We start from the raw sequence: 72,089 nt of genomic DNA, 5'->3' as shown, positions 1-72,089 counted from the left end.
GAATCTATATGGAAGTGAGTTTATAACTAAGAACAGGCACTTTTTACACAAAGGCAAGTAGGTTTTGTGAACAAGTAACCCAATCTCTTTCTGAAGCTGAAACACATGCTATGTAGGCCAAATATACTGATCTTATTTGAAACCTTTATTATGTTTTTATGTTCAAGAAACTTAAAGTGCCATACATACATAATACACATAACAAAAGTAAAAGGAGAAAGAAGAAAAGTACAGTAGTCAAACTAGTAATTCATATTTATATATAAATTATACTGTATTAGCTTTAGGGATTTTTAAGATTTTTGATAGTTTCAGAATTTGGGCAGTGAGGTCCACAAACAGCTCTATTGCTCCTGTTGTATGGAGCCTGGTCTTTGGCAGAGTAAGAAATTCTGAATCAGCAGATCTCAGATTAAAGGCTGAATTAAACTCATGAAATATTTGTGGAAATCCTTAAAATAACTTGGATCTAGACCATTAAGTGCTTTATACCTGAAAAGGAAAACCTTAGATTTCACTCTAATTTTCACAGGAAGCCAGTGCAGGTTAAGGGGAACAGGAGTACTTTGTATACATTGATTTTCATTGTCACACAAGTTGTGGGTGCTAAGTATTGGACATAGTGAACCTTATTTAGTACTGTTACAAATAGTGGGTTACAAAAATAGCAGATACCACAAAAAGACTGAGCAGATCAATCAATAATTAGAATAAATAACCATAATATGTGTATTATGGCTGAGCTTTGGTGAAAAGAAAAATAATTCAAGCACACTAGGATAATCAAATATTTATTAACATTGAAAATGACACTAGACAACATACACATGCAACACACAATTTGCACTCTTTACAAATTTACAAACAAGGCATCCCAGAAGCACACTGTATGTCCTGATTACCCAGAAAAACTCCTGATTATTACCAAGTATTAAATTCTTATATAACACCTACAAAGGCTAAAATATGATAGAATTGCTTTCGAAAACTAAACAGAATACAACCAACATTTAAAAGGCTACAAAATGAATGGAAACATATCTCACTATTGTAAAAATGCACCCACTCACCAGCAGAGGACATTTTTAATTGGGGGATCCTTTACAGAGGAAATCAGAGTTTCTTAAAACATGCTCTCTTAACAAGGTTTATATACTGTACTTAACTAGAATCTGGTCTTTTTGGATGATCTGGACAAGGAGCTCTGACCTTCTCTCCTCCACTCCTCTCTGTCCTATTGTCTTCCTATCCCTTCACTTTTTTTTCTCCCTCTGTGTTCCCTTGCCTGATTTATGCTGTGTTCCTAGTCCGTTGATGACACCCTTGATACCCTTGTATCAAGAACTTAACTAAGTAAATTAACTAAGTAACTAATTAAAGTAAACCAAGATAAACTTTATGATCACTTTGATCACTGAATCTAGGACCCAAACATCTCAGAAGGCATTACCTTGCTGTGAAGCTCCCGAGAAATGGAAATGTTGTTACTAGCCAAGTGCTGACCATTGCCCCTTAGATCATGACATCTCAATAGCCACTTCCCAATCAGTAACTGTAACAGTATCTCAGAAGCACTTAGATGTACTTGACTAATCTTGATGAAATAAAGATGTATTATGTATGAACAGTACAGAAACAGGTAGAGATATCAAGGTTCTTAATCAATCAAAGTTGAAAGAGGAAAAAAGGTACTCTTGTGACAACCCTGACATTTGCTTCTAATTACAAAACTGGGCCAAAATGAAAACCAAAGCCTGTGACTTCCATCAGGCATTTAATTTCATCATTGTTAACATCAACACAGAAGACAGCAACTGATGCAATTCTGGCATACTAAACTGGTAGTATGATGTGGAGAACCTGTACACATAGAACCTCCTTAAAGCAGGGTCTCATCATCCTACTTGATGATAAATTTTATAACATTTCTGGCAATTTTGTTAACCAAATGTGGACCAACCCTGGTGTAAAAAATGTCCCTTGCTGTTATCTCACCAGATACCCCTGTTAACCTAAAGTATAAATGTTGGGCAAACAGCACTGTGCTTCACTATTTTAACCTGAACCTTACAGAAAAACATACCTGTTTTTTTCCCTTTTAACTATTAACCATAGGGAATGCTAACCTGCTTTTCCACTTTTAAGCTACAAAGCCAACTCTCTTCATCCTTCAACCCTGTGGAAAATTCTAACCTTCTTCTGCTAGTGTAACTGTAACCCTGAACTAGCCTGACACCATGATGAGCCGATTAGACATTAAAATCGCTGCGCTGAACCGTTTTTATAGAGAGAGCAATCATTGAACACAGCTGCAGCAGAATGGACTATCACTGTTTTGTGAAAATTCTTGCAGCTTTTCTTTATCTGACTTGTTTCTAAGTCGCACACCAACAGCACAATGTCACAGTCAGCTGAGAGACACAGTGGCTCTGTTACAAGAGAGCATGACCATTATAACACCAGTGCAAGCACAGTTTGTCTTAGAAAAGTTTTTTACAATCATATATTAATATCAGATAGACACCTTTAACTGCATAATGGAAGTAATGGTACTGTATCAGATTAGATCTGCAATTAAATCAGAGTGTAATCAGCATAACACTGAAATCAAAATAATCTGACATGTAAATACGTTAAGGCCCCACTGCAGAACACAGTGGAACACCTTGAATAAATTGGACAAAATTAGATTAGAATAAAGCCAGAATTTACAAATTGGTCCCTGATAACAAAAGCAAAGTCAAACTCAAAACAGTAAGCACCAGTATACAGTACCTTAGATGATATCTCATGCAATCCAGTAGGATGCTAAAATTGACAGCATCAAAAGTTGCACTTAAATGCAGAATGAGAAGAACATTAAATGGCTCAGAGTCAGAAGGAATTTAGAAATCTTTAATTACCTATCAAGTGCAATTTCAGTACTTAATCTCTGTCTAAACTCTTGCAGAAAATGTTCAAAGAACTCATTATATTGGAAATGAGATTTTAACTAAGCTGTCACTTCCCATTCCAGAACTGCTGCTCCAAAGGCAATTTGATAATAGGATTGGAGTTATTAAGTACTTGAAGGTCTTGGCCAGGTTTCTTTTTATCACAGGTGTGATAGCAACAGATTTAACTTATTGGGACAAGATCAGTCATTGAGGTATGAATTGTAAAAACTAATACACAGTATACTTTATTACTGATGGTTGTTTAAAAAAACTGGAAATTTACAAAAGGCTATTTTAATAAACACTTTATTAGGATAAGCTATTCCTTTGAAGATAAATTGGAAAGCTTTAAAAGATCACTTAACCTGCTGTAAATCGACTTATAAATTCTGATTGTTTTTTATTAAATAAAGAGCTCTTTATTTCAAATAACCCCTTAAGATATTATGCACACCCATTATAGTTTGCAGGGGCACCACAAATTATCCACTTGCTTTCTCTTTTTAACTGTACTTTCAAAATAATGAGGATATAAGAACTTCCTTATAATGCAATTCATTCTTAAATTCTTATCAGAAGATCTTCTCCAAGAGCACAAATCTTTAATTATCAAAAAGGTTCTCATTCAGAAGTGTTACATTTAGTATTTTGGTATCTCAGTTCAGTGGATTGGCTAGATTTTTTTTCATATGGAGATATCACCAAATGTATATTTTAAACAACTTAAAGGAAAGCTTTTAGTACTTACAGTATACTGAAAAATACTACATTTGCTCATTAATTGAACAAATACATGTCAGAATTCCTTAAATCCCCAGCAGGCATGTTGAAACCTTTTTAAGATGGAGCTCCTATCTACAGAAATATATGTCATAATGCAAAATCTCTGTCTTAAAAATTCACATAAAAGGAAATATGACTGTCTAACATTCTTTGTTATACATATTTATATATAGCTTACAGCATTTGAAAGATTGTCTTCACAGAGGCATGGATTTACTGTAAGGGTTGGAATTATTTGCATTTGTAATAGTGCAGTCATTAGCTTTTAATAGAGGCAGAGTCACTTATAAAGTGAAGCCCTTAGTATTTAGTTTACGAGCATTTACTAGCAGTTATTATAAAAAACACTTTAATTCTGTTATTGTGATTACAAGGAAACTCCTCAGGGGAATTTTCTAAAGGAATAAAAGTATTATTAGTTTGCTTTAATGTTGTGGTGACCAGGACTTTGTTGACATATTATTTATTAGTATAACTTATACAGTAGAATGCAGATTGATATACAGTAGTTATCAATGGCATCTCAAGAATTTTGTAGCTTAAATAATTTAATTTAAATAATTTTAATAAATAAAAAAAAATTGTTTTTTTCTTTAATATGCAAGAGTACAAAATGAAGGTTGCTTTCTTCATTAAAGCATTAAAGCTGGCAGAATTTAATAAAGATGAAAGCATATGACTTAAAAGGGTTTGGTCAAGCAAAAAAATCAAGATGCATTCCCATTAGCTTTGTTCTTCTAAGTGACTCCTTGACAGTCTAATGCTATATGTGGTACTGATAGCATGAAAAATGTATTTGTCTTCTGCCTCTCTCAATGTTTAAAAGGACATCACGTAAGGACGTAGAACCATCTTGAAATACACAGCTGAACATTAATGTCTTACCCCCATAAATTTCACCTGCAACTGTACATATGCAGTTCAAATTTCAGTTTTTACTCTCCCATCTTATATTTTGTAATTTCTATGCACATAACCATAATTAAAGCATAATTGTAAAAAAGCATGGCAGTGCATTATTAATTTATTTGTCTGATATTTATATAACTGAGATTTTTACTGCAGCCATCTGAGTGAAGTATTTTGCTCAAGCATTTAAGGCCATTCCTCCAGTTCAGATGGATCACTTTTAAATTTAGCTTCATTTAATCAAAATATTATTTAACATGCAAAAATACTAATTTAACGGTCTTCTAATAATTTGAAATAGAATGATCCATGAACACACATGAAAAAAAACTTTAACCTAACCTTAAAATATTACTTCACATATTTTTAGACTGTTACCTTTTGAAAATGATACTACTTATTTGTTTATTTTACCACATGTATTATATTGCATAAGAATATTCACAATATTCTTTTACATCTAAATTAGTATTAAAATAGATTTTATTTCAAACACTTCATAAATATTCATTTGCAACAGATATATTGAAATGGAATCAGTCAGCTTACATCAGTCAGCTTAACTGCATGTTTTGTAAAGTACAAAGTTCAAACATTATTAGGATTCAGTTTAAGGTCCTCTGTACACAGTAGGTAAGGAGAATGATACTGTATCTACAGAGGTTCTGACATACTTGTGAGATGTATAGTTTAGGTTTTCTTCTAAGGTAAAACCTAGCTGTACCTCTGTTTATTCCCAGCAGGGATCTTTCTGACCATGCATTTTACATGGCATACTTACCACACTGACAACTCTTATTTGAACACTAAAATATTTTTACTTTGAAAATTTAAATCTACTTATTGTAACATGATCTAATTAAAAGCATAACCAATTAAGGCATCTAACAGTAAATGCACAAAGTTTCATCAGGCCAGATAAAATTATTTCTACATTTGGGCCTGAAACTAAATTTAATAAGATGTTTCTACAGTTTTATACACTGAAATCTCCAAGGATTAATATTGCATCTGTCCTGCACCTATAGGTTATACTGCATTTCCCAATGATGTTGTAGTATCATGTTACTACAATTTTTATTTACATTTTATTTTGTCAAAAGAACTTACTAACAAAGCCTGTGAGTCAATTTAAAGCAGCGAAACTGGACCCAGTGGGCTGGGGTATCAGAGTTTTGTGTTGAAATAATTACCCTACTAAAGAGACCATATGGGCTGTCGTAGTTGGCACATAGCCTGCACCAGCTGCTACCTGGATACTTTAGTAAACCAGGCTAACAGCAGCTCCATGGCTGACAGCTTCCTGACTGTACATGGTGTCTAGATGCCTGCCCCAAGGGCTGTTAGATATTTTTTTCTGAGGGAAATGCAATCATCAATTTATTATAACTAAATGTGGACATAATTAGCAAATAGAAATGCCTCTGACAGTTGCAGGACTTCTCAAAAAAGGAAATAAACATCTCATTAAATAGCACATATCATGATTTAGGTGTCTGTTGTTCAATAACAACAGCTACATTTGAATCTACCCTTTCCAGAGATGAGTGAGCTGAAGATAACCTTTGAGTCAGCACTTACCATTTCTACAGGCAGCAGTTTTATTACACAGTATACAAGTCATGTATATATGGCAGTGCAATAGTCTTTTTATCCTCCTGTAAGTGTAGATTTTTGCTAGTTACATCTGTAGTGTTATATCTATATCTATATTTATAAAGTATCTATATCATGCCATATCCATCATTTTCTCTATTTGTTCTCAAGGAGTACCTGATCATTTTTTTAAAATAAAATAACGATGTTTAACAACTAACACAAAACTAATGCTTTATTCATTCATTTGTTTTGCTTTAAAGATCACTTCAAATTAAACATTTACAGTTTAATTAAAAGTAATAATTTCCTCAGCTATGCAAATAATGAAAAAATAGAAAATATCAGTAATACATGGAAAAATGATATTATTTTCCTACACACAATTTTGCAACACCATAAGAGCACTTTTTTCAATACATTTAGGGTTATAAAAACTATTGTCTAAATTAATTAAATGTCTCAAAACCTATCAACTAATTTGTGGTTTTTTAAAACACCAAACACAAAAAAACGTATCATTGAACATTCTGAAAACATACGATGTGTTAAGATTTTTAACTCATTTTCAAAATAAAACAGTTTAACTTACAGACTTACTAAAACACTTTGACTGTTGTTTATAAAATTTACAGCGAAATAATAACAATGCTGATTACATAAGTCATTTGGAACATGAGTACTACATTTTAATGCACCAAATGAGTAATATAACTGAAATCCAGGTAAGGACCAAGCCATTACTATATTTTAACTGAAATATGCTTAGAGACAGAGAAGGAAAGGTTATAACCTGTAGCTTCTGTATGAATTAAACACATTCCCACTAAGTGGTTTGCTATCTTCTCTGCAGTCATTCTACCAGAGTTTCAAGCCCACTTCCAGTCTGTGCTACTTTGCAATATAACTTGAGGCCCCAGTCTGGTACTCAGTGCTCTGATTTATTATACAAGTTAACACTAATATTAATATATGAGACTTAATAAATTAGTTTATCACCAGGTAATATATGTGAGCGAATGTCAAAATTACAGAACAACACATAAAAAGATAAAACCTTCTTGTGACCTATGTTTGCAGATTATTATGTAATAAAAACTGCAAGCAATGTGTTTCATTATAAATTTGGTGGGCATAATATAAATACCTTCTGCAAAATATCTACTGTATATGTAAATAACCAAAATGATCTTTTTTATAAGGTCTCAGTCATATATTTAAATCAAATTACTTCCTAATTCATATACTTATGTATAATTGTGTTCTATTTAATCACATAATGTACAAAGATGAATGTTTATTTATGGTAAAACAAACAAGGTTTTATTAGTCATCGCCTGGATTATTCTTACAGCAGATTCTAATAAGAACATTAAAATATGCATGCAGTTTGGACTTGTAACTTGATAAGACCAAAAATTTACTGGCTAAACTAAAAGTTCCTGAGCCAGCAGCATGTTTTTCTTTCTCCCCCTAAGGAATTAGAAACCATATCTTTCCTTTAGGAGCATCCTCTTTGGTAAGCAGTTCTTATCTCTGCTATCATAGCAGTGTGATAGCAGAGGTAATATCCAGTAACAGCAGCTTTATGTGTGATCCAATACTTGGATCAATCTGAAGCACAAAAATGTTTCTTAACCCTTCAATGAAACACTTGTTTGATTTCTCCTACAGTATATCTGCCTATGGAAAGACTTAGAAATTGTTAAGCAGCATGTACAATTAACATGCCAGTTGTTTTTTTATGCAATTACAATTTTTTTTTAGTTATTGTGTTCTTGCCAAAAAATGTTTAAATAATGTTATTTCTTATTTTTTAGATGTTATTGGGGTAAAAAAAAACACAAGGCAAAATTAATCAAAGCATTAATAAGAACAATAGGTTTTTATAAATATGTTAGGTACAACACTTACTATATTAAAGTAGATATTTTCTGTGATTATGTCTACTCATTACAGTAGAATTTTCTGCTGTCTGGGTCCAGAAAATGATAACCTTTTGTTGAATAGAAACACAATGCTCCTGCTAATTATATTTTTCACATAGTACAGTACACTTCTTAATAGCTTTAGATTTTATTTGTGTACAGTACTTCTGAGCTCATTCTTGTTTCAGGTGTGTTTTTTTTAAAGCACTATTTTAACAAATACATTTAAAGGTGATGTAAAATAGTAATAGGAAGTAAAAACTTTTTTTAGTACAAAAGTAAAAGTAACGAAGTAAAAACCTTCTGTACAGATTCATTATAGCATAATAGTGGTGTTTTGTGCGGAATGCCCAAAGGGTTTTAAGCTTCCCAGTTGTAAACTTTCCAGCTGTAACCTTTCAGCAAGGGAAACATATTAATGAGCTTTTCCCATGTGACTAAATATGAAGCATTACTAAAAACTAATTTTAATCATCCATATTAAACCATTTGCAAACCTAATAATGCTAAAGTAGATGTTTTCCCCCCACACCTAAACAGGAGAATATGAGATTCGATTTCCCACATATTTGAAAGTTAGGTTTAAAGAATTATGCTTAACCAATGTTGCAAAATAAAATATACTTGATTATGAACTGTAAAAAAAGTAAAGTTATGGTTTTAAATTCATAGACACCTATTGCAAAATAGAATATATTTACAAGCAATATACATTACAGGGCCTTATCTGGATTTTTCCATGGTAATTTCCCAATAAATCTTAATTCATAAGAGTTTTTGTCCTAATTTATTCGATATAACAATAACCTGTTAGTTGTTCATATATAAACTAGCATTAAAAATGCAACAAATTTGTGTTTGAACCAATAGCATTTGTTACATTATATAATACACAGTATATGTAGTTATGCAACCTATGAACAGTTAAATGTTACTAAATATTATGTATTTTCTGGAGAATTTGTTATGTGTAAATTATCTATATTTTTGTATATATTTTCTTCTTATTATTTTTTCTTTTTTAATTTCCTATGCTATTTCTTGAAATGAATTACTATTATGCTATCACATGTCTAAGCTAAATCAATTGTAAAGTGTCTTAGATTACTATATCTTGTTTGCCATAATCCATTATCATGGATTACTAACTACTGCTTCCTAGGTAGGATCTATTACCGTGATTCACATAAAATATCTAATGCAGATCAAATGATAAAACTGAACATACCATGCACATTCTTATCCTGACTTTCATAAATCATTATGAATCATCACATATTGACACATAAGATGTACTATAACTGTTTGAAACACAGAAAAGTGGATAAAGAGCTTATGAACAGAACTTTTGGCAATAGAAAAAACAAAACTCAGCTTTATTCTGATTATATTTTCACAGAGTAAAAACGATTGTTAAAGCAATTTTTGAAAAGGAAGCTTGGTATATCTACATATTTTGGTTGATAATGACTGTGTAATGATTTTAATGATTTGTCATTAAGGTGAATCCAATAACTTAATAGTTCTGGCACAGAAGGTAGTAGTTTTTATTAATGTCTTATTTTAAATTTTGATTGATTTTTGCTCATTTTTAGTCATTTAAATGCTGTGATGTAGTTTACTTAAGTAAATAATATATTTACTGACAATCCTTGTATAATGTGTATCAATGGTAATCAAGAAATTCAAATGCAAGCAGTTTTTAAATTAAGCTGTTTTAATATCTGTCATCAAGAAACCATTGCATGAAGTTAAATTATCCCTCGATTATACAAGGCAATAATGATGTCATTATCTTTGTGAGACAACAGGTACTATGCCACATCAAACCTGCACACATACATCAGCAAGTGGAGTTTTTGGCTTGAGTCTTTTACTTACCTTGTAAGATATTTTGAGAAAACTGACCAAACATTGCTTGGAGAGATATAAAAGCCTGAGGTTCTCTTCACTTCCACAGACACCAAAAACCATTGCAGGCCATTCATTGCAAGATGTCTTCATAGGAAAAATAAAAGTGAAGAAAACATTCTTAGGAGGGCACAATTGAAGAAGGCAGTTGAAAAACCAAAAGGGGTGAAAAGCATTAGGACAACTGCACATTGAACAAGACAATATAATAATGAAAGGGAAATGCAAAGTGGTCTGCTCAAAGCCTTTTTCCCTCACTGAATGAAAGCAATCCCTAAGACTGAATGGGTAATGAGATCCTGGCTCCTGAGATTTTAGCTTTCTTAATCATGTTCATAATTAATTCAAGAACATTGATAATTTCATTACATTCTTTTTGTCTTATCAATAAATGATGTGCCTGCACTTTTGGTTCTGTGTACAGGGAGAGAGGAGATGCTGTGGGTAATATGGCACTAAGAAGAGGGGAGATAAATACGATGCAAATAGAGAAGTGGTAATTATAATCCTTGACCAGGCCACCAGCATCCAAATATGAAGTCAAGCTGCCACAAATAATTAATAACCTTTTATGGGGAAATACAAACCTTCTAAGTATATCAGTTTTGTAAGCACAAAAATATTTCACAACCATATCACATTATTTTAAAATATTTTGTTCTAACCATGAGTTATCAGTTGTAATTTAGTGTTTATGTGGAACTGACTTCACAGCTATCTGTGCTTTGTTCTTTTTTTAAATAAAAACACACCATAATTTGGATTGTCCTTCACTCCAGAACTTTGAGGACTCAGGTTACAGTTTCCACACTAAGGCGCTTTCATATCATTTCCCAATATCCTACAAAAAGAAAGACACAACCTGCCTTTCATTTCTGCTTGTATACAGATCAAATAATCAAAAGTTTTAGAATCTATTTTAGTAAATAATCGGCCATTTTTTTACTTGTTCGTCAGTTCATTAGCCCATACAGTAAATATGTTCTGATAAGATATGCTCATCCTATCTTAAATATGTCCTAAATATACAAAAAACAGACCTCAAGAATGGAAATGATTTAGATATATTAATTAATATGTAATATTCTTCCTGAGTTGAATTAGAAAGTGACATTACATCTTGTTTGGTGTGATGGGTTTTATTTTGGAAATACAGTAAAATGTAAAATTTTGAAACAGAAATGTGTATCGTTTATTTAACAGTGAATGATTTCCCTTTTTGACAGTTTAATCTGATAAGGTGGATGGAGCAGTCTTTGAGAGGACACTGCAGAATCACTTAGCAGTGCAAGCTGTTGCCTGTGACACTGACAAATGGAAGAAGGATGATGTATATACTTGAACCTTCTATCAGTATATCATCAACTCCATTTACTTCCCTGAGGAATGTGACCTGCCCCTGGATTAGCAGTGTATCCAGGATCCACCAGCGGATAGACTCCAATTGAATAATCAGTCTCCTTGCGGTTGATGGTAATTCTGTACGTCTATAAGTCCAGCATTGCATTGCACACCTATACCTTAGTAGTCAAACAACAATAAGACAAATACAGAAAAGGTTCAGACTTTAAGTACACTAATTACATTCCCTTCAAAGTCTCATTTCTTACTATAATTTAAATTCTTGGCTTGGCATGTTTAACTTAATTCAGAAATGCATTTTCTCCCCTACAGGTAAATATAAAGTGTAAGCAAATGACCTAAAAACAAGGGCTTGCTGTTGATATGAGGATCTTAAGTAACAAATCTCGATGGAGATTAGATAGTGATTTATTTATATGTAAATTGTATCAATCATAATTACAATTAAAACTTACATTCAATCATGATTATTAAATAAAAAGTTAAGAACACACTTTGGCCAATGTGGTAAATATCTGGTAAAAGACAAATTTATAATCTTCAATTGAAAAGAATGGCAGAGCAAATGTGGATTCAGAATAACATCAAATTACTACCCAATTTTAACTTAAAATAAAGAAAAGATGATTTGAAAGATCTGCTGTCTTGTATATTTCCAGCAAGGTTTATTATGTAATCAAATACTCATTGCAAAAAAAATAGTTAGCTTATGCAGACTTGTGTAAAATTGACTATTTAAAGCCCTGAGGGAAAGTAATGATGAAGATGTGATCAGCAAAATCTTTTACAACTATGCTCTGCTTTGACTTATGCATCCTTAATTGTCAATCACATCATCTCCATTATTAAAGTATGTACTAGACATTATTATCATTATACTGTGAGTATATCATAGGCAAAAGTAAAGCCTATATAAAAATAATTTATTCTAACCATCTGTAGTTAAATGAAATTGACGATTTTGGTAAAAATCATGCAAATTCCAATTTTGTCAGAAATGTTGTCAGAAACCCATTAATCCCTAACAAAGCTAGTAGTTAGTTTAAAGTTATTGTATTAACAATTTGTACTGTACAATATAAAAAAACTCTATTTTGTTGCTTTACACTAGAGTTGCATTGAATTACTAAGTCTCCCAAATTCCTACTTTTGTGCAATTTTTATGGAAAAACTGTGCAATCTTGCGCTGCAGATTTCACCAAGATGTAATTTTCAACAAATACCCAGAATGTGTCATCAAATGTTGAACAGAAACAAAGTACAATCGTAACCACTGGTTTCTCAGGAAATTAACTGCTCATTCATTTAGGTGGTCAAGCATTTTGTTATGGGGGGACATTTCACTTCACCCCACATGATCAATAGATTCAGACTGCTGTTGTTATTCACTTTCTGCTACTGAGATAAGAAGTGTGATTGCAAAATGAAGCCTTTAATGAGCTAGCCTTACATCAATAAATGACTACATTTAACTGTAGAGTCTAGAGGTAGCTAGGAACAAAGAGTGGGAGACTTCTTTGAAGACATCAACTATTCAAAATGCTAATGTACTCATTATTAAGGTCATGCAAAGTTAAGCTATCACTTTCACTTTCAAAAATTATATTGTCTTCTCTTATGCAATAAAGTTTATAGGAATTCTGCATATACAGATACAGTAGAGGTACATTATGTATCTCCACACCTAAAGCACAAAAGTACTATAAGCAAGTATTTTATCATGATGCTTGTCTTGCATATAAAGCTTATTAATTCAAACAAGTCTTTAAGAAAGGTCTTGCTGAATGCATGGATTAAAGACTGTGTTCTAAACAAATTACTGTACATGGCACTTGTTTTCCTTAAGTTAAATGAACACTGATATAATCAATCACATCTCCATTTGTTGACATCTGTTACAAGTATAACTGTATTTTTAAAAGAGAGAAAACTATTTTGGCATATATAATTGTTTATATCAATGCTGTGTTTTGCATAAAGCGTAGCTTCTTGGACTGTAAAAAAAAATATAAGTCATGAACTAAATAAAAGTAGGCCATCTCCACAGAACTGCTTTTGCTGAAAGTGGCTATTAGATGAAGTTTGACATAGAAAAACAGCGCATATGTACCTGGTTTCTGCCTCCTCTGAAATTCTGTAGAACTCTCCAAATTCATGCTGGTACAGAAATGTGTATTATTTTCGGTGACAGGAACGTAAGAATTAAAGACTTATTCTTCTGCTTCTCCCAGTTTCATCTATACACCACATTTTACTTGATTTCAGGAACAAAAACATCACTACTTCAACATTAATCTACTGTATCAAGCATCTGTCTCAATTAATGTCATAAACCTAAGAAGCAATTAGCACATAAAGATGACATGAAGCATAGGAATCTATATATAAAAATATGTTGTTTCTGCTTGCAGTTATATATATGCTGCAGATATACTATGTTCCCAAGTTTTGAGCAGCAATAAAATTGCATTGTCAACTTCTCAGTATATTTCTATTAAGAGATGAATTTATCCTGTGGAAAATTTACTGAAATTTCATTTTGAGCAAAAAATTATCTTTGTCCTACAGTATATTGGCTCTTGAAATACTTGACAAAACCCAAATAACTGTTTAATAACATAATTCTAACAGTTATATTCATAATAAAATGCATATGTGGGTTGTAGACCATGGTGTACAAGATCACATTTTACAAGATAAATAATTTACTTTTTAGTTATTACTATTTATTATTTATTTATTATTATTTTACTGCAATGTGGAATGAAAAAAACAACTATCATCTATCATTCTAGGTAAGAATGATGTTTTTTATGAACATGTGCTATTATCACCAGCAGTTGCGTATGTGGTATTTACCATCACTGAATCATGTTTAATCACTTACAGTGTAACAGTGTATGCAGACAGTGAAAAACTAATTATTTTAAGTAGTGTATTACCTCCTATCAAGGTAATGTAGCAACTCTGCTTAGCCTCTTTTTGAATCAGAAAAATGACTGAGTGTGTAAGCGGTACATGAAAAAAACATGCTCGCCTATCAGGAAGGGTAAAAAAATCAGATGATTTTGTCAGCATGTTAACCTCAGAAATACAAGCAAACCTCAGTTTTTGTATTCAGTCAAATGCAACAGAAAAAAAAACCTTGAAATGTTTTTATCCTTATTTACTGTATGTATTTTTTGTCATTGCACATTTTCAACTGATACCTGAAGTTCTAGCTCACCAATAAAGCCCAGTGTATTGGAATCAGTAATATGAAGAGATTTTTTTCAGTATAAGAACTCTAAGAGGTTTATAAAAATGTCTTTTTACAAAAAAAGAATTAGCATATCCAGACCTACTTTACATTTGATCTTCAGATGTCATACTGTCAGGTGGCTAGCAAATTATGATGTCAGAAAATAACACAGGATAGTTTTTTTTCATCCAAAATCAATTTAAACAGTGATGAAATTTTAAATAATTAGAGTTTCACAAGCTAGTGACCTAAAAGAAATATTTGCAAATGTATTCTGGATAGAAAATAAATGTGGTATTGATTTCGTCGTCTTTTTGCAAATCAATGATGTTCAATTGTACAAAATGTTAACAACCTTTGTCTTCGAATAAAGTGTAAATTGTGGAAATTGTCTCTCACATAGTCTTTATCATACTTCAAAAATCATCCTATCACTTAACCTACATACTGCAAACAGAAAATAACAAAATATAATATAAAGCCTAAGACTCAGTCTCTTAGGATCAGTTTTCATAAACACAATTCAGTAATTCAGTGTACATGCTGTAATATATACAATTCAGTTAATAACTGAATTAACATTTTAATCAAAAAAACAAAGCTCACATGTATCTTGAAATTTCAAAAAATGCTACATGTTTTGTTGTAACAGAGTCATTAATAATACAGAATGGTATATAAAAGATAATCAGGCTAGTACAAATGGCTTACAACGAAAGATTGATTCTAACCATTTCACTGTGATTTGATATAAGGTGTTCATAACAGGTTTTGCATTTTATTTCAGGCTCACATTTTTAATCATGTTTTATGTGTTCTATATATGCTGTACTCATCCTGCAATTTCCAAAACAGATTGCTACAATACTTGTAATGAAAGGTGCAGCCCAGCTGTGCTAAAGGAGAGGGCAGCAGGCTATAGTATTACCATAATAATCCGCCTCAGGTCCCATGAGCCTTCTGGTGAGAACAAGTCACTCTATTGCTGGGCCTCATCTGGAGGACTGCTCACTGACACGTGTGCCAACACCAGCCTGTAGGCAAAGTAATAAAAATGGCTTAATGGTACAAAGGAGAATAAATAAAACTCCCATCTTCTGCACTGGGAGTGTGGTGCAGAGTTAACTAGTGCTGTCAAATTAGATCTTGAACATTTCTTATTTTTTGTTTAAAGGTATGTTTTATATACATACTGTATAATCAATGACAAAGTATTCATTTTTCATAAAAAATGAAACGTAAAGTGCAGTAAAACAAAGGAATAAATTCTTATGTGGAATTTAAATTATTTAAAAATAATTCAATGAAGCAAATTATTAATATATATATAATATAGAATCATTATAAATGAGTTAATAAATATTCACACTCTCATAATTCATAGTGGCTATTTTCTCTGAACCATAGTCTTGAAATATATTCTTTGTAGGACACATTTAAACTCATGTTTATCAGATTAAAATTAATCATGCCTAGCTGAATAGCCCAAATAAGGGAAAACAGCTTTCCATGGCTGCTAATTATGACTCTATACAGTATATACAAAAAAATACAGTTATGAAGAATTCCACGTAAGGAACTGTATACAAGCTGTTTTCAACTGAACTTTTGTTTTCAAAATTGTATTGAGCAAATTGAACACGATTATATGTAAAGGAGCTTGAATGTCAGCTAAACCCACAAAGTAGATATGAATAGTGAAATTGAATTATTAAATAATTATTCAGCCCTCTAAGTCAACACTTGATCGAACGAATTTGGCACTACTTACTGCTCTAAGTCTTTTGAATAGGCGTCAGATTTACAGTACATTGTACAGTAGCATTTTATATTTCTCTCTATTCTTTCTGTCAAAAATCTATCTTCTTTCTATTAATTTTGTTGGACATACTGAATCTGATCGACAACAATCTTTAAGTTTCTGAGTTTTCCACTGGATTCAAATCCAGATTTTCACTGGACCACTCAAGGACATTTACTTTTCTTGTTAAACCATTTGAGCATGTCTTTGCCTTTGTGTTTGATATCATTGCCATACAAAAACTTTCAGTATTTGATACATTTAGATTATTTAGGGACTAAAGCAACTTTTTACCTGTAATTTTCTCAGTTATCTCTGAGTTCCAGATACTTCTACTATCACCATAATATGATATTGCCACCGCTGTGCTTGACAGTAGGAATGATACTGACTAGGTGATGTGTTATGTTGGGCTTGTACAAGATGTTACATTTTGCATTTATTCAAAATATTACATTTTAGTATAGCCTAGCCATAAAAGTTTTGGCCACATGTCTGTGGTATAACTTATATAAGAGATTTAAATTGAAACATTTGAGTTATTACTTGAGTTATTACTTTCTTGCCACTTACCCATACAGGCCAGGTTCATTGGTTTATTGTCAATGTATGAATAGTGACTCCTACAGTATATCAGACATAAAACTTCAGAACTTCAGAACAGAAGTCACTGTTAGTTTCACAATGACATTTTTAACCCATTTCCTGCTTGCCTTGTTGCTCAGTTTTAGGTGCCCTGAAGAGAATAGTGTTTGGGTGGTATGACTAGGGTGGAGGCTGACTTCAGAAGGTGGTAGAAGTGGGTCTCCACTTATATGTAAAGCATGATGTGATCCTTTGGAATTAAAAAAATGTTATATACTGTACATTCAGAGAATGTATTACTAAAGGAGGTTGAACTGAGGAGCTGCATCAGCATGCGTTGCCTGAAAGGGATAAGTAAAGGTTAATTTAACACTGAAAAGAAGAAAGAGAGTCCACGGCCAAAACATTTTCTTCTTTCCAGTGTCTAATTAACTGTCACGCCCTCTGTAGCCAGAGGGCGCTCCTTCTCTGTCCTGTCCCTAGTTTCTGGTCTGCTGTCCTTCCGGTCTCTCTCTTTCCCTTGGGCTATATATTTCCGGGTCTTGCACTCTGCCAGGGCTCAGCATTGACGTTCGGATGTCCTGAGACCCGCCTAGCACCAGGTCGCCCCACGTCCGCTACCTGAGGGCATAGGTTTCTATGCGGCACTCCTGAACTCTTTGCACTACGAGCCCGGGCCTTTTTCCCGTCTCGCCGCTACACATGTGGGTCTTTTTCCGCTCTCCTGCTGCCCTCGGGTAGTCCCTTTGGACGTCCCTGACATTAACTTTTACTTGTTCTATTTTTGTTATAAGATCTCTCAATGAAACAATATTTGAACTTTGGTTTTACTGGAGACATCTGAACATGACATTCAAGGTGGATTCCTGAATAAAGCAATATTCAGTAAAGTAATAAAGTAATTTTCAAATTTGTCACTTTAAGACTTATTTATAGAAATGACATATAGGATATATGGAAACAGTTATTCTGGAAGTCACAACAAGCCCTATGTTTATTTTTAAGTTTACCCTGTAAACAGATAGACAGCTCTCTTTGAAGGAAGGTAGACAGTACAGAAGATCACTTATGTGCTAAAAGGAAGATCTGTTCTGCACTTCTACCTAGATTCCAGTCCAGCAACATCCCAGCAGAAATGTGCCTTTACAGGAATGAGGATATCAACGAGGGGAGTGAGTGTCCTGTGCTGTCTTTTCAAACCCACAAGCTTAAGATTCTCTAGGAAGGAAGATAATGTCTGTTATTGTCAGCACTGGAGCTAGAGGTGTTTTCAGAGACTGCTGGCCTGCCTGACGTAAGAAGAACTTTTTTTCTCCGCCCTTTACTCTTTATTTTTAAAAGAATTTTCAGTCTTCCAGTCTTTCAAAGTTTCAAAACATCTTCAAACTGAATTGCTTTTTTTAAACCCATGAATTGTAACATGAAGTAAACTGTGTATAACTAGCAGCCACAAAAGTGGAAGTTAAATTTAGAACCATTTAAAATAATGGACCATTTTAAAAAAAAAAGAGGATTCACTTTCCAGAACAAAAAGTCATAGCTGACTCCTTGGGATGCTTTAAGAAAGGGTTAGATTGAATTATTATAATATTAAACTACTAAAAACCAAATTATCTCTTGTATGAAGACTTCCTTATGTCCTTATTAATGAAGTAATTAATTCATTCATTAATCACTCAGTTAATTGCTTTCTATATAGTATGGTTCATTTTAAAGGTACTAAGGAGCTTCACATACAGTACTAGAGGGGACAGAATTTATGATCCAACGACCTGGATGACACTTGGCAGCCATCATGTGCCAGCAGCCTCACTATATAGCAGATCGTGTGGAGAAATAAGAAATTGTATTACCAATTGGATTAAAGTATAAATTGTGGTGGGTCTGGGCTTCACAAGTTCCAAGAGGAATTTACATGACAAATTTACAAGAATTAGGGTTAATATCATTGTAATCTTTAATGGTCAAATAGTAATGATTTTGGCATAATGTCTCATCCAAAGGACTTTAAGTTCCACAGTACAGTGTATGTGGTCCCCATAGTAGCACACTGATGTAGTCAACTGCACTTACATCAACAAACTTGTTTTCCTTAGAGGTATCCCATTCCAGCATCCTTGGGTCTGGAACAGCACTTAATAAATAAAAGATTATTATTATTATTATTATTATTATTATTATTAGTGTTTTAGCCCTTTCATGGGAAATGTTGCATTCTGTGTTGCATTTAAACAGAAAAATAACACCCTTATTTAACCATTAAGAAAGCAGCTAGTGTGAAAGTGTAATTGGGAGAACAGAAGACAAATTTATTAAAGCAATACTAAAAGTGAGCCAGCTGTCACTCAGGAGAATTTGAGGTCTATAGAGAACAGTTAAACATACCAAGCACTGCCACCATGCTGAGTCTTTCACAGTTGCTAGCAGTTAACGCTGTTAATAATTAGTAAATAAGATCTGCAGGTGGGAAAAGCAGTATCTGTGGGCCAAGGGGCTATGGCTTCTGTCAGCAAGAGTGGTGGCAAGACTCATTTGCACATTGCTACTTAGGTTTCCACGCACACGCTCATCAGAGCACGGTCGTCTTGTTTAGCATTGCTTTAAGGCATGGAAACTATGAGGCATGAGATGAGAGTAGCTAATTAATGCAAGCGTTTGTCAGTGATTAAGCTTCAAACATAAAAGGTCGAGTTAGCAGCAAAAGAGCTGTCTTTAGAGGCCATGCTCTTAGGGCAATCTAAACCTTTTCAGGCTAAATGGTAAGGTGAAATTTCATGGATAAAAACTTAGGATAACATGACATGTTGGTCATTGGTTTCATCTGACCATTATATGTACAAGTTGAATTTGGTGATTTGTGTCATTTAAGGATGAAAAATAAGGCCTCGTACAAGATCAATAGCTGTTTCAGTTGGTACTAGTAGTGAGTAATTGACTGTCAGGAATTAATGACGGAATGATTACAAACCTTTGTCTAAAACATATACTGAAGAAATATTAGCTTTAGAGGGAATATGCTTAAGCATTCTGAATGCCTTTTCTGTATCATTAAAACATTCTTTGTGTGAGTACAGGACATGCCATATACTGCTAGTCACATTAAACATGCAGGGATCTTACTCTAAATTTTATCTTACATACAAATTGATACACAGTATAGTTCGTAAATTTAAGCAATGACATTAAGTTTGACATATTAGTCTTTTTATTTTGTTATTTTGTAGTTTTCTTCTGATGATAAAACAAATTATAGTGATCATCTTTACTTTTTATTTAAGAAAAGATCATGATAATATGAATTGCAACACCAGTGCTTTTCAAAAACTCAAAGCATTGTACGTTAGCACACATATAATACGCATAACAACACTAAACAAAAGCTAGAAAAGGAAAAGCACAGCAAACCGACTTGTTAGACCCAAACTAATATATACAGCATGTTAAAAACTAATTTGAAAAGACAGTCCTTTTAAAAATTAGCTGTAGAATCTCTAATGGACTCTAATGGAGCATGGTTTTTTGAGAGTAGGCAGACCTGAAACAACAGATCTCAGATTAAGAGTTTTATGATAATAATGCATAAATTCCTCAAAATAATCTGGAGCTAGACCAATCAGTGACTTATACATGAGCAGGAGAACCTTAATGTCCACTCTAAATTTACCAAGAACTTAGGACAGTTTAAAGAATTATATGAGTTATGTGTTGATGTAAAACACATTTAGGTAACACACAAACACACCTAAAAATCTTAAAACTATTGTATGTAGAAACTTTTACCCAGTAAGTAAGGTGACAAGTAAGATGACAAACACAGATATTTCAACACTTGCTTTTGGTTAAGTAGAATTGAAGGTCTATTTTATAATTGTAAGTCCATTTATAATTTCAGTGTTGGTTTCACTGTCTCATTTTGTTGTGCTTTTCTTTTTTTCTTTTTTACTTGTTCATATTTTATGTTTGCCTTAGTACAGCACTATGATACAATCATATCATTATTATACAAAAATGTTAAAATAGTTTTATTATAACAAGCATAATTTTTATAAGAGAAATAAGAGTATTTCTTACAGATTATTTTTTTCTTCTTTATTCACTACACAATGTGAATACTTTGAAAATGTGTTACGGACAAATATTTCTAATTTAACAATCATATTCCAGCAGATGTTTTTTCAGAAAACAGCCTAAAATGCTACAGTGATTTCTATACTTCTAAGTTTTATGCTGAATTTTATTCAGTGTGAACACATGCACTTTGAATTTCCGTTCTTGTATTAATAGTGGGATATTTTAAGATGGTATGTAAAATATGCCACAGAATATATTTTAAGGCATGGCTAGCAACTGTCACTCATTCAAATATTGATGTAAACACAAGATTATAAACCATAAGGAAATGAAAATATTGACACCATCTCACTTTCATGTTTATAATCAATCTATAAGCCTTGTCAAATATAAACAAGCAATCACATATAGCTCAACTGTAATGAAATTTAGACTTTGGACGAGTATGTGCTACTGTATAGTAGCTCAGATTAAGTGGGTGGCGGGAGGAACAAAGTTAAGAAAACTTGAGTGGTTGCCAAGTAATACAAGGGTACTGAGAGTGAATGCATAAGCAATATTGTGTATTATCCACCAAATATGTTTCAAAAGTGAAGAACACTTGTACTTTTCAACACTAGTGAGATTTTAAAGGGAGCACATGCTGTACAGTTTTTGTAACAAGCTCATAGATACATTGGAAATAAAATTATATTGGTTGTTATATCATTATTGCACTGCCAGTTAGACCTCATTGTCATTACTGAAGTTCTTATCTTAGCATCCTTCATCAGTTCAAATAGATGAAAATCCAACACCGTGGAGATCCAGACTGTTAGGGGGGCTTCATGTCAATTATGTACAGTATTTGACCATGCACAGCAAGTGCAGCAGTGCAGTGCATTGCCAAGCTTGATTTTGAGGTGTTACTCCACTCATCTTACAAGGGCATTTAAAATCTTGTGAAATGGTGGTAGAAACACATCGATTAACAAGTGAGCTGAAAAATAAAATAATCTGTTCTGTTTCTGGAACATATTTGGTGGATATTTCACAAATATGTTTTAGTAGGGAGATACACCAGTGTGCATTGGCTGCAAATGAATAAGTACTGAATAAATAGTACATAATAGTAAGTACATACACTTTTAAGATATATTTCACTGATACAATAATAATTGCCATACCTGATCAATCAAATTCTGAAAGAATAGAAGAGAAGCATGATACTACAGCACACAAAGGCTAATGAAGGCTATGAGTGTTATGAAGTAAAACACTCTTTCAAAATGTAATGTTATGATACAACATATTATCCTTAAAATTAGTGAAAATTAAGTACTGGGACACTTTGAACCTCCTACTAAATCCAATTGACTTGCTTTGTGAATCAATTAAAGGTCAATTCTATTTTATAAAGTCAAAATAATTAATGCAAATCTTTTTCTGTTAATCCTTTTTTAGGTGTGAAGACATAAATGGAGGATATGAACTCAGTCCCACCACTCTACAGCAGTGTTTGTCAATAGGGAAAACAACTGCATAATTATCCAACTTAGATACACAGAATCTCACACCTAAGTGAGATTTTACAGTGAAGCAGTAGATCTGTACTATATATTTACATCCATCTATTTTCTAAGAACTTCTTCCAATTCAGGGTCACGGGGTAGCAGAAGCCTAACCCAGCAGACAATGGCCACACAGGACACAAATCCATCACAGGGAAGACACAAAGACACAGACACGCATACACTCATACAAGGGCCAATTTTCCCAGAAGTCAATTAATCTACCAGTATGTTTTTGGACTGTAAGAGGAGACCGACATGAACACAGGAAGAACATACAAACTCTACACATATACTGTAGCACTCCCAGTCAGAGATTGAACTCAGGGCCTCTGTCATTGTGCCAATTTACTTTAAAACATTAAACTATGAATAGGAACACAATCAAATGAGCAGTTAAATAGTAAAAAAACTGAGGAAGGGAGAAAATATCTGCATTGAAGTTGTAATGTAGTGGATACTTTTATGCTTCTGTCATGATTTGATGACTGCATGTCTGCTTCTAGGAAAAAAAGCACTACCATTTTAAACTGTTATCTCCCAGGTCTTAAGTGTCTTGGGTATAAAATATTTTGGTGAGTGCCTAACGTAAGAAAAAGTGCACAGCTGGGATTTGTTTAGATCAAAGTTACAGTGGGGGTTAGGGGTTAGAGTGGGGACTCTGATGAGACAGATGCAGAAATCATTTTACTTCTTCAATGCATGTGCAAACACAAAGATAGATTGTGCAATCAAGCTTCAATAGAAAATATTTTAAATATTTTTATCTTTCATGTTTTGATGTAGTATACTGTACTCTACTCTTTTAATTTGAGCATTTAGTTGTGGCAGGTATCTGCAAGGGCTATATTCAGTGTCTTGCCTGCATATTTAAAGCAAATTTACCCAATTAGTTTCTGCCACCGGAATTTTTTTTAAATCCCTCCAGCATGAAAAAAGATATGCAGCATCCTTCCAGAGCACATATTTCTTATTAATCAGCCTGCAGCACTACCCAGTCTACCAAGAACCCCCACAATTATTTTTCATGTTGAAAAAAAATAATTCTGAATAAGGTGAAAATTCATTATTACAATTTCAATTACAGCATATGTAAGTTTGATTTAAATGGAATTCTGTAACAGGAAACCTTCGGCACATAAAAAAATATTTAAAATATTCGAATCCTTAGTTATTACAGGTCCATATGTACTAAAGTTGTTTTTATCTGAATATTTAAACTGAAAAATAGTTGGAAAAAGAACAAACTTAGCAATAAATAACAAAATAAAAGTAAATTACCAGAATTTGTAAATAAACGGTACCCAGGTAATAAGGTAATTGACACTGAGTAAATTAATGTAACTAGTTTAATGGCAATACAAAAGCAAAAGAACTTTATGTCAGTTAAACCTAAGAAATGTGATTTATAAATAAACATCAGAAAATATAAAAAATCACACAATATTAAGACAAATGTTTATTTCGTAAAATAAAAATAGATTTACCTTAAATGTATGTATCTCAGCTAGATTTCAAAACAGACAAAAATAGTTTTCAAAGTGCTTATGAAGTAGTTGAGACGTCTGAAGTGAATAGTAATAGGTCTGCTGGTACTACAATTTTATGAAAAAAATCTAAAAACTAGTTACGAAAACTAGTTACGAAAAGCACAGTCAACAGGATTAAAAGAAAAAAAACTCCACAATGGAAATAAAAACAGACAAAAATCAACCAAAACGTACCGAATTAAGATAAAGCTGTAAATCACTTAGCAGGTTCACTTATAATAAACCAGTAATTTCAAATGTTATTCGAACTGACTTTTGCCATTTCGGTTATCTTCGACAAAGCTCGCGATTACATGGTTTGTCCGTCTTGGCATTCCGTAGAATCGTGATGCTTTAAGGCTATACTTGTGAGTTACCCTGGGTTGCGTTCATAGAAGGATTTCCGTGGCGAAAGCTTTAGTATCCGTTTTTGAAGGAGATAATGGCTCAATGTGTTCAAAGTGTGACTCTTTCTTTAACGTTACCGATGTCATGCCAGATTTGTCTTGGAAAGGTACATAGCTTTTTAGATTGAGCTCATGTATGTTTAATTAAGCTTATTCGGCCGGAAATGTCATAGTATGAGCTGCGTTGTGTGGTTATGCACCGAATAAAAAGAGCTAAAAAATGCTGAAGTACTGTTCTGCACCTCTTATTTTGTTTATTTTCTAAAATTGTTGACATGATTGCATGAAGGTAGACAAGCAGCCGTTTGTTTCTTGTTATTATATTTGTTTGCTTTTAATCCAAGTTGAATGTATTACGTACGAAACTTCATACGCACGCTGTGTGCATTGCCGCACTAAGAACAAGAAGGAGTTTTTTAAACCCAAACCCATTTATATTAACGCTTTTATTTGACAATTTAAAACCTTTAACCATGCGTTGTGTGTTAAACATTGTCAATTTTAAGATGGTAAATTCTTTCGCACTCTGTCCTAGGTACGGCATCCTGTGATTTGTGCTAACAACCATGTTTTTTGTTCAATGTGCATTGAAGTATGGTTGAAGAAAAATAGTCAGTGCCCAACTTGCAGGATTCCTATTACTCCGGAAAACCCTTGTAAAGAAATTATAGGTAAGACACTTAAGGTATTTTTCAGTCTTTATTTTTCTCATTAGCAAATGAAATATCTATTAAAACAAAGGAACAGGTTAAAGGTTTATTCCATGCTGAAAAGAGAAGAAAGGAAACAACATTTCGGGTGTTGACACCCTAAGAAGGCTCCACAGCCGAAACGTTCTTTTCTCTCCTTTCAGCATGGAATAAACCTTTAACTTGTTCATTTGCAGCATATGCATGCTGACGCAGCTACCTACTTGATCTGTTGAGACATTTAACTTCCTATTTTCAGTCACATGGCTTCATACTTTTCTTGTATTAACCAAGATGGCAGACTGGTCTGTTTTATTGACAGCCAAACACTACACTAAATCTATTCTAAATGTTATCAAAATTGGGGAAAAATACAGCCCAAGTTACAACATTCTTTTAAAAACTACTGTATGTAGTGAGTGAACTCACATTATTTTGATATCAGGAAGTTTCATGCATTATTTATCTATTTGGCTGTAAATATACTGTATGTAATGTTTCTGTATTAAATATATGAAAGACTAGATGATTTGTATACCAGGATCGCTGCTTGATCTGTTTTGCCTTTGAAAACAAAACTGTTGAAAACATTTTAGGGTATCAACTGTAAACATTGCCGGCTTATCCTCAAAACAATAAATTTCAGATTTTGAAAAAAACATTCGTTCAGGCAGAATGGCTGCCTGACCTATTTTCTGTTCTCATATGAGTTTGAAAGTAAATAATTTTCTTTCCTCCTAACATCCATAGGAAGTTGTCAGAATAATTGCTTTTTTATGTTTCATGGCTATTGTGTTAGCTTCACATTGCCTGACTTACTGCAAGTATTATTAATGCCTTACTAAAAGCAATAAGTTTGTCATAATATTTAATGTGTTTTATCTGTAAATACAACCTGATATTATAATTTGGCAAGATTTATTTTTGAATGTGTAACTTAAGTGCCAAACATATGCCCACCGTGCCTGAATTTCCACAACATGCATGTACTGCAGTTCTGAAATAGCTGAATGGTCAAAAGACTGCATTTTGTGCATTTTAACTGGGCAGCTTACATCACAAAATAGATTAAATTTCCAGGTATGCGCAGTGCCATATTGCCATCATTGTCTGCAGTTCAGAACGAGGCAACAACACATCTGGTGAGGTGCAGTGGCCCTATTATATTGTAAACAAGCAGGCTTGCGAACAAATCTCTTTTAGTGTAGTAGAAATATTGCTCTCGGCTTTGAGACAGTTTTGCAGACAAATACTACTTGTTAACTCTGCATGCAGATCACATTGGAAAATTTCTGTGGTGAAATGTCTGCTGTGCAACCTGTACTTACTCGCTCGTATCTTGCTTTACATTAGTCATTACAGTGAGTAGTGAGCAGGAAGGGCTGGTTTAATTCACAATTCTCAGAAACTCTCTTGCCCATGGTGAGACCAGCAGTTTGTGACAACATGGTGACAATATAGTACTTTCAAAAAGTTCACAATTCTGTGCTTAATTTGAATTTGAAAAATTTTGCAAAACTGTCAATTTATTTTGTTACTGAGGTTTAATAACAAACATGAGAAATTGGGACTGCAGTTCCTCTTTAAGTGTCTACACTGGTAATGATCGAAAAATATATAGTAAAAGGCATTAAAAACAATTTTGGATTAAATAGTTCTGTTGTCTTTTAATGCGTCTTATTGTATCTGTCTATGTATGGATTAGTGGCTACATGTTCTTAAATGATCTGTTTTCAGGCACATTAGAACTTTATTGCAGCTAGCTGAGTCTGGGGACATTGAACTTCAGTGATGTTCTTACATATCTAATAGGAAGCCGTAATAGAAAAGTGCTTTAAGATTTTCTAGATTTTTTTCAGACTGAATGAAGTTTTACGCTAACCTTACTGTTATAAACACATCTTGCAGTTCTATTTGCTATGAAGCATTTAGAGATTAAAATGTTGTGAAATACTTACATTTTTAATCTTCCTACATGCAGAGGTACATGCACTTCAGCATAAAAAGCTTGTTATAAACAGTTTAATGTTGTATTTAGGCGTTCGTTATGTGTGATTTACAGTACACTTGTGTGGTTACACCAAAGACATTTTAAAAATCACTTGTTCTTAGCTGTATAGATTGAGCCAAACAGTTCTCTGCAACAGTTCTGAAACAAAACATACATCTTATTTGGCAGGGGAAAGTTTATTACATGTACATAAATGACAAGTTAACACAAAGAAAATCATAAAATGTAAATCAGATAATGTAAATTCTTGTTATCTCAATATAGTTTCCCAATAGTGACATATGTACACTCCTTTTTGCATGGAGTATCTTAAGTATGGTATGTAACTCAACATTTGGATGTTGAGTAAAGCATTTACTCTTTATATTTAAATTACAACTTTATTACAATTTAAACTTCCTTCAAGCTTAAAAGGAGAATACTCAAATCACTATTGAGAAATTATTATTGTAGCTGTGATACCCTGCATTACGTTTGGTGCTAAAATATCGGTTACTGTTAATTTACTGTTTCAGGAGCTACCAATGAAAGTGAATGTAATGACAGTCAATCTGTTAGAAAGCATCTTCGGAAAACCAGATTTGAGCTGCTTCTGAAGGAATGTGAGGTAACTTTCAAATAGAAGAAAATTATTTTTGTTCAAAACATGATCTTAAAACTTAAACTAATGTGATAATGTTGCTTTATTAGCCCTATACAATTTCGTGCATTAGGAATTCGTCTTTTCGCATACCCCAACTTGCTCTCCATAAGACACAGACACACAGACAGGGAGAGAAGCTTGGGGTCAGAGCGCAGGGTCAGCCATTGTACAGCGCCCCTGGAGCAGTTGGGGTTAAGGGCCTTGCTCAGGGGCCCAAACGGAGTAGGATTCCTCTCCCACCTGTGGGATTTGAACCGGCAACCTTCCAGTCACAGGCACAGATCCTTAGCCACAGAGCCACCTCCCCTCAAAGTGCTTTTATTCAAAAACCTCAACTGAAATGTTGTACAAATTCTGTTACAATGTTACATGAAAGAAGTATGCACTTTTACATTTCACTCAAGAATTCAAAGATAACATTTTGATGGTTTCTATTTCCTGTGATTTAGGATGAAATAGAGGCTCTCCAAAAAGAAAATGAGGATCTAAGAAACAAAAACATACACTTTGAGTCACAGTTGAAAACTGTACTAGATCCTTCAACCTTATCTTTACCTCATAAAAATGGAGACTGCAAGCAGAAAGGTGAGGACAAGAGAGATGACCCCAATAGGCTGAAGGAATGGGAAAATAAACTCAAAGCAGCAGCTGACATTTATGAGAAAGTGAAATCAGATATGGAGAAACTGAAAGAGGTAATGTTTAGCAGTTGCATATCTGTTGTAGTTCAATATTTTGCATAATTATATGGCATTAAATGTTAAAATTAATATTCTAAATGTCAGTTATTGTTAAGTTTGAGTAATATTGCAGCTTCCTTAAAAGATTCTATGTAAACTTTATTCCTTAGGCAAACAAGAACCTGAGAGCTCAAAACATCGATCTTGTTAGAGACAATCTGCACCTGAAAGCAGAGGTGGAGAACAGATCTCCTCAAAAGTATGTTATCCAGTTCTAATTTAAAATTTATTACAATATGACAAATATAAATATTCTTTGTCAGGCAGAAATAGAAATAAGTCTTTCACTATTTATTGTGTGGGGTACTGTTCTCAAATGTCTGATGCTAAGCCACATGTATAACATCATCCATTGTTTTCAAGTTATTGTAATTATCCATGAATGCATACATTTTTAACTGCAGTTGTTTCACATCTCCCTTAATTGTTTTTGTGATGTATATCCTATATTTCTCAGATATCCTGTTAATGATTTTAACACTTTTAATGGATAACTTCTCCATTAAGAGTTACATACCATATATTATTTATTATTTAAATTTGTTGCACATTTTATTTGCTCTTGCTTAATATCAAGATAATTTTTTTAAGAATACATTCCTGCTCATTAACATAGAACAATAAGGTTGTTTTCAGATGTTACAGCAGTGAGCGTCAATTATGCTCAATCTTTGTTAAAGCTATGATTTGGACATCTTTTTTGATGGAATATCGTTATAAAAGTTGAACTGGAGCTCATTAATAGATTTTTTTGGGGGTGAGGGGGAGCCTCCATTTCATCTTCTCTTCATGTATATTGATAATTGTTAGCGGTCTTTCAATAATTCATGTGCATGTTTTCTTTTTCATTGTTGATTTTAAACCCTTTCTCTTTTTGCACATTTATCTGGACACCTTTGGAGTTTTTTTAATTGAAAATTCCAATGATGGACTTTTTTTTCTTACTGTGTTATGCATATTATCTGTTTTCATGATAGATAAGATGTATCATTTTACTTTAAACAGGTTTGGCAGGTTCACGGTAGCAGCATTGGAGGCAAAAATTGATCAGTATGAACGTGATTCAAGCCATCTGAAAAGAGCCCTTGAAAGAAGTGATAAGTACATAGAGGAGTTGGAGGCACATGTATCAGACATGGAGAGAAAATTAGATGAAAAGGACAAGGGGGGGGATTCTTGTGAGGTTGTTAACGTAAGTAGTGCACATTCTCAACTTGAAGACAAAGAGGTCTGCAGTAAACAGTTGCTAATTTGGAACAATGAAAGTCAAAAGAATAATAGCAAGACAAACGGAAAAGCAATTAATGATATGGAGAATGCACCTGAATGTATAGATTTGGATATGAAAAGTGAAAAAATATTAGGATCCCGCAGATTTTTTTCAACTACAGCTACAGAAAGTAATATGTCTGCCGTTTTACATAAAAAGAGGGAGAGCTGTGAAAATGGTACACAAAAGAAAGAAAGAAATAGTTTAGATCTTGATATCTTTGTTCCTTATACTCCTTCTTCATCTTTTAGTTTTCTCAGTTTAAACAGCCCAAATGATTGCAGTCAAAAGACTAGCAGCAAGCCTTTATCCTACCTACGAAAACTTTGCTTTGATGATTTCAGTTCTAATACTTTGTCTGATGTACAGAATGAAACTCCAGAAAACCATGTTTTAGATGCCACCATACCTGTAGAATGTAAAACGCAAGCTGTAGCTACAATGCCAGTGTTTTGGGGAACTTGTCATCTTGGCACTAAGGGCTCAGGACAGGCATGTCCAACTCAAACTGGAGAGCAGGCCAATAACGGACGAAGTAAAAGCAAACAAATCTTTGGCAGACCTTTTCATGATATTACTAAAGCAAACCACATAGGAATGTCCAGTGAGGCTTCCATGGATGCTGCCTATCTTGATAAAATCTGTGAATTGGACTCTATGATATCTGAATCTGAAAGCAGCAGGTGCTCTCATTTCTCTTTGTCAAAAGAGTCCACTGACCTTGATACTACTTTAATATCAGAGATGGCTTGTGTTGAACCTATGAATGAAGTAAATACAGGACTTGAGCAAAAGGTGAGAAAGAACCAGCATGTTGCATCATGCTCTGAAGAAATAAGTGAAAGTATAATCAGCAGTAAACCACTCTCCAAGTCCAACAAACATTTACAAGTTCTTCAAATGAAAGAAGAGTCTTGCTCATCTGGTGATGAGGATACATGGGTCAACAGTCTTCAGATGAAACAAGGTTCTTCACAGTCGGATGAAATGTCATTTGACTTGCTGTTTGACCTCCATGAATCTTCTTCTTCTAATTCAACTGAGGTTCACCACAATCAGACTGAGGATCTCTTCCCAATTGTTAGTTCAGTGAAATCTGAAAGTGTAAATAGAACACAGTCAAATGACAGCACTAGTCAACTAATAAAAAGAAAATCTAAGAAAGCTTTTCACATAGCAAGTCCTTCTAAAATCTCTAAGTGTGAAAAATGAAAGGTTGTATTTTTTGTTCCATCTATTTATAATACTTTTGAGCAGTAACTTTAGTCATGTTAAAAGTTCACATCTGATTTTCTATACATTCTGTTTTATGGCAACTAAACTGATGTTTATCGCTGTTTTGAAAGAATAAAGAAGAGTTTAAGTATCAGTTCCCACAATTAGTGTTTTGAGTTAAGGTCTTGCCATATCATTGGTAATTGTATGTATAAAATATGTGAAAGCATGACATTCTCTTTTTAATTAAATTTAATTTTTTTATGCTGTATATACGTAGCTTGTACACATAGAAAGACACAATGTACAGTTTCATTTTTGCTTCCAAACTGTTAGTCTTGAATGACATGGAATCTAGATAATATAGTTGAATGGATGACTCTGTCTTCATACTGTTGTGAAAAAGACATTTTTGACATGCAATTGTACCCTAAATCTAAGAATTTTTCAAGGGATATAAAACATGAAAGTTTAAGCAATTTTCTTGCTGACTGATTCTGTTTGATAATGGTTGTATATTTTTTAATATTTTCTGAATAAAAGGACATTTAAAGAATTTCCCCATTTTTTAATCTTTCAAAGACAGTGTAAACAGAGTAGAATATTACAGTGCTTTTTGTTAGTACAATCTATTATGTTTAATATATTGCTGTTCTGTATTGACTGTGTCAGATCTGTCATTGAAATCATGTCTTGGTGTATCATTTTTTAGACTTTACTAAGAGATGTTGCATACCTTTTAAGGGCCTAAATGAAAGGTATTGAAAAAAGTTTTGTGAAATGTTTTTTTCCTAAACCTCATTAGCTATATGGAATTTACAGGAACAAATCTAAGAAATGTTTCAATTTTATGAGGCAGTCAGAGTGAATTAGGCTATTAATATAGAAAAAATATTGTACATCTGTTTATTTTTCTGATTTTTAAGCATAATGTGAATCTCCACATATCCAGTTATGTAAATTGCTGTAGTTATGAAAACTATGCATTTTCTTAAAGTTAATAGTAAAACTACTTATCCAGTGTATACAAATTTAATTTTCAAGTGATATAAAAGTGTAATGTTTTTGACAGTTATAGCTCTTCATATGGACAGCACAGTGCCTTGCCGTGTGAGGTCTCTGGGTTCAGTTCTGGACCTGGGGTGCTATCTGTGTGAGGTCTGTGTGTTCTCCCAGTGTTTGTGCTCCTCCCACAGTTCAAAGACATTATTAACAACATAAAGTTTATTTCACAGTATACATCTTACAATGACTACACACTCTTAACAAACCATAAAAACTGCTCAGTTAAAGAAACACTCTAAATTGAGTGATTGTCCTTTTTCAATCTGTGCAAGTGGTTGCTGGGGTTGGATTTGTACAATAAGAGTCCCTTGAAGCCCCACCACTTTCTGATGTCCATGCCCTTTCCTGTCGTGGCTCTGAAACTGGTGTCATCCAGTCCTCTGTGGAAGCTCAGAGAAACAGGTTTTTCCTCCTTAGTCTCTGTACAGGGTCCATAGTCCCTTCCAGCACTCCTTCGCTGGGGAGAAGCCCCATTTGGTTATGTTACATTTCATACTCCCTCTGAAGTTTGCAAGGATCCTCTTCCAGCTCCCTCACTTCCCACTCTGTGTTGTGCTAGATGAGAGTGTTTTTCATGTTCCACAGTCCTTGTTTCATTAGGGACACCAGCAGCCAAAGCAAGTACTGTGTCACTTTGTCCAATCTGGTCAGTACCAGCCCCAGCAGGATTCACTGGTAGATTAGCACCCCACAGTTAACGTACTGTTAACTGGCTTCTGGGAAAATTGGCCCTAGGTGTGATTGGGTTTGTGTTTGTGTCTGTGACTACCCTGTGATGGACTGGTGTCCCAAACACCAGTTCTTGCACCTGTCACTTGCCGGGATAGGCTCCGGCTTCCCCATGACCCTATACTGCATACAATGGATAGAAAATGGTTGATTTTTCATAATATAAATTAGAGAAAAAAGATTCTTTAATTTTAAATAGGCATCTATAAATGGTGTTGGTAAATGTTATAGGACTACTTAAACTCTTTAGGCAGAATGCATAATTGAGTGGAATTTTACTGACAGATTGGTAACTTTTTAAGTCATATAATTATACATTTGCTACCAGACAAAACGGAGAGGTACATGTGTTCCCTAAAGGATTAAAATTAAATTTATTTTTGGTAGTGTTTCTAAATGCAAATAGTCACCCTTGGCATAAAATTCAAGACTATGTTCGATCTCACAGCTGACTACATGATACCCAGATGTTCTTTTTTCAAGGTGTGTCTTTCCTAACCTACTGTATGTACTGTACACCTTACAATGTGTTGGTCATCAAATGTTTCAATTTTTATGAGTATTACTCTGAAAATATTGTACAGTTTGGTCTTAAACCTATTGAGAAATTTGTGCTGTTTTGTGATTTTAAGTGTAATTATTGAGTTCAGTTTAGATTTTTTATGCTGTTTTCAACTTGAGCTTTGTCGTGCATGCTGCCATGCTTTGTTAAATAGTATTATCATAGAAATAACGACTACTATGAGTAAACTTTAGCTGACTTTCCTGTGAATTTCTATAGTTGTTTATCTGGTTGTTACTGAAATTCACAAAATGTGATGAATTGTCCTAGCCTTTTCAAGTTTGTTGTTGACTACGTTTTACAAAGTAGTTCACAGTAAATGTAGGAATATACAGTATTCTATTGATTTTGATCATTCAGTGGAAAAGGATCTTTTTAACACAAGATAAGCCCCATTTGCAACTGTATAATCGTGTATTTAAGTTATAAAAATACAGTAAGTTTTGGCAATAACTTTGAAGAAGTTATTTTTTGATGGAACACAATGCATTTAATGTCCATAGCTACTTTTCATGTGGTGTTTTTCACCTGGGATTTACACTATCCTCTTGAAATTCTTACAGACTAGTGTTCTAATATACTGTATGCCCAGAACCCCGTCCCCCAAAAGACTAGAGTGCGTTTTCTTCACACAATAAAAACACTGTGGAACTACCGGACACATCGGGAAGTGAAGCTATGAATGTTAAAGACAATGGAGAGTATACAAACTTGCCTGGTTTGAGGAAACCTTAATCTAATAGCAGTGTTGCCTGCGTACAGTACAATGCAAAAGTAACTTCAGTACCCAGATAGTAATAATTTGTTTCTAAGCTTTATTTCTAGCTGCACTGTCCTGCACCGTCGTATTTTCTTTTAAATTGAATTTATTTAATTTGTAAATTTCTTTTAAAATTTATTATTAAGTGGTATGTCCAGTCATAAGATTTTTGTATAGTAATGTAGCCACGCTGTTCTTCCAGTATTTTGTTTTTAATCAAGCTTTTACTATTAATAATCCAGTGTACAGTAAATAGTCGAAATTCGACCTCCAACAGATTCCTACACTGCATGTTTAAGTTTGTACACCTTATCACTAAAACCGTCATTACTATAGGAAAACGAAACAAATGAATCTCATTTCCACCATAACCTTGTACACAGTCTTTTAACAAATTAATTAATACTAATGAATTAACACTTAATTTATTTAACCGCACTACAGTTCGTGGATTAAATTTTCATGCAGTGATTAAAGGCTTGTAAAATATGCATGATTTCGTTAAAATTTTATAATAAATCAGTGCATTGTGCTACATGGCAACAAGGCAAAGGTTCCTGACACCTCTGTGAAGAGTCAAATGCGTGATGTTGTTCTGACTAAAACTTGAATATTATTTTCAGTGTCTTTCATATGAATACGCAGTTAAGAATTACGTTTAGTCATGTTAGAAATGTTATTGTTTCCAAACTAGTTCTAACAATAAATTATAGATATCCTACCTGTAGATAAGAAAGTAAAATGATCTGTGCTATCAATATCAACCTCGTTGATTACCGCCTACATATTTAAAAATTAGACAATAATTACATACAAACACTAGTATAAGAACTGCAATGCAGATATATGGGAGTATTAAATTACCGGATGCTTGCATTAGAGATCACATTACAAAGAAAAAAATGTTCAATCATACATTTTAACACTTGTGTAAAACAATTGTATCGTTGGAAATTACAACACTAGGATATTTTGTTTGTGTAGAATATGTTTCATTATGACACGAAAATACTTTTTGTCCATTCATAACCCATACTGTATTATATAAAAATGTACAACAAAGTTGTACACATTGTGCACTGGGAAGAAAGACTTAAAAATGGGAGTTTATTAAACATTGCGCCAAGTGTTAGACTGTCGCTATAGTGAAACATTTTTAACTAGTATGAAACATTAAAAATGCAGTATGTATTTAATTTCATTAGCTAGATATTAACTAGATATTAGTGCAGCATCTTCGATTCAAGCATCATTAGTAAATTATTTAGAATACGTCCTAAAAGTTATTTTATAGTAGAACACATATTTTAGCTGTATAACTGGTGTTGAGAAATGTACCAAATAATTTTAACGCGATTTTACCATTTGTAATGAAGGTGGCTTGCATTTTAATTGTAAAACGACTATTAATAAAAAGATCTAAGAACAAACTTCAGTCCCGTTAGTTTCACATAGGCTAGTCTGATTTGCCAACTTTTGTTCGTTAATCATGTAAGCATATCTAAAAAAAACGCGAGATTGTATTATTTGCCTCACATATTTAAGTACAGTTGCCTTTGAACTACATACGATAGATTGCATTTAGAACAGTGCATACATAATTGTAAAATAATTTCAGATTATTGCAATTAGACAATACGTTATGGCCTTATTTGCCATTTTATGTTTGTTTTCCCTCGTATACAATTGCCAGTGTTTAAAAGGTTCATCCTGTTACTATGTAAAGGTTTGGAATGATTTTATGAAATAGCTGAGTCCGTTACCCCTGACCTTTAATGCAATAATTGCGGTTGAAAACAGTATACTTAAATCGGTTTTTTATTGGCTGTAGTTTGTCCTTTGCCTAACCCACACCCTTAAACTATAGAACATTGTTTTCCTGGTGTAATACTGTAGGTCCAAGCGGCAGAATGATTGCTCTGATCCCGATTGAAAATATATAATACTATAAGAATATGTATGCACTTCACACACAGGCAAATCCCATCTGGACACTGTAGGTAGGAGTTTAATAAGGTCCCTGCAATTATGTATGATGCTATGCCAAACATTTTCAGTCACCCCTAACACATCATTTATTAGTTTTGTGTCACCACGTTTAACTTCAGTTAATTCCGTTACTGAGTATGATTTAGTAATAAAGTAATAACGCCCACAATTTTAAATCTTCAATCGGTGAATGTTTTAACGGCTCTTTTATTTTGCTACACAATCTGTCTAGTTAAATAATATTAATGTATAAAATATAAATTAGCACCTGAAAAAACATCTGCAAACACTTGTTTTCGTAAATTGCTGCAACATAAAGCAAAGAACTTAAATTCATTTGAAAGCAATTGTGCCTTTTTAAGTTGTCCATTCATTCAATACGTTTCTCGATGAACGTGTATTCTAAAAATTGTTTTGAAGCAAAAAAAGTTATTGTATCGTTATTGCATCGGATCTTGCGTTTAACAAAATCGAATACGAAAATGCACACATAAACATTTTTTTCACAGCGAATGAGAAGCATGCTATTGCTCTGCCAAGAAGAAAAAATGTATTTCCTTTCTTTTATCATACTAATGCATGTCACCAATAGACAAGATAAAAGCAGTGCAAATACTTTTAAAAAATAACGGAAAACTGATTTTCCAATCAAATTGTAATACGTTTATTTCATGACAATCGTTCAACATTTTGCAAATCAAATTTCAGAATTACAGGTAAACGAATGCGCATGCTCTGAATCTACAGGTGTTGAACCTACTCTTTGTTGATCCTTATATTCCACTATAATAATCTCCGGCTCGAGAGCAGCGCCCCATAGATCTGCTCTTCGAAAGGCAACTGGGCTTGAAACGTCTGTTGTCTGTCAGACTCCACTGTTCTATGTCTCGCGAGAGAACCCGGGTTTGCTTGACGAGATCTGAGGGGCTCAGGTGTAGGAGCTGTTCTCATCCGAGCACAAGGAACAGCAGACAGATAAGTGCGGGTGAGAGACTGCAGGCAGCTCTGTATGATCTTAAGGCTCAAAGCTGCACTGAGCACTACAAGCTATTGTAGCTTTGCTGGACAAGTTAGGAACATTTTATTCTTCTCGGGTGGACTTTTTATTTATTTTTTAAAGAGACTGCAAAAATGATGTCCATGAACAGCAAACAACCACATTTTGCCATGCATCCAACCTTACCTGAACCCAAGTATACCTCTCTGCATTCCAGCTCTGAGGCAATAAGGAGAGCCTGTCTGCCAACTCCACAGGTAAATGAACTGAACTTATCTTTGCGTCCCTTTCTATATCAGAGCAGTATGCATGTGTGTAATAATAAAGAGCGCTGCAAGGCACATTTTGACAAGCTGCGCTTAATGTTTTTTTCATGTATTCCTCGGCAATCATCTGAATGCCTGTGATCTTTTTTGAAAGCATATCCACAGAAGGCTCCGACTTCATCCTTTTTTGTATTAATTTTTATGACTTGAGCTTCTAAAAGGAATTTTCTTTATGTGTTATGTGTTGACAGTATTCCCCAGCTGAGAGTAACATATCCATTTGTTCTTCTGTTTTTTTTCTCCTTTCTTTTTGATTGCAGTTGCAGAGTAATATCTTCGCTAGTTTGGATGAAACTCTCCTTGCCCGCGCGGAAGCTCTCGCAGCAGTGGATATCGCAGTGTCTCAGGGCAAGACCCATCCTTTCAAACCCGACGCTACTTACCACACGATGAACAGCGTGCCATGCACCTCAACCTCCACCGTTCCCCTTGCCCATCACCACCATCACCACCATCACCACCACCATCAAAATTTAGAACCCCCAGACCTCATGGACCATATCACCTCGCCTTCACTGACCTTGATGACTAGCGGACACGACGGTACTGGAGGTGGTGGAGGAGGTGGAGGTGGAAGTTTGATTTCTACTTCAGCCCATCCGCACTCACACATGCACGGTTTGAGCCATCTTTCTCACCAGGCTGCTATGAACATGAATTCACCTCTCACCCATCACGGGCTCTTACCTGGTCACCACGGAGGCACTCAAGGTGCTTCAGGACTCACAAATAACGGACTTCCTTCTATCAATGATTCGGACACAGATCCCAGGGAGTTAGAAGCTTTTGCAGAGCGATTCAAGCAAAGGAGGATCAAGCTGGGAGTGACACAGGCGGACGTTGGAGCGGCCTTGGCTAACCTAAAGATTCCCGGTGTGGGCTCTCTCAGCCAAAGTACTATATGTAGATTTGAGTCGTTAACGCTGTCACATAATAACATGATAGCTCTTAAGCCCATTCTTCAAGCTTGGCTGGAAGAGGCGGAGGGGGCCCAGAGAGAGAAAATGAGCAAACCTGACATTTTTAACGGTGGAGAAAAGAAACGCAAGAGGACCTCGATCGCTGCTCCAGAAAAAAGATCTCTAGAAGCTTACTTTGCAGTTCAGCCTCGTCCATCGTCAGAGAAGATAGCGGCTATTGCAGAAAAATTGGACCTCAAAAAGAATGTTGTGCGAGTATGGTTTTGTAATCAAAGACAGAAACAAAAAAGACTGAAATTTTCTGCAACACATTAGCTGGTTAAAAAGACTTTATTGAAAGACATTATTTGGGGACCAAGGAACATACAAATCAACATCATATTCGGTCTTTGCTTCTTTTATTAATGGAAGCTTTAAAAATGAACATGGTGGGGTGATGTGGTAATCACCAATTTTATGAGGCTTCATAATTTTTCATTGATTTTTTCACGTTATTGGTGAATGTGAAGTATGCAAATAACAGGTAATTAAGTTCGTCTTCTTTCTCGGTTGAATAGAGATAAGAGGAAAAAAGCTGATCTACACTAGTTATTGCCTTTGGAAAATCATTGTACAATGATAGTTAATTGGTGTTTAATTACATTTAGTTATCAGTAATGTCTGCTCAGTCACGTTTATTTAAAAAGACAAAACAGCCATTCAAAGGTTACCTCATTATTTATCTTCAAAGGGTGTTATTATTTTGAACTTTGACGACATCTGGGATGTGCCGTGTTTTACTGATTTAGAAATCTATCGAATGCTGGCCCCAACTTTTCCTTATACTCCTGTAAGTTTAATTACTAAAACATTACAAGGAGCCCAAATGATTCAAAAGTAAAAACAAACCTCAGAAATATATAATTCAGTCTTTATAATCTATATTTATTTTCAAAGTCTGCATGATTTCTTTATCAAAAGGAGATACGTTTAACTTCTTGATGTGTAATTAACGTTAATGGTCACCACTGTTTTATTTTTAATTTGCACTGAAACCCACCGTTATTTTATATTATGTTAAATATGTTGAATATGTTTTGTATATATATGACACATGATCAGAGCTCAGAAGGTAAATCCCATTTTGTTTCAAATTTGAAATATATTTAAGGTATTGGCTTTTAATGAAAATTTATTTATCCTAAATATAGCTCTTAGAAAATAAATCTCGCATGAATTAAAGAAGGTATACTTGTATACAAAGCGATTCTGGTAAAAATGGAAATATTTTCTTGTATATTATGGTTTGCAGTGCAAACATTCTATGCATTGAAAGAATTAAGCACTAAATAGACTACTGGTAGACCTTTGTGGATGGTGTAATTCACTGTTTACTGCCTGTTTTCACATTAAAACACAACGTTATTTGTCGTGTTGATTGTTAAAAAAGCTGTGTAAGTAACATTTTATTTTGTGCACAAGTATGTTTACAAACTGCGGCCACATGTGCATCATGAATTGTCTCACTGTTCCATAACTGTCCACTGTATGTTTGCTGAGCTTTCTCCTTTCGTTGTGTTTTCTTATTTTTATTTATATTAAATTATTCCTGTAAGCCAAATACAACAACAGGGAGATGTGTCCCAGCACTCTTAAAAATAAATGAAGAAAAAATTAAACAAAGCCATTTCAGTTATTGAGTGAAATTCTAACATTTTTCTTCTTTGATACTATGATTATTATCAGTTTTTGCGGCTGTTTTAAAAATAAACACAAATTATTATTAAAATGCACCCATTATATTGCACAGCATGACAGTATTTTATAGTACAAGTTGTCTTTTGTGATGACATCCACAGTTTCATATGTTTATTACATATTATTACCACGATATTGTCTATAATTGCATTTATTAATGGATCCGGTTAAAATGAGCAATATGGGTTAGAAGGCTTAGTTGTGTGAAGCCTATTAAGTTGCTTGTGGTGACTACGTTCACATTTATAATATTAATATTAGTAACGGGAAGGATGCCACCTACTGATTCGAAGTGAATAATTCTGTATTTCAAAAAACGTTTAGGATTAAAAATCGAAGGAATCAGGCTGTTTAAATATATAAAGTTTCATAGAACACGGTAATTAGAACAAATTACTGAAAAAAATACACAAAGTTCAACTTATTAAAAAATAATTTGATTTAATATGTTTCGGACAAAAATCAATAAGGCCTGAAACAATGTATTTCAAATTTACATTTTATAAACTTGTGTACCATATACAGTACATAATATCCTTCTTTTTCAATTTTCTGTGTAGCTAACCCCAAATTGCTTAATTAGTAACGTAATATGTTGAATTAAGAACAATGGAAAAAATGCAATGATGTGACAAAGGCTTACGTCAATCGAATCGCTCTTTTAAGTTAAAATTCGTTCAGAAATTAAAAAAAATGTGGTGATATAAACTCTAGTTTCTTCAGATAGGTTGATGATTACACGATTACCACGTGATATTCATAAATATTTTAAATAACAGGTAACTTGTATTGCAGAATTGTAACTGCATTAGGTGTTAGAATCATATTAACCTCTATTAATTTGTTATGAATTTATTATAACACTTAGTAACTGACCGAACAAGAACTTCATATGAATTATTTCCCTCGCATAGTACTCATAAACAAAAAAGTTATAGTATGAGGTAAATGAACACGAATAACGTCCATTACGGCTACACTTAAACACGAATTCAAATTACTTTTTACTGTCACGCCTCTAGTCAATATAAGACAATTCTAGTTTGCGTAACTTCCAATTTTAATTTTAGTTTTATGGAAGTTTTATGTTTATTGCTGTTTCGTTGTGACTGGGAAGTAAAGCCTGCAGCCTAGAACAGAGGACTTATGGAATTTCTGTGTAACACTTGTTCGCCAAATGCTTTCAACTTAGATAAGACCATCACAAATGAATAATAGACACCCATTGCCATGATACTATTGATTTTTTTACTCTCCTGTGATATTACCAGTACTTCTGTCCTAAGAGAACAGGGGCAATACTGTTACTTTTTCCTTTCGCATTGAATACATTTCCTTAAGTTATAAACAGCAAAGTTCTTTTTTTAATGCGGTCGACAGTTATCTTTTTTTACCCTGAAAAAAGGGCACTGTTATATCAGAGAATATGAGAAATAAAGTTGACTTTTTATGCAACAAAGACTGAATGCGTCTAGTATTACTACTACTAATAAAAATTCACATTGTCTTTAACAGTTTAAAGGCACTTTTAATTAAACATTGGGAAATATGAGTAAATTGAAATACACGTAATTAGGGATTTTAAATAATTCATGGATTGAGACTTAGAAAATTAATAAACGGAGTTATAACAAGAAGCTAATTAAAAACTTTAGTTGTTGTCAACGGATAAATGGGAGGTATATTAAAGAGGTATTATTATTATTATTATATGATCTCATGTGTCAGTATAATCTGCTTTATACGGAATGTACACATAGAAATGTATACATCTCTATGTTATTTATTTCTCAACATTATGTATCATGAATGACTCTTTCTGATAGATCGCTTATACGACTTATCTAATGAGAAAAGGCGCATCACAAAACCTCGGATAATGTGTTTTCGTACCACACGAACTGAAATAACTTGAAAACGTTTAGTCCCGGAAACTTGCATACACAGGGATTTTTTTTTGTTCTTTTTCAGTGAAGTGTTGACAATAAACATTTAATGAAGGCTGAGACCTGCCTGTCTCCGAACAGTGTCAGAATAATTTAAAGTGAACATGATCATGGCTTCTTCCAAAATCAAAGAAAAAAAACATTTAAACTTCAAGGTTTATTTATTTAGACTGACCAACTAACCCGCAATTTATTTTTTTCTTATATCTGATATTTGCTAAAAATATTTCGAACCATTCCGTTTTCATGTGCTTAAAATGAAATGTTAAATACAGGTGATGCAATATTAATCGGCTTTTGGTGATATAAAATGCAATATTTTCAGACAGCTAACGGGGTTTTGTTGAGAAAGGGCTGATGAAAACTGGCCACAGCTGTAGACTGGAGAAAACCAACGTATTTATTGCTTTTGTTTGGCTTTTGGCTACAGAGAAAGGAACAATGTTGTGTGGGTAAGAACTTCTACTCTATTTTTGTCTAGGCAAACCGAAATTTAACGTTTTTAAAGGGGCAGTATTTCGAATCACAATTATTTTAGTTTTAAAGTAAATTTTATAATGGTGAAATTAACGTAGGCTAATGTTGCATTTTATGAAGATGAATAGTAGCCTACACTTACCCAAGGGGAAAAAAATACCGAAAAATAAAAGCACATTTTTTTACACGTAACAAAGTAAGGATACATTTTGTGATCTTATGCCAATGGTACAGGTTCATAGGTTGTATGATTATGTTTACAATATAACTTTAGTGCAGAGTGTTCTTTAACTATAAAGTGGTTGTATGCATTTATTTTTCACAATATTTAAAATGTCTTGTTTTTAAGGTTTAATACTTATCATATTTAAATCATACACGATTTTTAAATGATGCAGCTATATAGTTAGTTTTATAAACATTAAGTATAGTGCTGCACAGACACAATATTATATACAGTAATAATTGGTAAATTGACAGCCACTGATATTTTATTGTGACAATTCTCACCAGCTATAATATTATATAATAATATAATTTGGGGGACAAATTGGGATTGTGCTTGTTGTCTTATGCTTCTATAGGCTGAAGTACGCTAAAAACGGAGTTGTTAAAAAACAAGGGGGCGGGTAAGGAAGTCTTATTTGGGAAATGTACTTTAAAAAGTTAAGACGTATAATAGAACTATTATTATTATTTTATTAATGTTGTAGTTGTTGTTGTTGCTGTTGCTGTAAGACCCTTGGTTATGAACTTCAAGCGAGCTTGGCACTACAGTAATATTTCAGCACCATGAACAGCTCCCTTGCAAATTGAAGAGTAATGCATTATTGAAAGCCTATATCAAACAGCTCTGGGGTGCTGTCTTTCTGAGCTGGGCTCTAGATGAAGTCCGACTGTCTGACTGCACAAAAGCTTCTAATATGTTAATGGCCGTAGGGGATGCCTAAGGTACCATCTCCAGCTGCTTCGCACACCATATGTCAGGCTGCTTGCCACATGGATCTATTAATCAAGAAAGGAATCATCACCAAAACTCCACCACAGTATCCCACCCTCAAAGTTCAACCAAATTTTCTGTTAAGAATAATTTACTTATGAAAGCAATATTAAAACTTATTCTGATTAATCTGTTCGGGGAAGTGTACTTCTTGTTCATTTATTTTCCATAATGATTGTGAAAATGACATCTACATTTTCCATGATACAAAATGCAGTCGCATAAATTGCTTAATTATGATGGACTTTGAACATACTTTGACGCAAATAACAGTGAAAAGAAGTAAGGAGCTAGCAACATTACCGTGCAGCTTTAGTTCAGGGTAATACATATAGTTATTTAGATCAAGATAATTTTAATGAACAAAAATGCTAAAAACACTCAATTGATTCTTTCGTATTAGCGCCTGTCAGACTTCATATAAAAATGTAGCCTAAATAATACCTCCATGATATGTTTAATTTATGCTTTGCTGCTAGGAGGATCCAGTGGTTTCACGCAAGAATTCTTTTCATGCGTCTTTTCTCACAACATCTTTAGCGGACTGTAAAGTCAGCCATGTACATTGACAGCTGCATGTATGCTAAAACAATTTTAATAATACAATCCGGACAAATGTCTGGTAACATAATTAACATGTAGCAAGACTAAAGTTGGAAAAACGTTTTCTTTTAAAGTTTTTAAAGGACTTAACCAAGACGTCAAACATTCATTACATTTTAAGTATGTTATTTTATCATAAAATGTATTTAATTGTACATTTATTAAATTAAATCTCATGCACGTTAGTTAAGTGATATTATCGGATGTGGCTCGTCTTCCAAATGTTACAAAAAACACAAAAGTCAAAGAATACAAGAAAGATTACAAAGGAGGCTGGTTTCCTGTCTAGCTCTTTTGGTTTTTATAAGCTGTTTCGAGAATCTCATCCTGCCGTTTCTTAAAAGAAAATAACAACAAAATATTTAAGGTTACGTGATTATTTCCATTTTTTACGTACCAATAAAAGTACATATAATTTTCTTCTTTCAAGTAAAATATGACCTATATATCTGTCGCCGGAGGTGTCCAAGGACTCGTAACTTAATTCCTTCAGGCTATTCATCGGGACAGTAATTAAACCAGCAAATGGATGTAAATAAAGTGAAATTGGTTTCATGACAGATGAGATGAAGAGGCCTCTGACATGAGCAGGATAGGACAATAATTATTTCGGCTCTCGGTTATAGAAGAATCCGTGGCTGGATTTATTGGTTACACTTTTCTTGTTGCATAGGACAAGAAAAATAACTTTATCTTGATTTTTCACAAAAGTAAGAAACAATACATGTTCAACATTTCGTTAGAAATAATGGCATTACAAAGAAGACATTCAATTAATGAGATTTTCAGTATTGAAGATTTATGAAAAATATTTGCCAAAAGTTATAACAGATGAATGATTTCTTCTGTAAATTCATTTATATTGAAATGTATTGCAAAAAAGCATATTCTCTTTCAACATATATGTGCAAAGACGCACATACACAGCCTGAAATGCTATTTACATACTGTATAAGAAAAGTTGATTTTTTTTAATTTTTCTTATGAATTATTTGTACTTTTACTCAATGAAGTATTCATATTTTACGATGCTAGCTGTTTTTAATTTGATGTTTTTTTTTCTTGCTCATTGCTAATAAATGTATTTTCTATTGAAAGTCGGGTTATCATTAAAATGTATTCATGTTTTGACTGCAGAGGTGGAGAAATGATTCTCTAGCTAGTAGTGTTTTTGGTTAGGTTAGAATTTAGAGCAAGGGATGTAATTATTTACATATCGAAAAAACTAAGCCATTTTCAGTGCATTATCTTTACTCTAAGAAATATTTTAAATATATTAGGTGCATTATAGATAAGTAATTCATATAGGGTGCATATAAGTTTTAATGAATAGCTGTTAGCCAGAAGTATATACTTTGATGCTGTACCCAAAATGCCTTCTTAAACAAAGCCACTAGGAACATAACTCTTCCTAAAATTTGGTGTATCAATGGTTTCGCAGATGCAAAAACTTTTCGGTCAAATAAGAACATGGATTTTCATAGTTTAAAGTTTAAATTTAAACTGTACAACCCCATTGTGTGAGGCTCTATTCAAGATAGCTGCCAAGGACACAATGTAATATTGATTCTAACAATGAGCATGAAGGCTGGCCTTTGAATAGAAATGTCAGACGGAGGGTAGAGGTGCAGATCCTTGAAATCTGTATTCATTTCCAACTCGTATTTGTTCAGTAATCTCAACCATCAGCACTGAATCTTGGGCTACTGATGTAGTTGGAGTTGCTGTTGACACAACGGTAAAATTCAATCACAAGGGGTTCGGAATCAGACGTGAAACTTATTTGTCTAATAAATCCGTCATTTAGAAAGAAAAATATTTGAGCTGCCGTACTTGACCTCTTGTTACTCACATGTCACATTTATTGCAAGACGCTTGGAAATGCAAAATGAAAGGAAGGCCATCTCTGAATACCCAGAGACATAAAGGCAGACTCACATGAAAATTGTCAATTCAAAATGCAATTTAAATATATAACAGAAGCCTCAGTGCAAAAATCAGTGCATACTTTAAACATTGTAAGACAGTTTAATGAGTCAATACCTGTGTTTTCCTTATATCAATAAAATCACTTGTTTTGTTAAAAGCTTTTAGGTTTTTAAATACATTTTAATATGATAAATCTTGATGCTGTGCGCAGCATAGCTACCATAAAAACATATCACAACATCTATCCCCCAACTCTTAATACAATCGGCACTAAATGGATCTATTATTACATAAATAAAACTAATTTATTAATCATATTGTCTATAGGCCTCAAGAAAAAAAAGTATATATTCTGGATATTTATTACACATTTTTGGCATCATTTTGATTAATTGATCATTCAAGACTGGCTGTGACTAAAGACTCAAGACTAAAAAATTATTCATTATTGAGAGCGTTAGGCACAGATGATGACCTGGTTTAACAAAACTCAGAAAGAAACCAACTTATAAAGAGATTAACACATTCACAACACCTCAAGCCCTCTTTAGTGAGGAATATGTTTGTCTATGTTCTTGTCTTTTTCCTTGTCTGCTTAGCTGCACAATGACAGCTTTAGATCCTGCACTGTTGACCTCATATTGATCATATTTGTTTAACATTATCACTGTTATACAGTATATAGCCTAGAGTAATTAATTTTTATGCCACTGATAAATTTGTCTTAACTTCACTAAGACATGTAGATATAAGAAGGACTCCAGTTAAAAATGAAGTATGAAAATCCAAGCTGACAAACTTCTCAATCCAAGTTCTAATTTTACATGAACTGCTTAGTTCACGTATTTTATACTAATATTTCATCAGTGCTCTTGTATTGTGAATAAGAAGAGACAATTTTTCTCAGTTTTGCCACTTAAATCCCATATGTAGCACATTCATATTTTTTGACAGCTGTGTACTTTTGAAGACAAGAAGAAACATCAATATTTGGGTTCCATCTGAGTATATGTATTTAACTGACAATTAAGTTTATATTTGCAGAGATATACAACACTTACAATATTCTTAGGGAGCAATCACAGTTTAAAGTCAAATTCACAATTGATTACTTAAAATTCCAGAAATTGTTAAACATTTAACTATGTTACACAAATAAAAATACTTCAGTCATGTACAAGCCTTGTTTAACTGTATGTTGATATTTTGATGTCACTTATACAGAATGGAACAGAAATATGTACTTTGTACAGAGCTCTCTAATAATACGTTTTGATAATACAAAATAATTCATCATGCTTTGGATGATATGAACAGATGTGTCAGTTGGACTCATCCAATAATGAATCTCCTGACTAAAAAATAGTAGGTAGCAAATGCTTTTATCATGTTGAAATAGTTTTATGTGAATAAAGTGAAGTACAATATGTATATTAATAATAGTATTCATTTACAATAATTTAGTTCCTCTTTATTATTGTCTTTTCTTGGAAAATACAATGTGTGGTATTGTATATTGAGTTTGACTTTACTAATGGAATATTAATTTATACATTTGATGAATTAAATAATGATAAATAAATAAATGGTTTAATATTTTATTAAAAATAAAGAGCTTTAATCATGAAAAAATAAAACAATACACAAATGTGTATTAGTATTATAAATTATTTTTTAATTTGTATCAGTTATTGTTAAAAACAATTGTTTTTATTGTTAAAGGCCAATTATTATTCAACCACACCAACCTCTTTAGGAAATATCTTGAACAAAACAGCTTTATGGTTAAAATGACAATGGACAAATGTTAGTACTTGCAACATTTAGTCCTCTGTGTATCAGACTAAGAACCTCAAAGAAGTCAAAGATGTGGCAATCCAAGAATCTCTCAAATCACTCCACGCCACCAAAGTCTCTGCTCTCCACTGAGAGCAATACATTACAGTGAGTTAATAACTGAGTTTGGATCTTAACCAGGAAATCCAGATCATGACACTCTTCAAGGACTCTGAATGAAAATTTGTATTAAGTGAGTCATTCAAGAGTTTGACATAGGCCTCTTGCTAATTTAATATACAAGTACAGTATAGTCTTGCTTACAGGTGGAAAACTGATTAAACACTGCATTTTGTTTTCGCTATAGAATAGGTGTAAATACTACATATTAGAATAGTGTCAAAACTTGTCATAAAGTACTTCCTGAATGAATGCTAAACTTGTACAACAATGTGAGGACTATTGTGCGCTTTTGCAAATTCAATTTGAGGCTTATTGTTATGATACTTTAGATAATCCATAAAAGTGACACCCAAAGTTTGCATTAATATGATTTTCACTACATTGCTATAAATAAAACTCATTGTATGTTCATTATATCCAGCTGCTGTGAACCTGATGAAATTAAAATAAACAAGATTGCTGTAGATTTCCTTGAATTATTCAGTTATTGTAATGATTTTAATAATAAGTTCTACTGGAATTTGATTTTAAATCACTTGTTTAGTTTGACTGCTGATGACCTGTGTATGTCTCATATAATTTATAATAAAACTCTTCAAAATGCAAATCTAAAAAAGGAGACTCAGTGTATTTCTATTGCTTGCTATGCAGTGAAATATTTATTAGTGTTGATTAAACAGAGCTGTACTGCAGGATCGTGTGTCACAAATGTGAATTAAGACTGGCTTATAAGTAAAAAATATCATGTTGTCCCCAGAAGCTGATGTATGCCAAAGGGTCACCACAGCCAGAAGCTCTATCTTAGCATAATGGTTCTAACGTTTCCATGACATCATCTGGGAATCTGAAAAAAGATTCTAAGGAAAACTAGGGTGGTCATTCAGAAGCACATTAAATATTTTATGAGGAGATAGAGAAGACAGGAAAGAAGGTGGTCAGAAAGGTTAGTTCAACTCATTTGCAGAACTCTGGAAAGCCTTCAGCAGGCAAAGAATAAATGTTAAAGTCAGGTTTCTCCATCAGCACTGAAAAATTAGAATGCCAGCCATTTGATATTTTAATATGTTTTAGTCTTATGGAAAAACAGAATGCAATCATAGTTTCATAACAACTGATAATTAGAGGGACAGGTTCCCATTTCATATTTTTCCCACATATTTATGCATAATGGCTATGAATAAGATTCTAATGATTAATGTAAGTCATTATTAAAATAAAAACGATTTTCAAGAGTTGGCGTCAAAAGCCAGGAAATTTGCAAAAATACAAAAATTGGATTTATGTGAGCTGATAAGACCTGTGTAGTGTAGTTGGTAATGCATATGCATACAATTTTTAAAAGTATTTTTTACCTCCCGGTATCTTATTTTTACTATATATTGGCCCTATTTATTTTTTTTTCCTTATTCAGCACTATCTCATATATTGTACAGTGTTTAAACTAATGTCTTCAACCTTTTAGTTTACTGTGGCACATTCTATCCCAATTGTACACGTATGTTGTAAATTAAAGTCTCACTAAATTACCAACATATTTCTGACAACTGAATGTTAATCTAACCTAACTATAAAATACAAGATGACACGTGAAGCAACTTTAGTTTACTTACTGCATCAATTTTTAATATCTGTAGTTTGCAGGTTACTTTCAGGATGGCATTGTAATAATGATGCTAAGAATGTTGATAAAAGCATGAACAAATGTTTTCAGTCAGACATTACCTTCCGGTCAGGAGAATTCATTCTTCTACCTGTTTATTTAAGCATAGAATTTGTCAATTCCAAAGCCCTGTGACATGTTTGGTTTATGATTTTAGGTCTTGCCTTTGGAGTTACCACTGCCTACAAAGTAACTGCAATGCCTAATGTACCTGACTAAAGGCAAGCCCTGGACATGGGTGTTACACAACCCTTTTACTACTATTGGGGGAAAGACAGAATTTTATTTGGGAATATGAGGAAAAACCTGAAGAGCATATTGAATTTAGGTAACTAACTGCATTTTATGAACCATTTTATTGGACTATGTAACTTAGTCACAGCAAAATTACTGTTATGAAACTGCAACACCTAAAATATAATTAATATATGGAATTTGCTGGAGATAATGGTGTATGCTTCCTACATATATTAAAAGGTATGTTAAGGTTATTATTGGATTAGTTTTACTTAACAATTAGCAAATGCATTACATACTACTTTGGAAACAATTTGGTTTCTTCCCATATAACAAAGAATCAGTGAAAATAAAGCTCTGTGTTACTTATTGTAAAAGTAGATCACTATTTGCATCATATCTAAGGAAACTGAGATATGATGTCTTTAAGCATAAGACTTAGTAATACCATTTGCATACTAATAACAAAATTTAATAATCCATCCACTGTATCTATCAAAAGCAACACAGCATGACATAAGGGGAAAAGGGAATACAGGTGAGATCTATTAAAATTATTTTTGTACATTTAGCCATAGAGACTTTTTTACCCAAGCTTCACAGTCATAAATTAATATTTCATTACAAAATAAAGAAAAAAAGTGTCAACAATTAACTCACTTTGCATGATTGTGCACTTTAGCTGAAGATCCAGTTCTAAAAAGAATTGCACTAATTGAATATCAAATGAATGAAGGTGATGTGATTAATCATAATACAGGAATTAATGCTGCAGACAGAACATACCTCGGTGATTTTCTTTAATAAGACAGAAATTCAACATTTACAAAACATATCAATGCAATACATTTTACAGTTCAGTGGAATTAACGGTTAAAGAAATTAAACAAATGCTTAGAACTGAAGTCATTGATTAACTAATAGGATGTTTTAAAATGTTTTTATTACTGCAATGAAAAATAATAATAATGTTTTTGATCATATATAATGTGTAACAGCTGTGTGAACAATCAAAATGGTATGTTACTACTGTTTAAAAAACAATACTTTTTTGCACTATTATGTCCAATGGAGCATTTACCCAGTTTCTTATTACATTCTCATTCCTATTGACTGTTGTAGAAGATGAGGAATATTGAGTATTGAGAAAACAAAAGTTACACAACTCATATAAATGACAATATCTGTCATTTATATAAGAATTCTTCTGTCAGACAATCTGCTTTAGCTTAAATGACTTGCAGTGAGAGAGATCATCAGACTTGGGCAGCCTAAGAAAGATTCACTCCTACCTCTCCCTTATTACGAGACACTTGCTGGGAAGCCTTGATTAACAGACCATTTTAAAGAAGGTCCTTTTCCATAAAGGGCTTATAATACCAAGTAGTCTATTTCTATAAGCCAGACTAATAATACCAAGATTGAAACTTTGACAGCTTTTTTCCCCTATATTTATAGTAGAATTATAGTTTGTAGTTTTAAATTTTGATTTGAAGAACAATGAATACATCAAAATTTGGATCTAATGGCACTTGTTCCTAACTTGTTCTTAAACTTGAATAATCACTGTAATGCTGCTCATCAAGTCTATCAGGATGAAGAAGCAAGTCTAAAATTAGAGAATTGCACACAAACATGCATTATGTATAATATTTAGAGAGTTCCACTATCCACCTAATGAAATGGTCAGAATTTAATAATCAACACATGATTCAATGAGACTTCTGCTTTCTCCTAAACCAGTTTTCATTACAACATTAAACAGTATATAAAAAGTGCAGCAAATGTTATTGGATCCAAAAGCTTTTTTTTATTTTAATGGCTCTCATTAGATGCTATAGGTAAAAAACTACATCCCTATATTATTTAACTGTGGTACTACATTTGGCTTTTCATGATTGCAAAATTCCAATTGTCCATGTGGTTACAGACACATAACAAATGATGCATGAGTAGATGTCAAAAATAATGTAAGGAGAAAGGGTAACTTCGACCTACAGCAGTTGGGCACATATCCATCTACGGCAGTATTTCATAATAGCATGGAATGCCGGCAGCCATTTCACCCTGCAACTCACAACTGACAATCCAGTGAAGCTACTGTAGATGGGAGACGTACTGGGAAAATCTAAGGTTGCTGCTGGAAGAGGTGTTAGTGGGGCCAGTAGGGGGTGCTCACCCTGCTGTCTGTGTGGGTCCTAATGCCTCAGTATTGTGAATGGGAAACTACAGTATACTGTAAAAAGGTGCCGTCCTTCAGATGAGACGTATAACTGAGGTCCTGACTCTCTGTTGTTTACCATTCATGGCCTCCTAATAGTCCCCATCAATGAATTGGCTTCATCACCCTGTTCTCCTACCTACTGACAGCTGATGTGTGGTGAGTGTATTGGTGCACTATAGCTGTAGTCTATAGCTATAGCCGTAAAATGCTTTGAGTGGAGTGTGTGCACCAAATTACTTTAAGGTGGTATTATTATTATTATTAACATGGATCAATTTTGGATAAAGGAAAATATCTAACCTGGATTTCTAAAGAAAAGAATAATCCAAAAAGAAATCTTAATGGAAATTAAATTAAGATGTTTTAAGGAGTGACATAGATATGAAGGTTTAAAGACAAATATTAATGGAGGGACTTTATTCTAACCTTGGATAAAATGTGGTGGATAATAATACATAACAACTTTAGGAAATCTCTTTGAGTCTCCAAAATAAAGCTTTCACCCAACTGAGAACAGGTTAATTGGTGGAATAACCTGTAGAAGGACCTATAAAAATAAGCAAATATTTATCTTGTATCAACACTAAATATTGAGAGATTGGTAGTCTCACTGGACTGGTGATACTCACATAAGTATACTAGAATTTTGAGCTGTGTAAAGTATTTCATTCTTTGACACTTCAGTCATTATCTTCAATAAAGCAGTTCTCAGAAAATAAGGTCTTTTACTCTAGGGTTTATGTCTTTTGAAAGTTACAAATGAATTAACCATATATTAGCATGCTTGTAGTATCCTTATAAAGAGAATATTATTGAGTTTTCATAATGTAGCAACATTGTGATAAGGAGAAGCAAAAAATAAGACTGGTGTTACATTGTGGGCAATTCTTTGGATGATTTGCTTGCTCTTTTGCAGTTTGCTCCCAATCTCTTGTGGAACTTCAAATCTATCTTCTTTAACCAATTTGTACTAAATTACAATCATATAAGTAATAGTAACAAATAGTAACATTTTTTAAATTATACTATCTCAAATATAAATGTCCTAAAAAAGAAAGATAAGATATCTTATACAGATGTACGGTATTAATGTCCCTCTGCTATAAGCCTGTTTGTTGTGATTCATAGTAAACTTCAGATTCTTTGTTTGTGCCAAAAAAACTTTCTAGCATTCCCAGGTGTGGTCGTAGGCAACATTGTTCTTGAACTTCATGTTGTGATATAGATTAGACCCTCCTATCTGATGTAAACTATTCACATTTCCAGTGGAACAAGCAGCTCATAAACACTAGCACTTCTTTCTATATGGGCACCCTTGAGGCCACCCATTGCTTTTTTTTAAATTGTGTGTTTCAAACCGCGATGAAAACCACATCCGAGCTATGTTTCTGTGTGTACTCCAGATCGTCTTACTGCTAGTGACACTATTTTGTGCTTTCGATAACATCCTTCCAGCAGGATTCACATTCTGGAATATCACCCACTGTATCTTGTGACAGTATTGTTGTACTCTTGTCACCCGTCAGTTGGATGAGCACTTCAGCAAAGTGTGATGGATCTTTATAAACTTGATAAACTGTAGCTGAGAGAGGTGGCATGCTCTAACCATGAAAAATATTAGAAGTAAAAGCTTATATATGTTTTAGCCCTCAGTCTCTCAATAAAAGTGAAATGATTTTTTAATTATGAAAGTGATAATCATTAACTTTATGCACAACATAAAAAGCAAAACATTAGAAATTAGGGATGGTAGATCATATAATAACATTTTGGTAATCCAGTTGCTTGCTGATAATTCATCCAAAAGTCTAAACTTTTTTCAAAGAGATATTTGTGAATCAACTGAGTGCTGATTGTAAAATGAGAGCTCTTAAATTTGGTCTAGTTAATGTCTTAAAAAACAATTAGCATGAAAGCCAACTGTGTAAAATGTTTGGTTATACTACTGGAGTCATACGAAATAAAATGACAACAACGCAATCTCAACCAAATACTGTACATAAACTTTTTTTACTTTTACTTTTATGAAGGATTTCATGAGCTATATTTCTAGACATTAACTTAGAAAATTCATGCTGCCATTACTCTTCAGATTGGTATTTTCCTAATAAGTTGCTACAGACATTAACAGTGATGGAATGAGCTTAGAAAGTAATTTGGTGGTATAATTTTTGAAAGGCAAAGTATTTTTTTTCCACACAAAAGGGATAACATAAAACATTTCACACCCATCTTCTAATATGCATGTCATAAATTATACAATTTCACTAAGTTTGAAAGTATATCTATTAGGTATGATATATTTAGGAATTGGTGAGAATTTTTAATTACTATTTAAATCCAATTTGGTAATGAATTTTTTTTTAACATAAAACACCAATTCAGAGAATATAAATGTTTGAAACATTTATTTAGGATCCACACTGACATGCAGCTATAGTAACAAAGTGAAAAGTGTGAACTATATAAGGCCATTATCTGGTTTATGGATCTAGTCTTCCAACACGAAACCAGTGTTGATACATTGCTTGATTGCAGTGATTGACTGTTGTGTTATATTATATGCCTGCATTTCCAATCCTCTTATATCAGGGGATATCAACACCACTGATTGTCAGACAGGACTCAATTGATTATTCTCAAAATTTGCTCCTTTTATTGACCATAATGGAAAAATTGTGCCACTGAATTATTCAGAATGAAAACATGCACAAAGGAAATCAATGTAAAGAATCTGATATTAAAGACAAATTAAATGAGATAGTGTAAGGTGGCTTGAGTCAGCATTAGCAAAGAGACAGGTTTTCTAACAAGGAGGAGGGGGTTCCTAAGTTTTATTGTTTCTTAGTCTGGCAGTTTTGATGTGCATTAATGGTAACTAGTATGTGTATGTTATACCATTCATTCATTTTCTAACCTACTTTATCCAATCCAGGTTCCAGTGGGAGCCTAACCTTGCAAGCAACAGGCACAAGATGGGATATACTGTTTACAGATTTTTTATTTTACAACTAACACTAATTTAACACTAACACTTTACTCCAATTAACCTACCTGTATGTCTTTGGACTGTGGGGGAAACAGGAGCACATGGAGGAAATCCACATAAACACGTGTATAATATACAATCTCCTTGCAGCTAGCATCCCAGAAATTAAACCCAGGACTCCAGAGCTGCAAGGCAGCATTGCTAACCAGTGCACCAATAAACCACCCACTATATCAAGAGTTTTAACACAATTCTACTAATGCATTAGAATCTAAGAAAGGTTGCAAATGAAAGGAGGCCGATCCAATTATGTCACTCAAGTTTTTATTATTAGTGGATCTCATCCAGCTGTTTCTTGAAACAAGCCAGATTATTAACTTTGACAACTTTGGCTATGTACAGTAGCTTGTTGTCAGTTTTAAATACACTTCTGCATAGTTTCCTCTTGTATCCTCTCGTTTGTTTTTCACTGGTGATTTTGAAGAAGTCCATTGGGTTGACTTTGTCAATACCTTTGAGGATGTTGAAACAGTTTCCTTTGTAATCTTCTCTTCTCTAAAAAAAACAGTAGTTTCTTTATGGCTGTTAAGAGTAGGGCATACCTTCTATGCAATAAATACAATTGCTAATATACTAAATATGGTTTACTAATGCATTGAACAATTGTGCATGTGACACTCAGCAGTTCTCTACAGTGTTATTCAGAATCTTGATTTCTATCTTTTTTAATATACTGTACTTTACAGCTTTACAGTGCTTACTATAACCCTTCTATTTTGGTATCACTTTCTTATTTATTAACTACACCAATGCTCAGCTTAGTGCTGAGGATATGTCCTAGAGAAAGGAGCACTGTGGGAATCAGCGTAAACAGAGGCAATTATAGCATGGGTTCAGTGGGGATACATTCCCAGGAGTGTTATTTCTTACACATGCAATGTATGAGGGCTTCATTGGTGTATTGGTAATGACATTGCTGATATTTTTACCAAAGAATATACAGAGATCCATTCTACATAGAAAGGAGCTTACTTTTAAATTATGGTTACAGAAGAAGCACATAAAATATGGCTATGTACCAATGCATACAGTCAGAGCATGCATAGATTAACCACTACCTGGCTTCACTCCTCCAACTTGACATTGGTGGGAGACCATTGGGTGGAGCTACATCTATCAGGATTGGCCAACCTGTAGCTCATCCTGGAGGGCTTGAGACTTCTTTTTGATGAAGCAAGGTATGATACTTGTTTAAAACGGTTTAAAATGATTAAAAACGGGGCTATCCATATAGTTAACATACATATCATGCCACACTATCATTGGCCGAGAGCTTGTACACCATATTTTATGGTATTTTTCTTTCAACATAAAGGTAGGAACCACAACTAATGCCTACAATTTGTGTGTGCTCTTCATGCTTCTGTCTGGCATATACAGTATGCACTTCACACACAGATATGCAGACATTCTATATGTATTATGTGTGTTCAGAGCAATTAAAATTATGGTAATACAAAGAGCTTTATGGCAAACCAGCATTAACAGATGCAGCAATAAGTGAGGCATTGTTATCTAGATCAGGTCAAACCAGGTCCTAGAGTGCCTGAGTGTCTACAGGTTTTCTAGGTCTCTTTGAAGTACTAGCACCTGAATAACTGAAAGAAGTTGTTAAATTGGTCCCATTAAGCCAATAATGAGCTAATTTAGGCCATAAAGAGCTGAGGTGGAAGGTAAAACTGTAGGCACACTGGCCCTTTAAGACCAGGATTGTCCATCTCTGACACAGATCATTGATAAAAATTAGTAATAAAAGTTGTCCCAATAATGATATCTAAAGTACTGCACTAATCACATCATTTCAGTTTGAGCATTCAAACCTTATCTGTACTTAATTTTCAATTAATCTCAGTTTAAATCTGTATTATTTCCTTGAATACTTACACCACATTGTTTCAAAATGTGTGTGGAACTTTATAAATTTTATTAATAAAGGCTTCCTGAAAATGAAAATATACCATTAGATGCTCTATTTGTATCCAGTGCTTCTGTTGCTCATTCAAATACCTAAAAGTATTTAACTTAAAGTAAGTTAAGCAAGATCTATTTTTCTCCAAAACCATGCAGACAAACCTTTAGAATTTGATTGCCATACAGGTGATCTGTCATCAGAATAACATTTCTTGTTCTTTAAGTACATTTTCTGAAATATCATTCAACCTAGGGGATTTATTTATTTTAAGTGCTTCTAGTATCAGTGACACTGCAGCTTTTTCTATGTTAATATTATATAGTACAGAACTTTATCTTTCTGCAGCCTAAGGCATACTGTTGATTTCTTCCTTGATAAACATCATAATTAAATATTCATTTAATACATCAGACATTTCCCTTTCCCTTAAAACTTTTCCATTTTAATCTCTGAGACACTCTACTTCATCACTCTTTTTTTACTCTTCTTTTGGTGTTGTAATTCTGAAAAAAAAACTTTTAGCCTTCATTACCATCTTTTTTCTCTTATTTAGTTTTCTTATATATTTTCTTTAAAAAAAATAAGATTCTACAAAATATAAAATTCTAAATAGGAATAATTAATAGGTTTATTCCATGCTGAAAAGAGAAGAGAGAAAACACAAACCTATTTTTTGTGCCTAGAACATTTGTATTAGTAGATACTTTTATAACACAATATCCTATTCACCTATTCATCTCACAGAATCTTTGGTTTTGTTTTTTACCTTGGTCTCTCATAATTTGGTTTTAAGTGCATTAATATTGGTTTATTTAGACATATATACTGGACTGCTATATATAGAAGCGAGTGTAATTAACAATTATTTGTAATGTATTAATTGCTTATTGCTCTCTGGCCTTCAAGATTCAAATTCATTTACAGATTGTTGTACACATGATTATATTTGATGGCAAATGCCTTTGATTTCTAGTTAGTTGATTGATTAATTAATATTCATAATATTAATTTGCTGTCTTGACATGATTTTTTCACTGGGTGGATTTTCTCGCTGCATGAGCTAATGAAGATCTAAGACTTCCTTCATCTCATCAACAGGACAAATCACTTTTTCACTGTAACAAGAATTTGACAAAGTTTAACTATATACAACAGTGACATTGAAGCCATTCTATGCTCTTTTAATGAAAGACGATGAAATACTTGTGTTGGAAAACGGAGTGCATCAGGAATGAAAGATGTCATATCCAAAGGAAAGAACCATGAACACCATTTAAGCATTTAAGTGACGATACATGTCCTACTTACAAATATGACTTGGAAGGAAAAAAATCATAATATTAATATTTTTATTTAGAGTTTCTGATTTATATGTATATAAATATATAAACTGTTCATATTATTGCAAGCTTTGGTTTAGTAATAATTACAAGTTTAATTACAAGGTATGTAGAAATGTAAGAAATGCAAAAAGAGTAAGCATTTCCTAAAGAATTAGGCATGATAAATGATATAATTTATCACATAATTTATTTCAAGGCATGCAAATGAAAATTGTAAAAGATACAAGTACAGAACTGCAAATTCCCACTTTTAGAAAATAAAATTTTTATAAATCCAGAAATTGTAATGGAGAAGTTGTGTTTACTGTTGTAAATAATGGAAAAAGCCCTTGGAAGATATATAAATGTCCACTAATAGCACTGGAATGCAAGCCAATCAAATAGTATTACTCAATGCAAATATTATAGCCCAATTATAACCCTAATTAACAAAAGACACACTGAGGAGGAGGGCAGAAAACGACTTCACTACATCATCAGGTAATTAGTATTTTCATTAAATGCTTATTGTCAAGGAAAATGAGCCTTGATTGTATAATTTTCCTCAATGAGTTGAATACAGTAATGTATCTATAATTAATGTGATTTATGCCACAAATGTATAATGGAGAAGAAATCTGAGCCTGCTCCCAGCCGTCACTATAAGTAAATGTTTGATGGATAAACAGAGACTTTCTAATGGGAGCTGGTGGTGACTTTTATATACAGACACAATAAAGAGATAATTAACAAACTTAAGAAGCATACAGGGAAATAGAAATGAAAAGTCTCTGTTTCTTTTTTTCTCTAGAATCCTGTTTAAAATAAGTAAAGATACATAATATCTCTAACTGGTGTTTCATATTTTCTTAATGTGTCAATAATACTTATTGACAATTTTCAATCTAATTTTCAACAATAAATAACAGAAATGCATACACCAGCCACAGTATGTTAAATATAATACAATTATTTTTCTATGTACTTAATTCTGTTAAACAGAAACAAAATAAATAAATACAAACAGATAGGTCCACAACCTATTCCACCACTGAGTATTTGATAAAGGTAGCTTAAAATAGCTATAAAGACCATAATCAACAGCAACTAGGTAAATATGGTTTTAGTTCTAACTAAATCCTTAAATATAATATAATGTTTGACAGTTGCCACTATGGATGCTCTAGAATATGTTTTAAGTTGAGCTAGATAAAATTAATTGAAAATTTGTCATATATATGCAGTATAATTAAGTTATACATAAAAAAATGCATTAATAAAAGTGTAATTTCATTTACAGACACAGAAAGACAAATGTTAAAATCCTAAAGGATCACAGATAATTGTGTGCATTATGTGGGAAATTTTATAATATATATAAAATTCATAACAAAAGGGAAAACTTTTTAAGTGACTAAAATTTCATTTTATAATGTCATATTTTAAAACTGTTCATGAAAAACTGATACATATTGTGAATAAAACACAATGCATTTGAACATAATTATATTATATACCTGCAGATATATAATATAATTAGGTTGTTAGGTTGTTTTTGTAAGTAATTTTATGTTCTACTATCTGAAATTATTCATATGTTCAAAAATTATAAACCTGACACTTCTAAAAAATGTTTTGAGATCATAAAATAGTTTTCTTAAAACCAAAAAAGTGAGTATATTTAGCTAACTTTAGCGATTACAATAATAATTTTCAAAGATACAATCACATTTTTAAATAGTAAAACTACATTACGCATTGTCTTGTAAAGCTATTATGCCAATACTTTTACATCAAAATCCCTTTTAAAAATAATAAAGTGACTGAAATAAACTAATTATCAAACTGACCAAAGCTTTAAGTCTGTCTTGAGACAATCTATCAATGAAAAACAACAGAAAATTCAATATCAGATCTAATGGATAGCAAACTCTTACTGTTGCACTCTAAAGAATTATCTAACTCAGCAGGGGAAGAAACAAAAATGTAAATAAATGATTTTCCTATTAATAACATACCATTGATTATGTTATGCTGTTTAAAGGTGAATTCATAAGCTTCAAAAGCAGCAGTGAAAAAAAACATCTTTCGAAACAAAATTTACATTTTGGAAAGTGCACAGATTCCCAGAGGTATATCATTTTCAATCAATACTGACCCTGAACTTTCTTTATACTTATGGAAAAACCTCTGACTGCACTGAAAGAGTTCTTCTACCATAAATACCATGAACACAAAAAGCACACATAATTTACCAGTAAAAAACAACAAAACCATTTTTTCGTAACAGCAGCAATCATATTGCATATAACTGTAGATGGCAACTACTATTTATCATAAACATACATACAGTATACTACATCATGAAGGACACAATTTATAATTTATACAGAGCACAATTTATACAGTGTGTTGTTTTTTTTTGCACACAAAGAAATGTGTTGCCTGTTTATCTTATTAGTTCCATGCAATGATTTTTAAATTGCTCAAGGATACAGGCAACAATTACTTTTATTTACAGACGTTATTAAATATTACGATATTAGAAAAACATGTATTCGACTAATCCTTTCTTTAATACAATATTATATCAGTGCACTATGTAGTAGAACATATATATGTTTTTAAGACAATACTTTAATATTCCACTTATAATTTGTAGTTAAAATGAAAAAAATCAACATATTAGTTTAAGTGCCATGGACATTTAGCACTTTACTTTTAAACAGCACAAGTAGATTTTCACTTCCTTGAGTCTGAGCTTTTTATATATAGTTTGTGAAAGTAAAATTCAAGTTTTGGTTATGACAACATGACCTATGATATGACCCCCATGTCCAGTATTTCTAATATGATTTAAGTACCTTAAGCCTTCCAATGTAAAATCACATCAGCATCAACATCTATTGAATCTTTTATATTCTGTATATTCAAATTTTAAAATTATTTTTTTATCTATATTTAAGTGCATAGACCTTTCCAAACATTTTTCTATGATAGTAGTATTGTGTTTATAGTTTTTCCAGCACTCTGATAGCTTGATTCATTCTTTGTCTGTCATAATTCGTTGACAAACTGTTAATACATTTTGCTCAGCTCTAACTGTGCTTACATTCTCTGACTGTGTGTCATGTATCTACAGTCAAAGTGGTTCTTTCATTGCTACTGCTATTCTTGCAGTACCCAATACACATCAAGAATATAATGAGTCTTTTACTGTTTATATTTTTAAATCCCATGTAAACATAAACAGAATCAAATTATGGTTTATTTGTATTACAAATACATTCGAATTAAAATGACTATTTTTCATTAAGGACACTTGTACATGTACATGAAGTACCTTGTAGCTCATGGTAAATATTTTAGAACGCTTATCCTTCATGCACTGTCACTGTCCTGACCACAGATTGAAATGTTTGTTATAAAGAAAAGAATCAGGTAAAATGCTTCCTATTCTAAAATGCAATTCATTTCCGAAAGAGTTAATGACTTTAATTTACAGTTAGTCTTTTGCCATTTATTTTAAGTGATGTTGAACTCTGTAGACAAGAAGATTCCCCTTGAGTGGTTCTTCAGAGTCCTTCAGAGGCTCAAGGGACTTTATTATGAGGCCAGCATGACCTAGTTTAATAGTCTGTACTGACTAGTGATGTTATGCACTAGCTTTTAGTGAGTGATGATGAGCTCATGTTCCTCAGATTCTGCAAAAATGGACTTGGTAACCCTTTGTGATCTATTGAGATAGAGAACATATGGTTTGTCAAATTTTCAGGTCTTGGCTTTTGTAACTTGATCTTTCTTATCAGTTAAGGAAACATCACTAAATCAGTAGTTAAAATTTTTACTCATAAAACCACACCAGATTTTTTTCGCAATCCTGTGATGTGTCTAATTCATTCAGAAGTTCAACTTAACGCCACTAATTCAAGACTGGTCTTCTGTATGTCATTGAAAGACTGTGGCCAGGATTCCCCAAGTGACAGTATACTATTGGATGAGCACCTTCAAGCTTGGATGGGCTCAGACTAAATTGAGGGGGGGTGGGGGACAGAACACAATTCCTTTCATTAATAGAAGCTCAATTTAGCATTCCTTGTTACAAGAAGAGGCTTCATTTACAAAGAGATGAACTCTCTTATTAACAGTCCTGCAAGAACTTCTCTCCTTAAAAATGGATGAAAATATACTGGAGAAGTCTTTCACTTGGTCACTTACTGTGGTTATTTTGGAAATATTTTTTTTTTGACGTTTTGACGTGCTCGTTCTGACAATATTAAGTTTATATACTTTATAAAAAGCTATAACTTTTTAACCTTTTCTATGAATACTTCCACGCGCTATCGCAGTAAAAAACTGTACTTTTTAGAATCCGCTTAATAGGCAATATAATATGGAATCACATATCTAAAGAAATTAATAATGATATTATTTTATATATCACAATGTGTTCAATAAATAAATTGAAAATATGAATGAGCAAATGTGAATACTGTCAACATTGGGAGTAAAAAACAGTTCAACCGGTTTACGGGGTGTAGTGGTGGCACTGTGGCTAAGGATCTGCGCCTGTGGCTGGAAGGTTGCCGGTCCAAATCCTGCAGCCGGCAGAGGAATCCTACTCCATTGGGCCCCTGTGCAAGCCCCTTAACTCCAACTGCTCCAGGGGCGCTGTATAAATGGCTGACCCTGCGCTCTGACCTCAAGCTTTTCTCTCCCTGCCTGTGTGTCTCATGGAGAGCAAGCTGGGGTATGTGAAAAGACAAATTCCTAATGAAAGAAATTGTACATGGATAATAAACTGATCTTATCTTATCTTAATTCAATTAAAAACACTTCATCCCAATGGGGCAATTCAAGACAATTCTAGCAATTCAAGACTATTTCATTTTAAGAGTAGTATATATTACAATTATAATAGAGAATAACAAAGCGATATTAAAAATACTATTGAAACTGAACTATAATAATGTATCTGATCACTATTAATAATGTTAAATTATTAAAAATAACAATTTCAAACTGTTTGTATTTTGTTCAGAGTCATTTGTCACTGTTTTTACAACCTTCACTTTCTTATTAAAATGCCTATTTTTGAGAGAGGATGCTTCAGATGTCAATAACTTCAATCCGTCAATAAATGACACAGAACCTTCAAACCACAGGTATTTTAAAGATCGTGGTTTGTGAAAATGTTCGCAACTTTAATATAAACAACATGTGTATATCCTAATCACAGCGGACAGAGGGTGTGTGGGGTAAGGTTTAGGCTGCAATTGAATTGGGAGTCTGTATTCTTCACACCTGAAGCTTTTTTAGCATGGAATAAACCTTTAGTTGCTCCTTTGCAGCCTACGCATGCTGACGTAGCTCCCTACTTGAACTCTTGGTTCTTAACTGAGAAGGCTTTGGAGAACTTTACAATCATTTTTATTTTCTTTGCGATGCAAGTTTGAAGTGCGATAACAAATTATACCAATTGTAACTATGACATTTACATTGATGTTTTTATTAATTTTATATATCATAGTATATGTCAAGGAGATGCCCCCCCTTCCCCATGGACAGACTGTCAAAGCAATTTGGAAAGGTTAACTATCTAGCCATTGCAAAGGGTGTAACTGCAGCAGCCACAAATAAATAAAAAATAAACTTTTTTTCTCCTGATCATAACTGTAACAAATTGTCACATTTTACTTCCTTGTGTAACAATCATGATGTTTCCGAAATATGTAGCTTCTTAATTTTTGCAGAATTTGCTACCAATAAGTTTCTGAGCACCGTTAACAATATTAATTTATTTATATACTGTAGATATATACATTTAGCTGGTTGTATCAGGGTATTAATTTTAGATATCACAATATTTAAATGTTCAATTCAAATTCATGTTCTCATAGCGGGGTACTGGGGACCCCAATCCCGGGGACAGACAAAAGTGATAAGGCTGTGAAAAATTCAAAGGGGTGTCTGTGGCAGAGTTCAGCACATTTTAAATTAATGAGAGGCTATGAACAGCAGCAGCACCTGTGTTGATGTTAGTGGTTTTGTAGTAAATAATATAATAATAATTATTCACAATAGTAATAATTAAGAAATAATGTAATACATAAAATTCCAAAAAGATTAACAACAGAACATCTTCTTTTTGTGTTTCAGCTTAATGGGGAAAATATAAAGTCAAATCAGTCAGGATCTCGGTTTGTAACAAGTGCAAAAACATTTCACATAACAAAACCATTAAAAGAAACAGCTTAAATTTAGATCGGGTATTTCCGTAGGTGTCTGAACAGTTTGATGAAATAAGCTGCAATACAGTCAGGCAAACAGATTTTAAATTCTTAAAGAAAAATTAGCTCCTTAAGGTTGGTCAAAATCAGAGTTTTTGCAATCAGTACACAACTTCTCAAAAGATACCCATTTCTCTCATCCAAACAAAGGTTTGATTTTTTAAAAATTTTGAAACCTTGGATGGTATGCCTCAGGGTCTTATTCATAGAGTAATCCAAACAAAAGAGCTGCTGGGCACAATGTGATCTTGACATGAAGGTTTCACAATTAACAGCTTCTGTTTTAAAATGTTTTGGATTTGTGTTAAGATTTGTTTCTGTTGTAACTGTTAATACAATGGCGGATATAACTGAGGTTCTACTGCTTAAAGTTTAAGTTTTTAAAGTCATGTCATGTCTAAGTTAGGCAGGGACATACCATTTCTTCTTATTTTTTATATTATTTAAAAATGTTTAAAAAATCAACTTCCCACTTTTACCTTCCTGTAACTATAGTGGGGATGTAGCATATTGGGGGCTTGTTCAGGATCTTTGATTTGTTTTGTAGAACCAATATTTTTTCCTTTGATTCGCACGTGCTGCACTTGGAGTTGTTTTAGTTTGTAGTGGTCCTTTGTATTACAGGTATTACGGTACTACAGTTTGTGTTACGGGTAATTGTGGTGTCCATTGTGGCTTTCAGTTTAGAGGATTTTATTCTGCGCTCGACTTTGGAGCAGTTTGAGAAATGTCACAAGCCAGATGTTTTATCGATAGTTGGTTTTAGTCTTTCGGTTTACTGGGGACCTATCAGATGTTAAACTGAGGAAGGGACACAACCCCTACGCCCCAGACAGACAAAAGGTGATAAATGTGATAAAAATCAATTCAAAAGGGTGCAGTGTGTTAACACAAGAGTTGCTTGTGAGAGCAAGGTGACTTTCTGCTCAATAACATGAGATCTACAGTACAGTCCGATAGATTTTAAAATCTTTAAGCAACATTATCTGTTTGTCAAATTCACCTACTTTGCGAAGTACACAACTTCAGAAAAGGTACCTTTTTCTCTCATGCAAACTCATCAAAGGTTTATTTTTTATAATTCCAAAACTTGGATGATATGTCTCATGGACTCATTCTTAGTATAATCAAAATAAACCCCTCACCGGGTCTCACCTCCTGTGTTCCACACCGTAGTCCACGGTATACTACCAGTCCAAATATTTTTCTTTATCAAAATTTAAAAATTAAATTTCTTGTTGCTGAAATTTGCATTAAGACAAAATATACATTTTCTTAATGCGAATGTAAAACTGAAAGAGGCAAATCGCATCCTCAACAAGCTATAACAACAAACTATTTTTACACATCCGGCTTTGTAAAATTTATAGCCTAAAGGATCACTCTAAAGGTTAATTTCAATCTGAAAAGACGAGACTCAATGTGTCTTCTCTTTAACTCTTCAGTTTACAGCTCATCCATGGTCATTCATTATTAATATTATTAATAATATATTCCATATTGAATTTAAAATGGAACTTTTTTACATATATAAAAAGAGGCAATACATGTTGTCATGCCCTCTACAGCTAGAGGGCGCTCCTACTCTGTCCTGTCCCTAGTTTCCTGTGCTTTGCTTGTCCTTCCGGTGTGTCTCTGTCTGGGGCTATATATTTCCGGGTCACGCTTTCCTCCTTGCTCAGCATTGAGGTTTGGATGTCCTGAGTCCTGCCTAGCACCAGGTTGCCCCATGTCCATGGCCTGAGGACATAGGTTTCTATACGGCTTTTCCTGGAAAGCCGAGCCTGGGTTAAACCCCATTCCAACGCTACGCATAGGGTCTTTTTTCACTCTCCTGCCATTCCACGGTTCGTCCTTTCCGACATCCGTGACATGTCTCCTCTATAACTCTTCAGTTTATAGAACAATTCCCTCAGAGCCACACAACATCATCACAACATAGTAAACAACAGTTCCTGGCTCACTTAAAGGTGTAACACATCTGTCTTCACTGTCATGGTATGGTTTCAACATATTGATAAGCTGCTCTCTGGTTACTGACAATTAACCAGTAACTTCTTCCCTCCCTTGTTTAACTTACAGAATTTTGTGAAGAAATCCTTAATCATGAAACTATCACATATAATAATTCATCCAGATACACACACTCACGCCGGAGCCAATTTTGCCAGAAACAAACTCCCAGTAAGTCTTTGGACTTCACAGTACTGTACAGTACAATATACAGGTTAAGTTTGAAATTTAAGGTTAAATTGTTGGCTGATTACTGGCTGCTGAAATTTGGATTAAGACACAATATAGATTTTCTCAATTCTGATGTAAACCTAAAAGAGGAACATCGCGTTCACAACAACCGATAATAGTGGACTATTTTTATATATTTGGCTATGTAAGAAACAAACCAAAAGTAATTCTTTGATTGGGCTTTGAACCGCCAGGGTGCAGCATGCTACATTACTATCCATTGCCCATTACCGTGATAAGGACAATAAAAGTTTTTTTTTTAAAATGAATGTAAAACTGTTTCCAAAACATCTATTTGTGATATTTTAGCTGCTTAGTTATATGATTTCTTATCAATATTACTATCAAGTAGTATTAAATCAGTACTTTATTTTACAATAACAGCAAGTGGTGTTCTTAATATGTATTCTTAGAAAAGGATAAAACGTTCTAACTTGTTATGAAGTACAGTATATCAACTTTATAATGTTAGAACAAGCATATTAAAACCATAACACACTGTAAGTCACCAAGGTAAAGACTTTGATGCATAAAATATTTATGAAGAAGGTGGAATACTGTTGTATACTTTTTTATATTTAGCTACCACTTCCATCTACTACATGTACATTAGGTATGTATTACGTTATACTACTGCTTTTACTTTCAGCTACCAAAATTTACCTTTAGATTTTCTGTATGTGGATGTAAACCTGAAAGAGGCACATCATGTTCACAAGCTACAGTATAATAATAAACTATTTTTATATATTCAACTGAGCAATCTTTCTTTTATAAAATATACCTACTTTTTAATTAGTTCAATGTTTAACATGCTGTAATACACAGTTTAAAATTAATAAATGTCTAAACAGTATACAACTTAAATTCTGTAATTGGAAAAAGATTGTCCCTCAGCATTGAATGGGATTCGAAACCAGGCATTTTCTGGCGACAGCCCAAATGCTCCACATGCCACAGTAAGCTTTCACTGCTCCACCTGGAGGTTTTACAAAGTAGTGCAGCTCCAGAGCTGAGTATTTTAAAAAAAACAATGGGACCCCACAGCCCCTGAACTGCAAAGTACTGCAGCTATTTAGCTGTTTTTGCATAACAGCTATTTATCAGAAAGAAACAGCTATAAACTCTTTGACTTTAATTATTTTTTCCAATAATGTTGCTGTCTGTTTGAATAGCATTTTATTGTATTAGATAGTATAGTATATTTTGTATTAGTATACAAAAAAGATTGTATATTTTAATGCTAATTTGATTCTCAAATGCTTTTGCAAGAAAATCACTTTATAAGTAAAAACAAGACTAGGTCTGCTCAGTGTTGGGAGGCTATTCCTCCCAGGAAACTAGGATTTCTACAATTTGGTGTTGGTGGTTTCCATGCTTTGGATGAGACAAATTTAACAGACATTTAAATGATACTGTTACAAATGGAGGCTTACGAAAATGGTGAAAATCAGAATTTGACAGAGAGGTTAAGTCAATAAGTCAAATAATTTCATAACCCCCAAATTGTAACTGATTTCTCCAGAATAGAAAAGTATACATAAAACACACAAGGTACTCTATGTACAGTTTACAAATAAGGTGTTACAGAGGCCTAACATTCTAATCACCCAGACAAAAACAGACTTCTACTAAGTATGAAACCCTTAATGCCTACAGAGGCCAGAAAAAAGACAAGCTGCCTTTCTAAATAAATGTGATACAGCTTGCAGTTAAATCTCTCTGCACCCCGGATGCTACAAAATAAATGGAAGCCTATCTCCCTATATGAAAAATGCACCCTAAGCAGGAATGACATTTTTAACTGAGCTATTTTTTACCCAGGAAACCCAAATTCCCTAAAAACATAGAATAGCAAGCACTCTCTTGCAAGGTTCAAATACTTAGCTCCAGTGAGAGCATTTTATTTGGATGATCATGGAGTAGGGGCTTTCCCTTGGTGCAAGCTTCAAGTTCCAAGTTCTCCGGACTCCTCTTTCTTCTTCACTGTTTCTTGTTTCTTCTCTTAACATGATCTTATATTGCGTGTTTCTATACTGCTCATTGACAATCATTAACCCACAATTTACCTAAGTATCTCAGCAAATGTCCTCTCTGCTTTGAAGCTAGAAGTGTTTACTCTGCCAGGTGTCACAAACTTTATCACTTCTCAGTCACCTAAAGCTGTAATAATGCATTTTTAACTATGTATTCTAACATTCTGTTTTCCTTTTTATTCTTTGCCTAGAGTGTCTAGGAAATGACAATATATATTTCATATCTATAATTTATAAATCAAATTTTGGCTACCTATATACAGAATTGTGAATATATTTTCATATCTGAAAGAAAAGAAAGGGGAATTAAACTTAGTATCCACTGTGGCTTGCACAATCTTGTCTACCTAACATTTTCACTTAATTGGATTGGTGAAGCATTTTCTCACTTTCCCATCTAATCTGGTGTAAAGTGGGGTTACTGGTGCATAAAGATAGTCACTGCACTTCACTGTTGGATAAGCAGTTACCTTTCTATAAGTAAAGTCCCTGAAGATCCTTTCGGATGAAAACACTGATTAAATACAATGAATTATTATTATCAGCATTATTACCTTATAATTGCAATCATAATTGTAGGAAACACTGTTTGCACTTAAAAAATCTTATATCTGTATTATTTCAATTAATATGGATATTTTAACATGGATATCAGCTTCAATTTCCATTTTCATCTCAGTTGAAGGTTAGTCATTTGCTTGTGATATGTATTTCTTAATATATTTAACCTATTTGTTTGTATTGATTGTGTTTTTCTTTAACACATTTTGTCTCTGTGTTTCAATAATTAATTCCTGCTTTACCATTTATGCATAAACAACAGTGCAGCACCTAAGGAAGAAACCAAACAGAACAGAGCTGAAAATAACATAGAATGTTAAAACAAACTAGGAGAACAGCACTAAAAGCATTAATTCTATTTAGCATTAAAATTATTATTCTGTCTTAATGTCACAGTACATTGTCTTCATTATAGGGAGCACATGGTTAATGACAATCAAAACCACAGAAAAACTTTGTTAGTAACTAACAACCAAGAGCACAAATATTCATGTGAAAATATAATGAAAATCTTCAGTGGCACATAAAAGAATGCTAAATTAGTCATGCTGGCATGAATGTCTCTGCAACATCTAAGAAGTGCATTGAAGACCTTTGAGTGCAAACCCATCCGCCTTTTTATCCTGTTAAATTATTAATGATAATTATCATGGTGTGGTTATTGTATGTGATAACAATATATTCATAGAGTGAAAGAAGTCAATTTTTAACTGTGCTGTAATGGTAACATAGTATAATCTTTTGAAAAACTGTCCTCATCAAAAATGATAATTGTGAGGTGTTAAAAAGAGTAATATGTGCTGCTGTGGAGATGAACATTTTTCAAGGCAAATTTCACCTCTCAATTTGTCTGATGAATCAAGTATAATTAAATTCACTGTTTTACAAGTCTTCTCACAAACACATATAATGTGACTGTTTCATTAGCATGGGTATAGTACATTTTAAAGTAAGGTCGTTTTTTAACCTGTGTTATAAGCAGGAAGTACACGAAAGAGAACAAGCAACTATACTGTAAGAATGTATGTGTGCCATCGAGCTGCTATGGATGTTTCAGAAGAATATTGAATCCTTTCAACAATGCCAGCAGCCATATCACCCTGAAACTCACAACTGGCAACCCAGTGAAACTAAGCACATGTGAGCCTGGTACCAGTACCTGGATGGGAGACCTCCTGGGAAATGTTGCTCCTGGAAGAGGTGTTAGCGGGGCCAGCAGGGGGAGCTCACCCTGTGGTCTGTGTGGATCCTAATGCCCCAGGATAGTAAAGGGGACACTATACTGTAAAAATGTGCCGTCATTTGCATGAGGTTTAAAGCTGAGATCCCTCTCTGTTGTTAAACACCCCAAGGCGTTTCTTGAAAAGAGTAGGGGTGTAACCTGGCTAAAATTCCCATTGGCCTTTACCAATCATGGCCTCTTAATAATCTCCATCTATGCATTGGCTTCATCACTCTGTTCTCTGCCCCACTGATGCTGCACATTGGTGGTGGTGGAGGGGAGCCCCCATTACCTGTAAAGCACTTTGATTGGATTGTCCAGAAAAGCGCTATGTATGTGTAAGGAATTATTATTATTACCTATCAACTATTGAAAAGCCAACAGAGTTGCTTACAGTCTTGCAGTAAACTGTAGATATGTGGAGCCAATAAAAAGATAACAAAGATAAACATTTATATCTACTATTCATTTTAGTATAACTCCTACAGCTATTATTATTATATCACAAAAAAAGATATTTTTAAAAATACATAGATACATATTGTCACGACTATAGTCCCCCCTCCTTAAGGGTGCTCCAGCCCTTTCACTAAGACTTTATTCTCTGCACCTGTTCCCCATTCCCAGCCCACCTTAAAAGCCAGGCGCTGACGCTCATCCGGGCTCTGCATCTGATTTCCATATCGTGCGAGTCCGGGACCTGGAAGCGCCTGGTCCCGTTAAGGTTTTAACCTCTGTTCCCGTTCCTGTTCCCCGTCCGCCGGTTCCGACCCGGCCTTCGTGGTTTTTAATCTTTCTTCTGATGGATCTTCTGGTTTTGGACTTACCCTTGCGTTTTGGATTATCCCTAAGGACTACTCTCTCGGATTGTTCGCCTCGGCCACACCTTCCCCCGTGCACCAGCGCACCTTGGACACGCCCCCCTGTCTTCAGCCCCGTATTCCTGCATGACGTTTCCCTAGTGTTCCCCCACTCCGTCGGACTGTGTCGTCCGCATAGGGTCCGGAAAGAACTGTTCGTTACAGAATGCAGAGCCAACACCTGGACCCCGCGGACGGCACCCTGGCAGCCTGGATTCCATCAGTTTTTTTTTTTTCTCCCCTTTTTTTTTCTTAGGGCTTCGGAGCCGCCCTGAAAAGGAGGGGCGTACTGTCAC

The 72,089-nt window shown here is 33.5% G+C and overlaps 2 protein-coding genes across 3 annotated transcripts; both read left to right on the top strand.

Moving 5' to 3' along the window:
• Positions 1-24,581: 24,581 nt before the first annotated feature.
• On the top strand, positions 24,582-31,733 carry obi1 (ORC ubiquitin ligase 1). 2 transcript variants are annotated; one of them, XM_088913771.1, is made up of 6 exons: positions 24,582-24,716; positions 25,145-25,280; positions 27,825-27,916; positions 28,402-28,647; positions 28,803-28,891; positions 29,698-31,733. In XM_088913771.1, the coding sequence occupies exons 1-6, from the start codon at positions 24,645-24,647 to the stop codon at positions 31,172-31,174; spliced, it is 2,112 nt and encodes a 703-aa protein (XP_088769897.1). In that variant the 5' UTR covers positions 24,582-24,644; the 3' UTR covers positions 31,175-31,733. The 2 variants fall into 2 exon arrangements, with proteins under 2 accessions (XP_088769897.1, XP_088769898.1); XM_088913772.1 differs by lacking the exon at positions 28,402-28,647 and having other exon boundaries at positions 24,604-24,716.
• Positions 31,734-37,413: 5,680 nt separating this feature from the next.
• pou4f1 (POU class 4 homeobox 1) lies at positions 37,414-40,181 on the top strand. Its single transcript, XM_088913569.1, has 2 exons — positions 37,414-37,536; positions 37,866-40,181. Exons 1-2 carry the CDS (start codon positions 37,414-37,416, stop codon positions 38,838-38,840), a joined length of 1,098 nt encoding a protein of 365 aa, XP_088769695.1. The 3' UTR covers positions 38,841-40,181.
• Positions 40,182-72,089: the final 31,908 nt, after the last annotated feature.

This window comes from Atractosteus spatula, chromosome 4 (assembly GCF_055471065.1).
Source record: "Atractosteus spatula isolate fAtrSpa1 chromosome 4, fAtrSpa1.hap1, whole genome shotgun sequence".
In the NCBI taxonomy this organism is placed as follows: domain Eukaryota; kingdom Metazoa; phylum Chordata; class Actinopteri; order Semionotiformes; family Lepisosteidae; genus Atractosteus; species Atractosteus spatula.
Note: the sequence above shows the minus strand (reverse complement) of the source record. Positions and strands in the feature narration are given on the sequence as shown.

What these genes read in the sequence shown, in the direction of transcription:
- obi1 (XM_088913771.1), top strand. Translation starts at nt 24,645, where the DNA reads ATGGCTCAATGTGTTCAAAGTGTGACTCTTTCTTTAACGTTACCGATG. An exon ending in ATATGGAGAAACTGAAAGAG is followed by an intron (nt 28,648 to 28,802) that starts GTAATGTTTAGC and finishes TTTATTCCTTAG; the next exon opens with GCAAACAAGAACCTGAGAGC. An exon ending in GAGAACAGATCTCCTCAAAA is followed by an intron (nt 28,892 to 29,697) that starts GTATGTTATCCA and finishes TACTTTAAACAG; the next exon opens with GTTTGGCAGGTTCACGGTAG.
- pou4f1 (XM_088913569.1), top strand. Translation starts at nt 37,414, where the DNA reads ATGATGTCCATGAACAGCAAACAACCACATTTTGCCATGCATCCAACC. An exon ending in CCTGTCTGCCAACTCCACAG is followed by an intron (nt 37,537 to 37,865) that starts GTAAATGAACTG and finishes TTTTGATTGCAG; the next exon opens with TTGCAGAGTAATATCTTCGC.